Raw genomic sequence first — 72,089 nt, forward strand, 5'->3', positions numbered from 1 at the left:
AATTTCCTCATTATCCAGGTGGGCGCCTGATGTCAATTTGAAAAGAATTCCCTCATTCTCCAGGTGGGCGCCTGATGCTGACTTAAAACATGAAATAAATTCCCCCATTCTCCAGGTGGGCACCTGCCTCTGACTTAAAACTTGAAATGAATTCCCTCGTTCTCCAAGTGGGCGCCTAATGCTGACTTAAAACTTGAAATAAATTCCCTCGTTTTCCAGGTTGGCGCCTGATGACTTAAAACTTGCAATGAATTCCCTCATTATCCAGGTGGGCGCTTGATGTCAACTTAAAAAGGATTCCCTCATTCTCCAGGTGGGTGCCTGATGCTGACTTAAAACTTGAAATAAATTCCATTATTCTCAAGGTGGGCGCCTGCTGACTTAAAACTTGAAATGAATTCCCTCGTTTTCCAGGAGGGTGCCTGATGTTGACTTAACACTTGAAATGAATTCCCTCGTTTTTCAGGTGGGCGCCTGATGCTGACTTAAAACTTGAAATAATTTCCCTTGTTCTCCAGGTAGGCGCCTGATGACTTAAAACCTGAAATAAATTCCCTCATTTTCCTGGTGGGTGCCTGATGTTGACTTAACACTTGAAATGAATTCCCTCGTTATTCAGGTGGGCGCCTGATGCTGACTTAAAACTTGATATAAATTTTCTCATTCTCCAGGTGGGCGCCTGCTGACTTAAAACATGAAATAAATTCCCTCATTCTCCATGTGGGCAAATGCTGACTTAAAACTTGAAATGAATTTCCTCGTTTTCCAGGTGGGTGCCTGATGTTGACTTAAAACTTGAAATGAATTCCCTCATTCTCCAGGTGGGCGCCTGCTAACTTAAAACTTGAAATGAATTCCCTCGTTTTCCAGGTGGGTGTCTGATGTTGACTTAACACTTGAAATTAATTCCCCCGTTCTTCAGGTGGGCGCCTGATGCTGACTTAAAACTTGAAATAATTTCCCTCGTTCTCCAGGTGGGGGCCTGATGCTGACTTAAAACTTGAAATAATTTCCCCCGTTCTCCAGGTGGGTGCCTGATGACTTAAAACTTGAAATGAATTCCCTCGTTTTCCAGGTGGGTGCCTGATGTTGACTTAACACTTGAAATGAATTCCCTCATTCTTCAGGTGGACGCCTGATGCCGACTTAAAACTTGAAATAAATTCCCTCATTCTCCAGGTGGGCGCCTGCTCACTTAAAACTTGAACTGAATTCGCTCGTTTTCCAGGTGGGTGCCTGATGCTGACTTAAAACTTGAAATGAATTCCCTCATTCTCAAGGTGGGCGCCTGCTGTTGACTTAAAACTTGAAATAAATTCCCTCATTCTCCAGGTGGGCGCCTACTGTTGAGTTAAAACTTGAAATAAATACCCTCGTTCTCCAGGTGGGTGCCTGATGCTAACTTAAAACTTGAAATAATTTCCCTCGTTCTCCAGGTGGGTGCCTGATGCTGTCTTAAAACTTGAAATGAATTCCCTCATTCTCCAAGTGGGTACCTGATGCTGACTTAAAACTTTAAATAAATTCCCTCATTCTCCAGGTGGGCGCCTGATGTTGACTTAAAACTTGAAATGAATTCCCTCATTCTCCAGGTGGGAGCCTCCTATTGACTTAAAACTTGAAATAAATTCCCTTGTTCTCCAGGTGGGTGCCTGCTGTTGACTTAAAACTTGAAATAAATTCCCTCGTTCTCCAGGTGGGTGCCTGATGCTGACTTAAAACTTGAAATGAAGTCCCTCATTCTCCAGGTGGGCGCCTACTATTGACTTAAAACTTGAAATAAATTCCCTCGTTCTCCAGGTGGGTGCCTGATGCTAACTTAAAACTTAAAATGAATTCCCTCATTCTCCAGGTGGGCGCCTACTATTGACTTAAAACTTGAAATAAATTCCCTTGTTCTCCAGGTGGGTGCCTGCTGTTGACTTAAAACTTGAAATAAATTCTCTTATTCTCCAGGTGGGTGCTTGATGCTGACTAAAAACTTGAAATGAATTCCCTCATATTCCAGGTGGGCGCCTGCTATCACAACAACACAGACAAAACAGAGAAACTTTTCTGCCCCAATTTGTACCAGGAACATTCATTGGTTGTTAGTTGAATCCCATTATCCAGGAGGGTCCTAAAATTTAAAACTAGATCCCATTATCCAGGAGGGTCTTGAAAACTTGAAATTAAATCCCATTATCCAGGAGGGTCCTGAACAGTTGAAATTAACTCCCATTATCCAGGAGGGTCCTGAAAACGTAAAACTGAACTTATCTGGAACATGCTTTCCTCATGGGGGATTCCTGGCAAAGCAAACAAGATTTCTTGCCCCTACTTAAAAGAAAAAAAAATTTGTCAGTTTGAAAATGTGGCGGTTAGTTTGTGGCATCCTTGCTGAAGGTGTCTGCTTCTGCCACTACCCCGCTTCATTCTGATTAGCTGCTTCGGGCTACAAAGAATTGTTTGACCATTTGATCGAACCTCGACCACAAAACCTCTAAATAACTTGAATCCCTCACACTCAACTCGTCGTATGGCACTTTTATTCTGACAACTGTTGAACCTTTGCATTTCCTACAAATTCACGAATCACTTGACCACCTGAACTTCAATTACCACCGCATTGCTCATTCTAAATCATGTCACTTGTGATGTGCCTGTCCCAATTTCACTTGGTGCAAATAAAAAGCTGGTAATGAGCTTTGAAGTCCTTTCTTGCTTGCTTAACAAAGACTAATTTTCCAGAGACTTAGAAAAATAGACCCCAAAGAAACGAATCGAAGTGACTTTAAGAATTAGGAATAAAAAGGAAAAAAACAGATATGACTATTTGAACAAAAATGGAAAAGAGACTTATCTGAATGAAGCAGCTGGCTCCAATGATCATGACATGCATTTCGGATTGATCAGCCTTATCCATCCAACTAATCACATTTCAGTTCATGCCATGTCTTCATACTTCAAAATCGGGGTTTCCATAATTCAATTTCTCTCTAAAGTCATGGACCTCATTTGGCTTGTAATGCCCCGAGGGGTTTTCGCCAGCAAGCCTCTCTCATTTGCTCCTCTCTCAACTTACAGTCGCCTTCCAGTGCCCGTAAGGGTTATCACCAATAAGACTCTCTCAATTTGAATTTTCTCTCGACTCACCATCGCCCTACGGTGCTCGTGAGGGTTTTCACCAATAAGACTCTCTCATTTATTAATTTTCCTTGTGCCCATGAACAAGGCGCTACCCATGATGTAAATCATATCTCTATCTCACTTGACTTGGCATCCTCAGAGTTGATCAGAAGGTCTTTCTTTGGACTGTAGTGTTGGTTTTTGGACAGGGTTAGCAAGAAAGGGTGGCATGAAGTCTCAAAATAATTTAAGATGAAGGGGTTCAAAATTACAACTTTTGGAATCAGATCTTTTTACAAAACTAAAACTTCTGCCCCAGTTTCTTCGAATCTGGGGAATTTTGGATTTTTATTTTGATGGGACCGAACCGTGTAAGGCTGCCTACGTATTCTTAAAAGGAATCAGATCGAACGTAGTTCAAACATAAGAGTTTTGTTTTTGTTACTTTGCTTTTCTTTTTCTCCTTTCTTTTCTTTTCTCCTTTCTTTCTTTCTTTCTTTTGCTTTTCTCTTTTTTCTTCTTTTTTTTCTTTTATTTTTTGTCTTTTCTTTTCTTTTCTATTTCTAACTCTACTTCTGATTCCAAAAGAAGGGTATGAAAGAAACTAAATAAGGCTCAAAAAGGGGTAACAAATGATAAAAGTGTTTGGGGTAGCAGAATAAAATGCCTTCGTCATTCCAACTTTGAACTTGCCTAGTACAAAATGCGATTGAAGATAAGCAAAGAAATCATACATAATATCTCTTGACTACATCAGAATTGATAGCCATATCCACACATTTCCCTTCTATGTCTGTTAAATACAAAGCACCATCGGGCAACACCTTTGTCACAATGAACGGCCCCTGCCAGTTTGGGGCGAACTTGCCTTTAGCTTTGGCCTGATGTGGAAGGATGCGTTTCAGTACCAACTGGCCCACTTCAAATTTCCGGGGACGCACCTTCTTGTTGTATGCTCTTGCCATACAACAAGATTGGCCCACTGCTGCCAATCCTTTTTCTTCAATCAAACTCAACTGCTCTAGCCGGGTTTTGACCCACTCATCATCATCAATTTCAGCTTCAACAACGATCCGAAGGGATGGAATCTCAACTTTCGCAGGTATAACTGCCTCAGTTCCATATACCAGCAAATAAGGAGTTGCACCTACTGAAGTGCGAACAGTAATGAGATAACCTAGTAAAGCAAAAGGTAAATTTTCATGCCATTGCCTGGAACCTTGCACCATCTTATGAAGTATCTTCTTTACGTTCTTGTTAGCATCCTCAACAGCTCCATTTGCCTTAGGACGATACAGAGTGGAGTTTCGATGCATAATCTTGAACTGTTGGCAGACCTCTTTCATCAAATGACTATTGAGGTTAGCAGCATTGTCTGTGATGATAACCTTGGGAATTCCTAACCGGCAAATGATATTTGAATGAACAAAATCTACCATCGCCTTCTTGGTCACGGACTTGAAAGTTACATCTTCGACCCACTTGGTAAAGTAATCAATGGCCGTTTGACACTGCCGGCTCAATTGGTCCAATGACGTCCATGCCCCAAGCAACAAAAGGCCAAGGTGAAGACATTGTGTGTAACTCAGATGGCGGGGAATGAATCAAATCACCGTGCACCTGGCATTGATGATATTTGCGAACAAAGCTGATGCAATCTCGTTCCATGGTGAGCCAATAATAACCTGCTCGGAGAATCTTCTTTGCCAAAACATACCCACTCATATGCGGTCCGAAAACTCCGGAATGCACTTCGTCCATGATGGTAGAAGCTTGTTTAGAATCTATGCACCTTAGTAGTCCTAGATCTGGAGTCCTCTTGTACAAGATTCCCCCACTTAAGAAAAATCCACAAGCCAGACGTCGAATGGTTATCTTTTGATCACTTGTGGCATGTACCGGATATACCCCCGACTTGATGTATTCCTTGACATCATGGAACCAAGGCTCACTATCAAGTTCTTCCTCAGCCACATTACAATAGGCATGTTGATCACGGACTTGGATATGCAGAGGGTCGACGTAAGTCTTATCCGGATTGTGTAACATTGATGCTAGAGTAGCCAAAGCGTCAACAATCTCATTATGAATCCTGGGAATATGCCTGAATTCTACTGACCTGAATCATTGACAAAGATCATGCAGACACTGTTGATACGGTATGAGCTTCAAATCCCGAGTCTCCCGTTCTCCCTGAATCTGGTGAACCAACAAATCTGAATCTCCCAAAACCAATATTTCCTGAACTCCCATGTCTATCGCTAGTCTCAAACCTAGAATGCATGCCTCGTACTTAGCCATATTTTTAGTGCAATAAAATCGAAGCTAAGCTATTACGGGGTAGTGATGCCTTGTTTCAGAAATGAGTACAACCTCTATTCCGACGCCGTTCGTGTTAGCAACTCCATCAAAGAAGAGTTTCCAACCGGGTTATTCCTCATGGTCAAAATCATTAACATACATTACCTCTTCATCGGGAAAATAAGTCTTCAATGGTTCATACTCTTCATCCACTGGATTCTCGGCCAAGTGATCGGCCAAGGCTTGGGCTTTCATCGCGGTCCGGGTCACATAGATGATGTCAAATTCTGTGAGTAAAATCTGCCAATTTACAAGTCTTCCTGTAGGCATAGGCATATGAAATATAGACTTTAGAGGATCCATGCGAGAAATGAGGTAAGTAGTGTAGGACGACAGATAATGCTTCAACTTTTGTGCTACCCAAGTCAGGGTGCAACACGTCCTTTCAAGAAGAGTATACTTAACCTCATAAGCAGTGAACTTCTTGCTGAGATAATAAATGGCTTGCTCTTTCTTGCCTGTGATGTCGTGTTGACCCAGTACACAACCAAAAGAATTATCCAGGACTGTCAGATAGAGAATCAAAGGTCTCCCAGGCTCTGGCGGGACCAGCACAGGTGGGTTTGATAGGTACCTCTTGATCTTATCAAATGCTTCCTGACACTTGCCAGTCTACTTAACCGCAACATTCTTCTTCAACAACCTAAAAATGGGCTCACAAGTCGTTGTGAGTTGAGCAATAAACCTGCTGATATAGTTTAACCTCCCGAGAAGGCTCATCACCTCAATTTTATTATTTGGCGGTGGTAATTCTTGGATGGCCTTGATCTTTGACGGGTCCAACTCAATACCGCGTCGACTGACTATGAATCCCAATGGTTTCTCAGACGGGACACCAAATGCACATTTCGCCGGATTGAGCTTGAGGTTGTACCTATGGAGCCTTTGGAAAAGCTTTCTCAAATCCCCAACCTGGTCGGACTGCTTCTTTGACTTTATGATCACATCATCTATATAAACCTCAATTTTCTTGTGTATCATGTCATGAAATATGGTAGTCATTGCTCTCATGTAAGTTGCCCCAGCATTCTTCAAACCGAATGGCATTACCCTGTAGCAATATGTCCCCCATGGCGTGATGAATGCTGTCTTTTCTGCGTCTTCTTCATCCATCAGGATCTGGTGATATCCCGCATAGCAATCCACAAAAGACCCGATCTCGTGCTTGGCACAATTGTCAATCAGAATGTGGATGTTCGGCAATGGAAAGTTATCCTTTGGACTTGCCTTGTTGAGATCACGATAATAAACATATACACTGGTCTTACCATCCTTCTTTGGTACTGGCACAACATTAGCTAACCAAGTGGGATATCGAGTGACCTGAATGACCTTTGCGTCAAGTTGCTTTGTGATTTCTTCTTTGATCTTCACACTCATGTCAGTCTTGAACTTCCTTAACTTTTGCTTGACTGGAGGGAATGCCGGATCAGTTGGCAATTTATGAACTACCAAATCAGTGCTCAAATCCGACATGTCGTCATACGACCATGCAAAAACATCTTTATATTCAAACAGTGCTTTGATTATTTCTTCCTTGATTTGTGGTTCCAGATGCATACTTATCTTGGTTTCCCTAATATTATCTTGATCTCCTAAATTGATTGCTTCAGTTTCATTCAGATTAGGCTTGAGTTTTTCTTCAAAGTGATTTAGTTCTCTACTGATTTCATGAAATGCTGCTTCTTCATCATATTTTGTTTCATCATCACACTCTACTTCTTGGATTGTTATTTTAGAATTAAATTGGCTTTTAAAATTTGGCTGAAAATTCTTCATGCATGTCATGTCATTGAAACCAGCATAAAAAGAACTGTACAGAAAAAAAAAATGAAACGCTATCAAGAATAATGGAAAACGGGAAATTGTATTTCATTGAAAATAAAAGGATAGAAAGGTTTGTACATCAAAACAAGCAAAAATAAAAATCTGGATAACAACCCTGGAATAACCCAGATGACAGAAAGGAAAACAAAGCAAACTACCAAAACTCCTTCCGGGTGGGGAGAGGAGTAGCTTTCCAATTGCTAAGCTTCACATTTGGCCCAACAAGCTGCACATCGGCATTACTGGAACCTTCCCCAATTTCGACCATATTAACGTCATCAAATAGACTCTAGAACCTCTTGATCAGCTCTTCATCAAAGTCGACCACAGGTTTTGGGACCGTTGATATTGGGCATTTTGCGACCCCTGGCTTGACAAAAGACTTGGCGATGTGTGGAACAGGCTTAGGAAGTGACCATGCCTTCCTTTTTGACTTTTTAGCCCTCTTCACATCCTTCCCTGTGGGCTTGAATCCCAGACCAAACGTACCAAGACTTTCACGTAGACACATTGGGTGCATAATACCCTGTAGAGATGAACCCAGACCTTTGCCCGGCACAAAACCATTCTTTAGCATTTCATTTGCTACCATGACGGACGCGAAGGGTAGTTTCGGACCCGGAATGCATTCTCCCTCAAGAATCTTCTCGACATACACTGTTTCGAACGTGTGGTAAACCCACAGCCATTTACCATCTTCAGCTTCAATAAATAGAACAGTTGTGTCATTGTAAGCAGATAAGTTCTCATCACCGTGCACAACTATTTCCTACCTGTCCCGTTCGAACTTTACCATTTGATGCAGAGAAGACGAGATTGCCTTGGCAGTATGTATCCAGGACCAGCCCAACAACAAGTTGTAGGAGATAGCCATATCTAGCACTTGGAACTCCATAGTGAACTCAACTGGCCCTATTAACAATTCGAGCATTATATCACCGACAAAATCTTTCCCTCCTCCATCAAAGCCTCGAACACATACATTGTTTATGTGGATCCTTTCAGTATCGATCTTCAACTTTTGCAAAGTGGACAGAGGGCAAATAATTGCACTAGAACCGTTATCAATCAGTACCCTTGAGACAGCAGAATCCTCACACTTCACTGTGAGATAAAGAGCTCGATTGTGTTCTGTACCCTCCATAGTAAGTTCATCATCTGAGAAAGTGATCTTGTTTGCTTCAAAAATCTTGTTAACAATCTTTTCCAAGTGGTTCACCGTGATCTTATCAGGAACATGGGCCTCATTCAAAATCTTCATCAGGGCTTTGCGGTGTTCATCTAAATGTATCATCAAAGACAAAAGAGAGATCTGAGCTGGTGTTTTCCTTAACTGCTCCACAATGGAATAGTCTTGCATTTTCATCTTTTTCAGGAACTCTTCAGCCTCTTCTTCGGTGACCGGCTTCTTTACTGGGATGTGGCCATCCTTGAATGGCTTGGCTTTCCTCAGTTCCTCTGGGTAAAACATCTCCCAGAACGAGTCAGCCTTCCGGTTTCATTGACTTCTTCCTCTACTTCTTTCCCTTTATATGTCACTATCACCTGTTTGTAATTCCACGGGACGGCCTTTGTGTCAATCATTGGTAATTGGGTCACTGACTTAATAATAACGGGGGTAATACGAGCCCCTTTCACGATTATGACAGGCTTGCCCAGGATCCCTGGCACAACCACTTTTTGCTTTTCCTGGCTCGCTCCAACATCATCTGGAGGCCCTTTCACAACCAATACAAATGGTTTCACATTGAGAGTGCTTATATTCTCCATCGCCCCTTCAACTGTCAAGGGCATTGCTTTTGCAGAATCTGGAACCTTAACTGAATTACTTTTGCTTGCACGGATCATCATGACAGACTTGGAAGAACTCTTGGGCTCCCCATCCTTATGAGTTATCTCAATCATATGTGTCTCTGTATGGGCCGGCAAAGGATTTTTGTTGATGTTTGGCGCCTCTGGGCTCTGGACCACAATTTGATTTGTATCAATAAGCTCTTGAATTTCCCTCTTCAAATGCCAACACTTCTCTATGTCGTGCCCTGGGGCATCAGAACAATATGTGCATCTGAGGGAATAATCAAGATTCCTTGGAGGTGGATTTTGTATCTTTGACTCAATCGGCCTCAACACGTCCAACTGCCTCAACCTCTGAAACAAATTGGTATAGAACTCTCCAAGAGGGGTGAATGTTTCTTTCCATTGCTGCCTCTCTTTTCTATAATCCGGCCTTGGTCGAAAGCTTAGACCAGTAGGGTTTCGGTATGGTTGTGGGGGTGGATAAGGATTTTGTGGAGTTGGAGCACGCCATTGCGGGTAAGGAGGGGGTTGCGCATATGACAGTGCGTGGTGAACATGGTATTGGGGTGGTCTGACTGAATATTGTGGGTCTTGTGGTGGGAGATAATGTTGGAATGGGTTATATGGAGCTTGGGTGTAGGATTGAGGTTGGGGTCGAGGATGGGTGTACTGGTGAGGCGAACCCGCTGGGCCACACCATGATCCAGAGACAAACATAGCGACATCATCTTTCTTCTTTTTGCCTAACAGGCTTCCGGTGCCATTTTGAATTGCCTGTGTGGTTGCTTTTATGGCGGAGTAGCTCATGATCTTGCTTGACTTGAGTCCCTCTTCCACCATTCCTCCCATCTTTACCACATCGTTGAAGGACTTACCTATGGCTGAGATCAAATGGCCAAAGTAAGTAGGTTCTAAGGCTTGAAGAAAGTACTCGACCATCTCATCTTCTTCCATTGGAGGATTGACCCGTGCAACTTGTTCTCTCCATCTGAAACCATATTCCCTAAAGCTCTCACTGGGCTTCTTCTCTACCTTGGTCAAAGATAGGTGATCTGGAACAATGTCTATATTGTACTGAAAGTGCCGAGCAAAGGCCTGAGCCAAGTCGTCCCATGTGTACCACCTGCTAGAGTCTTGGCGGGTGTACCATTCCAGATTCTTCGCATTCAGACTCTGACTGAAATACGCCATTAATAATTCGTCTTTCCCACCGACGCCTCTCATCTTGCTGCAAAAGCCTCTCAAATGGGCCACGGGATCTCCATGTCCATCGTACAGGTCAAACTTAGGCATCTTGAACCCAACGGGCAATTGGACATCATGGAATAAGCACAAATCCTTGTAAGCCATACTTACTTGGCTTTCTATCCCTTGCACGTTCTTCCAAGATTGCTCTAAACTCTTTACTTTCCTAAATATCTCATCTTGCCCCACGTTCTTAGACGATTTCTTGGCTTCAATAGGTGGCTCAAAGTGAGGGGTGTAGGGATAAGGATCCAGGACCTTGAAGGTTGGTTCTGGAGCATAATAGTAAGCATATGGAGCTTGGAATGTGGGTTCACTAGAGGATCGGTGGAGGGTAGCTTGTGGAGGAGCTACAAAAACAGGAGCCGATATCGGAGCAGGGTATGACATTGTTTTGGCTGGTAGAGCATAAAAATATTGGGACGAGGTGCCAAGGTAGTTGTGGTAAGGGGTAAAGCCTGGTGCATGTTGAGGGGAAAGATCAATTGTAATGGGAACCTGGGCTTGTGACAGTGGTGGAATGGAAGGAGGGTTTTCTGTATAGTTGGCAGGGAATGAAGGTGGAGGATGTCCCCTGATCAAGGCCTGATACATTTTCGCCATTTGATGTTTCAACCTATGGACCTCCTCTTTCAATTCAGACTCTGATTCTACAATCTCCCTCGGCGGGTCAATAACACCTGTGTCCGATTCTTTGCTAGTCATGACTGCCTTGCGTTTTGACCTGGTGGTGTATGGGTGACTTGCCAGGATGCCAACAAACTAACCACCTGAGCAGAACATGTACTTATCCCATCCAGCAACCTTGTTAGTTTTGAGAAGCTTAACAGATAGGAAATCGTACGTTGGGATGCAATGCACCTAAATAGCTAAATGCTTCTACCATGTGTTTGAACGGTTGCATGTTTCATCCCGACTTTAACTAACCTTTTTTTCACTCTGTACCTCTTTTCTTTCATTTCTGCCCCCCTTAATCACTCTTGATTTTCTCATTTTGTTTCTGCTACTCTTTTATTTTTTTGGCACTCTCTTTTTATCTTTTTGTTTTTGCCACTCTTTTCTTTTTTTTTTCACTCACTTTCTTTTCTCTTTTTTTTTTTAAAATTTTATGGCTATGATCGAATCCTATGGGGATTGCCTACGTATCATGACGCCGCATGAATCAGATCATTACGTAGTTCAAGGATATAAATGCGAAATAAAAGAAAAGATTTTTTTTTTGGGTTTTTCGATATTTCATTAATAAAAGACATCTTTTGGATTTTCTATTACAAGGACTTTAATCCTCATTCTGATGACACCCTTTCCAATATGCTGGCCCGAGCTTCCAACACTTGTGTATCTGTGTTGTTTTGATCTTGTAACTGCTGCATGCTTTCTTGTAGTTGATAAATCAATGCGCAGCAATGCTCTCTTTCTGCCTTGAAATCCTTTGTTTGCTTGACCATTTCATTCTCAAGGGCAACCGGCTTTTTCTGTAAAATTGCTACTTCTTTGTCATATTTTTGCTTCAACTGATGGGCTAATCTAACCTGTTCTTCCGCACCTTTGGCCAACTTTTCTTGAGCATTTAGCAAGTCTCTTTCGAACTTTGTTAAGTTAGCTGCATAGTCATGAACCCTCATCCTTAGGTTGCTGATGAGTTTTTCATCTCTCTCGCTCCTCACAAGCATTTCGGCGGCTATCCTCATGTCCTAGAGTTGGGCCCGGAGTGCCTCATTTTCCCGAACCAATCTCTTCTTTTCTCCTTCGTCCTAGGCAGCCTGCAAACTACTATAAAATTTGATTTTTCTGATTTGTTGTTCTAATTTGCTTATGGTGGCCCGATATTCCTTTTTTTGGCTAACCAAGCCCACTGCTCCTGTGATGCGTCAACAAATTATTGGATATGAGGTCTTTTAGTCGATCGTTCAGATTCACCATTCGTCGTGACTCTCTTCCATACCAGGCAACATAACTAGGTAAGACCTCTCCCCTGGACAAATCAACGTACTCGGGTGCTTGCCCCTAAATACTGGCATTCGCTCCAAATTTGGCGAACCACTTCTTCAGGAAATTGGGCATCAGAGCGGATTTCGACCATATAAGTGCTAAGATCTTCATCTCTAGGAACTGTCTGGCATCTTCAAACCCCGATACAAAGCATAGGGTTGGATGCTTCGGAGGCCTATTAGCAAGAAGTAGGGACCAGTGGCGGGCATATAAACAATCTCATCAACGGGAAGCCAACCCAATGTCCACTCTATCTGATCTGCGGTTGTAGATCGAAGGCGGGTAATCTAATCTTTGACCCCTTCCGGCATTTTGAATCCTGTTACTCATGTACCAAACTCTTCAATGCAGTTTTTCCCCGTAGACCCATAGTTCATGTATCGAGGATGGTGACAAAGGTGCTCGATCATCCATATTTGCAACAGCAGATTGCATCCCTCGAAAAACCTGACTCCGGCCTTACAGAATGTGAGAGCTCGAAATATATCTGATACGATCATGGGTGCGAGGGTACTCTTGGCCTGAGTAGTCAGAACGTGGACAACCCTGGCTACCTGTAAATCAATATACCCGTCTTCCCTTGGAAACACCAAAAGGCCTAAAAACGCCACCATGAAGGCAAAACATATATGGGTCTCCCATTTTGATCGGTATCCTTTACTGCAGAGTCCATTTTCTGGGTCTTCGAATCCCCTTAAAAGCCCGTATCGCTGGTATAGAAAATGAAAAATGGAAGTTCCACCTGCTAGACTTCCAATCTTGATTTGTCTGCTTATTTTTAGTAAGCCCAGAAACTTGTGGGGAGTAGCAGTCCTTGGAGATACCAGGTACTTGTGTCTTAATCCCTCTGTACTCGAGTATAACCCGCCATTTCTTCCAAAGTAGGCGTAAGCTCAAAATCTGAGAAGTGCAAAACATTATGAGCAGGGTCCTAGAATGCCACTAATGCCTCTATCAGGTCCCCTCTGGGTTGAATTTTTAATAGTCCAGTGAGCGCCCCTAGGTATTGGTTGACCATGTCTCGTCCTTGTTTTCCCAAATCCTCCCACCACATGTGGAGTGCTAGTGGAATCTTATCCATAACCTTCACAGGTAAATTCTGAACAGTGCTCATTCTGCACATTTTTAGATTAGGGTGACCAGATTAAAACATGTGAATTTTGTTTAAAACTAACCATGGAAAGATTATTTTTGCAAAATCCAACCGAAAACAAATCACGGCTACTTTTGCAAATACGACCCTTTAATACTTCGGAAGAGAAGATTTTAGGGCTGTGTTTGCTAAGTGGCCAATTATTTTTTAAAAAAAACCATGAGTGGCTATTCTTGCAAAATTAGCCTTTCGGCGTCCCGTCGGAACATTTCTGGCAAAAACGGCATCACCTAACTTTATTTATGACAACATTTTCCTATTCTGATTATTTTGCAAAAACGGAGCTGGACCCGATGAGGGTTGCCTACATATCACATACCTGGTGAGAATCAAACCCGCGTAGTTCGGTGAGTTTTGACGCACGAAAATTTCGGCAGAGTTTCAGGATATTTTGAACACTGGTATTTTTAGAACCGAATGTTTTTATATCCTATCTCACTCTTGGTTTTACTTGATTTTCTTTCCCTACTCTAAAAGCTGGTCAACATACAAGCCGAAATAGATAAATGCACAAGTAGCACGTAAAATGCATCAGAATGGTCTTTTAAATTGGATACACCTATCTTAGACGGACCCAACCCTTGTGTTGAGTCCCCAAAGTCAAATGCACGTGATGCAAACAAACGTACCTCTAGGGATCTGGCATGAGGCTGTGTTATTCTAGGTTTAATTCCTGAGGTGTGTTGTTCTAGACCTGGCTTACCCGAGCGGATAACTCGAGCCGGGGGAAGGGGCAACGTACCGGTAACCAAAAGGCCATCCGGCTTTGTAACTGATCCGATCATTGTTCTAAATTAGGGTATGACACTAACAGAAAAGAAGTCATACCAGCGTGCACTTCCCAGAAGATTTAGACGACTCAGGGAGAAGAAGGGTTTCGTAACAGTTTATATACAGTCCAAATAATATCAAAGCGGTAAAAAGTGGCATTTAGCACATTAGGCTCAAACACGTAAAAAAATCAAATAATAAACAAAAGCCAAGTATAACAGTATTCTAAACTCGAATTCTGAACCCTCAACCGGAGATTCTGGGTTCTACTCCCCAGCAGAGTCGCCAGAGCTGTCACACTTCCTTTTTCCCAAGGGGGATAGAGAGTTTTTCCAATTAAAGTGACATTAATCGAAATGAGATTATTTATTTATCTCAGAGTCGCCACTTGAAATAATTTATGGTGTCCCAAGTCACCGGTTTATTTTAAATCCCAAATCAAGGAAATTTGACTCCGTTAAAAGTCTGCGAAAAACCAGAAGACCGGGTAAGAAATTCTATTAATCCGGAAGAAGGTATTAGACATTCTCGGATTTTGTGATTTTAGCACGGTCACTCAACTATTATTAATTGGCCTAGTTGTCTGATTTATTACGTATTTTAAAACTATTTGTACATTTTTAACTTTTAAACCGCTTTTAATTATTTATGAAATTTGTTTGAACAAGTCGCGATGTCGCGCACTCGTTTATTTTTGTACACATTGCGAATCGTGTCACGGGAACCGTACCCACGATCTACAACATATTTATTTTATTATTGTTCGAAGTTATGATCGAGTCACATGAAATGCACACCCAAATGGGATTTACGTATCGTGACCATGCCACGGGAACCGTACCCATGGCCACGATAATTTATTTAATTAACGCGCCTAAAGCAAACTACGATAGTCAACGATTATTTTTCCTAAAGTACTTTGAGATTGTCGTATGGTCATTATGTAAGGAAATTGTTATGAATAAATTGCAAGACTTAGTCATTAAAAAATGAAACTAGCTTATGAATCTTATTAACATGTGGCCAACCAATCTTGAATTGTTTAAGTCCAAAACGGCCCAAAAATCATCATGTTGAAACGAGGTTCAGTTGCTAAACAGAGTTAAAGACAAAAAAAAAAAACTCTAGTATTGAAATAATCATCTACTGATTAAATGCCTAAAAAGATGAAGCAATCACGCCAAACAACAATAGAGAAAGAAACTTTATGTGCGCAAGCTTTATGAATCATCCACATATGTTTACAGTAGTAGTTAAACAGACATATAATGGAGAAATGAGCATTAGATCAATTGACTTAACTCAAAAGATTAACAAAACTATTCAAGGTATTTTAAACCACAAACAATAGACAAAATATGTTGTTGATAACTTGATGATTTAGATACTAACACCCTATATAACCACTCTCCATGCTAGACTCTAGATTTTCTTCTCAACATGCCCTGTTAACTTCAACTAGACGAGATGATTCATTTCAAACCAAATAGCATTTATGCACCAAGCATTGTGTAGCTCATATATTAACAGAGGTAGTACCAGCTATCAGTTAATCAATCAATTCATGATTTACACTCAGAACACTCAAACCATCAAATTATTGTCTAAACATCACATAGATTTACATGATAAATGGAAATTAACCAGAAATTATACCATTTAGAATCTAAATCAATACCTGAACAGCAGTAAGAACAAAAAGAAAATAAGCCTCTGAGATTGAGAAGCACAACTAAAGTTGAATCAACAAGGACTTGACAGAAATTAGCAGCAATCAAGCAGAAATTGAAGCTCAGTAAACTTCAAATCCAGAAAATCCCAACAGCAATGAAGTAGTAAGAAAGGAAGAAATAAAGATTTATATATATATATATATATATATATATATATATATATATATATATATATATATATATAATTGGCTATTTCAGAACAGGAGATGATGGACAAAGGAAAATATTTTCTAAAAGTGTAGTTAATTCTCCAAAAAGTATTTGTTTTTCTGCTTTTTTCGGAACTAAAAAAAAACTGTAGATGGACAATTGAGGAGAAGAAGAACACTCTCTTAGAACCCTAATTTTTCTATCAAAAATCTCTTCTTAAAAAAAAAAAGAAAATAACTCTTATTTATAACTTCTCTCGAACCTTCTCTCCTTGGATGCCAAAGCATCTGGAAATCACCCCCAGAATCCAAAAAATCTTGAATTGGCCAGATAAGACAGATGTAAGGAGTAGATCGAATGTGACTCGATCCTACGCCCCACATTTTTTCTATTTTCGCCAAAAGAGCATAAATTTGAAAGAAAAAAATGAGAGAGCATGGGTGAAATCCGAAAAGAATAATTTCGTTTGTCAGAAGTCGTTAGGATACGTGGCAAAGGGAGAGAGGAAGGACCATGTGCGCGAGTTTAAGGTGAACTCGCCTGAGTTGGGCGAGTTTAGGTGGGGTTGAGGCCTGGAGGAGGCGACAGAGATGGAAGGGGGAATGAGGAGTGACGGCTAATTTGCTAGGTTTAGGGTTTGTGTGTAAAGTAATTTTTATATGGTAGTGGGAAGGAGATCCAGATCGTTGATTTGAGGTTGGAAGGACGGATGAGATTAAAAGGAGGGGTCTGGCGGGTCAATGGGTCTTAGGGCGGGTCAATTGATGGGTCAAAGGGATTGGGCTGGGGCGGATTTGTAGGGGAATTGGGTCATTGAAAGCTTTTGGCCCAGTTTTTCATAAGACCAAACAAACCTTTTATTTCTTTTCTTTGTTTTTCTTGATTTTAAGTTCTTCAAAATTAATTAAAAATTCTAATTAAGTCCTAACCTAATCTAACTTGAAGAATCAAACTTAATTATCTTTTTCTACCATTTAAGTAATTAAATTAACTTAAAAACAAATGAAATGAAATTACAAATTTAAAACCAAAAGCTTTAAAAAAAATGACCATTATTTTTTGTAATTTTTGTTTAATAGTGCAATTAATTCATGTAATTAAATCCCAGATGCAATTAAGATCTAAAATGCCTTGCAATGAAATACTGACCACTTTTTGGTGTTTTTCTACGATTTTAAAGATATTAAATGCGCCACTAAATGCAAATAATTAATTGACAGAAAATTCCTAAAATTTCTATAAAAATAATAATAATAATAATAATAATAATAAAAAATTAGAAAAATCTATTTTTGTGGATTTGTAGGAGTATTTTTCGTCGGGCAAAAATTACGTGCTCACACTATATTGTATTCCATGTATTCATGTGATTGTTTTTATAAATACAATGACGTAATCAAGAAATATGATATATACCGTTCTATTAAATTCGACTGTATACATTGTATTCAATTCACAAATATGCATTATTGACTATTATACATTGTATTAAATTCACTGTATTCAATTCGACTGTATTCAAACAACAAAAAAGCACAAAACACAATGATGTTCGGCTGTATTAAAAAATACAAACCTTCTGAATACATAAATACAGGCAAAAAAATAATGTATTTATATAAAAAAATATATTTGAGTGTATTTGTACAGAATACAATGTATTTGTATCATTGTATGTGACTAAAAAAGCAAAGAAGAGAAGAACGTTCGCCGGAGATGGTTTTTTCCGGCCAAGCAAAATACTGTATACATTGTATTAAAACTAAAAATGGAAACGAACAAAAATTCGGCCCTCAAATATTCTCCGAAATAGCCATGTCCAGATCTGTTCGCCGAAGATGATGAGCCAATAGTGGATGATGACGCCGACGATTCTGACGCTGACGGTCAAAACTGAGTGCTTTAGTGGGTATACCTCGTATACCCTCTTCGGAGTTGTTGAATCAGTCATTAAAGACAAAATTTAAAGTCTCTTCCTCAAAACCTAACAATGGCAAAAAAAAAAAATTAAAAAAAAGAGTGAAGAGAAAAAGAAGAATGACATAGTAACTTGGCGTGAACCGGCCAAAAGCTTTACCAATTACCACGAACTTTTGGAGCAAAAATGTTGAGGATTAATTCCGAGAAATTTGTTCCTACATGCCTTTCAACTCAATATTCTTGACGGGAGTCTAAACTTTTTTATTTCAGATTTAAATTTGAGAGAGATCATAGAGAGAGAAGAAGAAAAATCTTGATGTGATTTGAGAGAGAACGTGTGTTAACTGAAAGAAAGAGAGAGAAAAACCATAAATAGCGTATTTCATGCCTATAGGGTAGTGTGTATAATAAATACCTATTTTACTATAAAATATAAAAGGTAGCTATAGATAATAATATTTTAAAATAGTTTTGATTTATAATAAATAGGGTATAATAGTTTGCTATAGGAGGTAAATTATTTTGGTAGAATAGCATGTGAGGCCATTTTGTAAAAATAGCACGGGCTAGCAAGTTTTCGGACTGGTAATTGAAAAATAGCTAGCGTTTGCAAAGTCATTGAAAAATAGCCACTATTTTGCTACAACACGGAAAGTTCCAGCATAATATACTAGGGATTGGAGTACCTGTGTATGAACTTCCAACATATTACGCTGGACCAGTATATTATGCTGGAACTCCAGTATATTATTATGGAGTTCCAGTATAATATATTGTAGTTCCAGCATAATATACTGGAACTCCAGTATATTAAGTTCCAGTATATTATGCTGGAAGTTCACATGTAAAAAATTCGAACTCTAGTATATTATGCTGGAATATTTTCTGGATTTTGAACAGTGTTTTCGTTCAGATTTATCTTTACATGAAAAGTGGCTAAGTTTCGATTACTTTTGAAACTGTGGCTATTTTTCAATTACCACTTGTAAATCTTACTATTTTTGAATTTCACCCGGCCATTTTACATTAGTATTGGGCCAAAAAGCTTCGAAACCTATAAGCCCATTGGGATACTTTTCTTTATGGCCCAACTTCTGGAATTGTGCATTAGCAGCATCTAAAAAATTGCAGAAATGTGGCACTTTTTGTTGTGGTCTTTTAACTTTTGACCCTCGCTTTTCCATGACAGAATTTCAAGGTCAAAATTTAAAAGTGTTGTCTATGGGGCAAAGGAGGGGTAACACTTATTAAACTTGATGTTCTGCCATGAGGTCAAGACCTTACGCTTTGAGGGCTATTTGTGTAATTCACCCAGTAGCATTTGTGACAATGATTTAGCTTCTACACATTCTTAGTGTAAAAGAAATCCTATATGAATCTCCTAAAAGGATAACTACAACATATGATAAATGCAAATTTATATTTTCAAAAATTTCACCGAATAATTGAGAGAAGTTAAAACAAATTCAAAGTATTGTTTTAAAAAGTGGAGTCGTGAAGCAAGGCGTTTTATTTAATACGGACTTACCTCGGAAGTATTTATAAGTTAAACGAATAACATAGTTATTGAAAAAGAGAAAAGTACGTTAAGTATCAGGAATATAATAAAAATTTGTATTTTTTAACAAAGTATCTAACATACTAATAGAAACAATAACCAATACGATAATACAATAATTATGAGATACAAATCAAGTAAAGTGTTTCAACCATCTAGTCTATACAATAATAGGGAGAGAAACATTGTCGTACATGTTGTCAAACTACCTATTGTACCTCAAAATTACAAGTAACTAATCAAGACACTTTTGGTGCGGAACATTGCTCCTTTCACAATAGTTTGGATGCAATTATAAAGAAATGAAAAAAATAAGTTCTAATCCTAAAAAAGAAATGACTTGCATATACAGCACAACTAGGGGTGTTCATAGTTCGGTTTGAGTCGATTTTTCTCTAAAAAGAAACCAAACTAAGTAAGTCGATTTTTCAAATATTGGAACCAAACCAAATCAATTGAGTTGGTTTTTTATCGATTCGGTTTTTGTCGTTTTTTGTCGGGTTTTCGGGTTTTTCGGTTATTTATCGGGTTTTTTCTTAAATATGAGACATACACTACCAAACGCATATTCCGACGACTACATTTTCAACGTAACACTATCAAATCAATTGCTCTTTGAGAAATCTTTCATTTTTAAGATATATTGATGATAATTGAATCAAATGGTGATGAATAATTTAAGTACTCAATTAAAAATCGATTATTTTTAACATGAAATAAATTATTGTACTTAGTAAAAGAAAACTACCAATCAAACTAGAATGTAAAAGCAAAGAATTAGATTATTATAATAGCAAAGAACTAGACGAAAAATACAAATGACTAATATGTACCATAAAATTTTAGAATTATATAAAAATATACATATATATAGGTGTAATAATAAATTTAAATAGCTACTTTTATAGTCGGTTTGGTTCGATTTTTTCGGTTATTTTTTGATTAAAACCAAAACCAAACCAAATTTGATCGGTTTTTAAAATTCAAAACCAAAACAAAATCAAACCTAAAAAGTATCGGTTTTTTTGATCGATTTGATTCGATTTTAGGTTTGATTTGGATTTTCTGGTTTGTATGAACACCCTGAGCACAACTTCACCATTAAGCCATTGGGATGGGAGCTAGCAGCTTAGCACATTTGGTGAGCTCTTTTTCTCTCACTCTTGAAGTGGAAGATTCAAACTCCATTAGTAGCATAGTATCCCTTTCCCCTTTTCCATCATTACTTATTTAGGCTTAATAGCTAAACAATTAGATCCGTGGCCACCAATGGACACAAAAAGTATAATAAAATATTATTTTCAAATGGTGTTAAACAAAAACCTATGATTTTATGAAGTGGAGAGATAACACCTGAATGAACCAATATAAATTGCGAGATGAAGTTCGACTATGATCAATATTTAGGAGAAAGTTCCGAATGAAGCTCAACCTAACGATGTGTACAATCGTATATATGATGCTAGAATTCAAGATTCAAGTTGCATTAACTTTCTTTTTTGTTATTGATAAGAGAGGATTCTAATTAATGAGTTAAGAGTTATTAGCCAAAGAAATTGAAATCAAACTCTCCTTGCATCAAAAGCACATTTGCATCTTGAGACAAAAAAACAACAAAAGATATTTATTTAAACTAAAAAAACTTAAACATATATTACATAGACCTTAAACCTCCCCAATGCTTGGTTTGGAGAAAGTACAGAAAAAGGAGAAATAACCAGTACATGAACATTAAAAAAAAAAAAAACATACAGACTCATACATATATCTGAAACCCTTAATAAGAAAATCTTCAGATCATAATCACTCCATATTCTCATCGACGAAGGAGGTGGAAGTAGTGAAGTTGAAGTTAGAACAACTAGTGTTACGTGACAGTAAGGAAGAACTAAAACCCAATCTGGACTTCACAAGATCAAACTGAACAAAGTTATCTTCTAGTTGATGTACCCCTATAACAATAGGATTCTTGCGATTTTCTCCTCCATCAACAAAAGCCAAGCAAGACACACCAGGTTGTGCTTGCACCATTGAATTTGCCCTAGTAATAGTCCACGTAACGTTCCTATTTTGCATGACAAAATCGATGTTTGGAACATTGGTGCTTGTCAAGTTGTTGGAATTGAAACACAGTCCGAATGGTGATATTGGATTCACTCGAGAAACCCCAGAGAGTTGGTTCGCGAAAAATTGAGTGAAAGCAGTGAAAATGTTGTGCTCAAGAACTGTGTATGGCCTTATAGTACTAATCTTTGCACCACCAAAGTTTTGACTCCTCGTTGAAATTAAAGATGAACGGTTCAGCGGGACAGGCTTGTTATTTACCCTTATCGATCTCACTGGGATGAAATATTCGCCTTGTGCACCAATGATTAATGGTGTGTAGGTTAAATTTCGTGACACATCTAGTCCTGGTTGCGTTTCATATGATCCACTAGCCCCGAAAAAGATTGCACCATTTTTCTGTGAGGAAGAGGGTAAGCACAAGGCAAATTGACGAGGCAATCCGAAATGAGAAGCAAGTTGAATTGGGAGAGAGACAGAGTCATGGCCTAATCCAGCTACTCCTTGAACATTTCTAGGTAAAGGACCTTGTAACAACGATGAAGGCGAACAAGCAAAGAGGAAATGACGGATAGTAACTAAAGGACCAGTATTTGAACCTTGAGTAGTACTAATGGACTGAATTGAGAGAGAATCTTGAGCAATTTCGCTAATGGCAGTTTGGCGAGTTAAAGGGTTTGTTGTTGTAACAGCACAAGTGTTGTTATGGCAACCAGGTCTAGGTGAAGGAGAGAAACATTTGTTGCAAGAATGAACACCAGCGCGAGAACATTGAGTTGAGCGACAAAAGGGAGCAAAATAGGTGTTCGAAAGATAGTTTGTTTCACAATTTACCCACAAGAACCTGCCATTCAAGTCAATGAGAAATGGTAGTGATCGCTGGGGAGTTCTTTTTGTGATGTTAGCTATGTGAAGACCTGTGGCAGAATCCTTATACACTGGTAAAACTAGGCCATTAGGTTTGAAGGGGGCTCTAGTACTAGTAACTTCTGATTTTGATAGAAAAACAAGATTTGAGAGAGCTAAGAAAGTAAGAAGAAAGTGAATGATTGATGAGGCCATACTTAGAGAGAATAGAAGAAAACTTCTTATTACTACCTTTTAGTATTGATGAACAAGAGTGAGTATACACATTTATAGTTCTGTAGTTTAGCTAGGGCTTTATCTACTATAGTTAAGGATAGAGACAGTATTTGAGCTGTTTTGTCATTTTTCATGTGATGATGCACACCAGGCTGTTGTCTTTCATTCTTGTTTGAGAGTTATTTCAATGACGTTAAAACATGGTTTTCCTGTCAACAAACTCAGTTTGGCATGTAAGTTTTTAACATGATCATGCTCTCTTTGGACTGTCGTATTTAAAGAAAACAAGACAATTTCTGTGTGTTCGAGGCTTTAAGACACATGGTATTGATGATAAACTTCATTTTGTCAGTTGTTTTACAAGTATTTCCACATATCCCGCAAAGTGTTGTCATTGTTTATTTGTTTGTGCCTTCAATTGTCTAGTAGTAGTTGCAAGCTCAATGACCTCCAATTGATCGATCATAACTTTATCACATCTTCCGTTCCTTAATAAATCTTAAATTTATACCAAATCTCGGATTCAGAGCATCTTCCATAGTAGCCAGCAATGGCTTTTGTTCTTCGATCTAATACAGATCGCTGGCTTCATAAGCATATATTTGTCTTTAAATATTCTTATTCACACAGTGCAACTTAAAAGATGCAGATGCTCAATAAGAAGTGCAAAAGGCTTACTCAAAATTTTGCAATGCAATTATTATCTTTAGTACTTTCTGCCTTCTGATAGTAAAGCCCATATGATATAGTTGATTCATACGAAGAACAAGCTTGCTAAACAATCAGCTTCATTCATCCATGACAAATAAAAAGCAAATGTAAACATTGAAAGTAATAATTAAGATAGTGTTTTAAAGTATTGGGGAAAAAGCGCGTCAGAGGGGAAATACTCAGATAACAATAATACAATTGCATTTGTTTGATTTATCCCTACTCGTTTTCGCGAAATGAAAACTTTTTCACTGTTTACTATACTTTTTACTGCTGAGCCATCCCCACATAAAATTGTCTGCAGTTGGAAACTTCACTAAAAGCTTTCTTCCACTAATTTTTTTTTCAGTTTCAACTTCAAATACCTTTTGTTTTTCAATTGACTCAAATATTGTCCAAATACCTATTAAGGTTCTCCGACCAGCAGAAGAAAGGAAATAATTGAGGTTTTAGACGAGCAAAACAATCATAGAAGAACGAGAGATATTAAAGGTCTATAGTTCCAATATGTGAATTTGAAGCCAATAAATAGCTCTGACATTATCCGCTACAAAATTATCTAATTCATCTCGTTTAAGCACATTTTTCCCTTCCTGTCAGTGGAGGCTAAAGTTACAGATAAATTGCACAAAGAAAAAATTCCATCATCTGTATGTCTCTGGCAAGCGGTAACCAGTCATCACAAGTTTATTTGCAGACATTTTTCCGGTCTTTGGCATAACGTGCCAATGCAGTGTTAGATTAAAATCTTTACCACGGAGGTTGCTTCCCTATAAAAAGGAATAAGGTACCTATGAATACCATGAGAAGACCAAGAAAGCAGAATAAAGCAAAATGCTTCTGAAACTAACCTGATCAACGAAGCGATACTTGTTTGTGGTGTGAATCAAAAATTTTGCATGTTCCTTACTGGGGATAATACCATCCCACAGAGATATCTGTTTGTAAAGCTATCAGATCAGTTGAAGGAATTCAAACCAAACTCTAATCTGGTAGGAAAACAAGATACAAAACAAATTCTCAAGCAGGTCCCTAAAAGATTTAGGGATTGGAGTATCCTTGGGGCTGCAACAGCCTGCTCATCCAAGTAAGAGAAGACAGTCCCAAGAGGTATCACTAAGCATATACTCTCTTTTTTAATAACCGTGGTGTCCAGACCAGCTTGGGCACACCTCGACTAATTCCACGGGTTACCTACTACCGTTCACCAGCATGGGTACCGGGTAACTTTATCCACCCAGACTTTGGAAAGATGGGAAGAATTTGCCTAGTTTTTTTGCCCAGTTGGATTTGAACCCGAGACCTCATGATTCTTAACCTATGGGCCTCACTCTTAGGTTCACTAAGCATATACTCATACTTACAGGAAAATCCCATCACTGACAAAGAAGTACAGGACTGTATTCCTTTTTTACAAGGAGAAGCAAAGGACTGATATGTCGATACATACTGAATTACTGCTAAAACTTACTTTCAGTTGCAATACATTTATTAAACAATGACACAAACCTCAAATAACCATCAAACAATAAATATAATACAAGGAAAATATTAATCATAGATGCAGTTCTAAACCAATGAAAGATAGACCTGATTTAGAGCATTCTTTGGAGTTTCATACTCAGCTGCCAAAAATACAAACACCTGCAAATTTTGACATAATTAGAGTTGTATACTTGCTCAAAGTAAGTGTAAAGGCAATCCCTACTTACAGGCAATCTGACCGATCAATACCAAAATATATCTTAAGAGACCTAAGTTAAAAACCATAAAATTTGAATTCGAACATCTGGTAAGCTTATTGCAGTCATGAAAAAATCACTTGTCATACACCGGAACCCCAGAGCAAGTGAGTCTTGTTCTTTTTGAATTATTCAGGTCTCTTATTACACATGCTAGGTTCAAGCTTGACAGAATTTTAATAAATGGTATGGTGAAGCTGTAAGACACTCGAAATCATGTCCTCCAACTGTAAATTTGGTTCCCAAAGAAAATAGAAAAGGAAGAAAGTGAATAAAACCAGCATTCTCACAGGCACAGTGACAAAATCTTTTAAGGCCATTCAGTAAATCTTCACTAAAAATATACAGTGAAAAAGGAAATACTGAAACAAGCCATTGGACTTATTGGTGAAACTTCATCAAGTTGTACAAGAAGGCATAGATTTTACTATCTGGCATTGCTATAGGTAACCAATAGCCTGGTAAAGTTCTGTATTACATTTTACTTTCCAATTTCCACATCCTAAAATTCCGAGTGTTAGCTGTGGCATCAACCAGTGGCAAAGCTACATGGTGATAAGGGTGGTCAACTAACCACCCTTCGTCGAAAAATTACACTGTGTACATAGGTAAAATATTACGTTTTAGAGGTATATAACACATATTGAACACCCTTTGTCGAAAAAAAAATTCACTTCTTTTAAATTTGAACAACCTTGAAGAAATTCCTAGCTTTGCCATTGGCATCAACGTCTATATGACCGCCTCTCCTCTACACTCTAGCAAACTCCAATGATACAAGACCAGGGACGAAAAGTGTACATATATAATGTCCAAGAGATTAGCTTAGTGGAACATAAGACGCATACATAGCCAAACATCCAGACATTCATATGTACTCCACATAGAAGAAAATCAGACCTAAGTAATAGGGATGAAAGAGTAAAGTCCAAATTATGGTGCAAATAAGGTAGATCGAAAAACCTGCTTAGTATTCCACGTGAACAATGATTGTAAATCTGCTGATATGTTCAAGGTCAAACTGATCTGCATAATAGGAGAAGTATACATGATATAGTCAAACTTCTTTCAAAAATTAAGAAGTTCATAGAACCACTTAATCACGATGTTAACTAGGAATCTTAACATGAGAGCAGCTACCAATTTCATGTAGATCAATAAGAAAAAGCCAAAAAAAAAAAAAGATACCTTCAAATACATAAAATGTCATATGCTGGCATGTTTTTTATGATATTTCAATGATAACAGATCTATAACACATAAGATTGTCCAGGCAAGAAATGGATAATGCAAAGTGCACTCAAATTAACATCCTCGACTCTCTGCTGGGAATGGATAAGGGTAATATCAGGGATTCAGTGCTGAGACAAGATGAAGTCGAATAGGTATATGCTTGTTTGAGGAAGGTTGAGGAAAGTCACATAGATAAAAAGGTTGAGCCACAAAGTATAGATGTAATATCTGTGCGGTTATCATAGGAATGGCAAACAATTAGAATACTGGAAAAATATATGCAGTTTACACAATTATATGTGTTATTTATTTATATAAATTGAACAATTTTATACATTATATTACCTCAAAACAGAAAATCTCAAGATTTTTCCATTGCCAACTAATTTAGCCAAGAATGCATATAGGTCACATAGAAATTCGCCTGATTACACAAAGAATCCAGCAGTGCCCATATTCATGACGCAAGGATACAATGGATTTGAAATAGGAACTAGAAAAAGAAAAAGTCAACCTAACACACTTCAACAAGTTTTTGCCCCAATTCCCAAGCTCAGACACCAAATTTAAAACTAAAAGCATAAAACTTTGCCCCAATTACCAATCTTAGACACCAAGTTTAGAGTTAAACGCCTAAATCTTTGCCAAATTAAGCAAAAATTAACCAGAAACTAAAACGCCGAAAAAAAAAATCAAAACCCCTATCAAAATCATCAGAAAACATATGTTTCAGCAAAGAAAAATTACCTCGTCATCCCCATCAGGTTTCTTCTGGAACCAATTGATATTCAACACCTAAAAAAATGAAAACAGAAAATCAAGTGATTAGAACACATGGGTCTTTTACAAAAACTACAGATCTGATTATAATAAACAACGATACCAAAATAGAAAAAAGAAAATACATGAATTCAAGTAGAGTTTTCGGGATGTAGGGTGTACTTGAACTTGAGCAGTAGGAGCCGGATAATTGAAATTGTCAGAGAGAGAAGCGATGCCACACATAAAAGCTAGTATGGTGATTGCCAATGTTAACAGAGCATTCGCTCTGTATCCAAATGAATGCATCTTCGCTACCTTATTTTCGTCTCTCCCAAAACGTATCGGGTCTTATGAAAAAGTGCGGTTTTAAGACTTGAGGCTGCTTCAGTTAAATCACTTTTTTTACCTGCTTGTGCTGACTTGTGCCTTTAATTTTCTTTTTCTTTTGTATTATACTGCAATATTATTTTTAAGAGAATCTCGCGTAAAACATACAAAATAAGCACAAATTTACCGACCTTTAGGCATTAATTATATACTTAACAAAATTAATCAAGCGAATACAAGAATTAAAAAGTCATATAAATAAGTATTCTTTCTCTCCAAAAATAACGCACAAAGATTTCAGTCCACAGTTTTAAACATAATCATCAACATTAGATGCAAGACGGAAAGTAAATTTCATAAATGAGGTACAAAATAAGGTGATGAAACACAAAGAAAAAAATATACAAGATTCCAAAAACTTAAGCAAAAAGGGATCTTTTTCAATGAGTATGGTTGAAATTCATTGAAAACATATATATGAGTCAATATACAAAATTTGAGAAAGATTGGAGGTGATTTGGTATCAAAATTCGTAGTTAAGATCGAGTTTATACATTCTTCTACGACACATGTGTGTGAGCCAAAAATTATCTTAGTTATGTTTAAACCATATCAACATTAAGAAGGCCTGCAAAAGCTGTCACATGTCACCAATATGACTTCGACAACAGGCATATTCAAGGTTGGAGTGATCTAACAAGAGATGAAGGGCGGGGTCGAGGAGTCAACGGAGATCAAGGTTGAGGGCGGGCACTCTCCTTAAACAGAGTAATAACAGCTAGTTTTAGGATAAGACTTTAAAAAGAATATTCCAGAGAATATCCTCTAGATCTGTACTATTAGGGTTTTTTGGTATATGTTCCCTTATAAATAGAAAGAGACATAGTTATAGGAAACATTGAACACTCACTTGTAAGACAACACATTGACATTCTCTAAATGTTCTTGCTTTATTATACACATACAAAATATACCCTTTTTTTTAGATTCTTATTTAACTTTTCTCCCACGATCCAGGGAGAATCCGAATATTCAAAGGCTCATCAATCATTTCTCATTGTCAAAAAGAATACTAAAGAATCTCAGCCTTTTCTGGTGACTCACATGCCTTTATTTACTTAAATGGTATTCTTTGCTATTTATTGCTATTAAATGCTATCTCCTTCATTTTTCGATCATTTAATATTACAGTGTTGTCATCTCATTTTGCTACTGCACCACCCGTCGTCTCTCTCTTTTGTGTTTACATTCTGTCTATCTCATTTCAGACAGTAGCTTAGGTATTTTGTATATTCTACTAGTTGTTCATACACTTGTGACACCGGTCTTGGAAACATGCTAGTAGACACGTGGTGATTTTTGAGTATTTATTTCACCATACTTGTTCTTTTATTTGTTTATGCTTTACTTTATCAAAATTTTCACTTCTCATTTACTTAATAAATAAAAAATCAACTACTTTAAAATTTTTAAAAGAATAAATACATGGCTAGTTCACTGTTGGCTTGTCTAGCGGCAACGTTAGGTGTCACCATGGCCTATAGGAGAAATTGGGTCGTGACAACAAAACACCTACTGGCCTGCGGCCGCAACTTAAACAGGAGGCCAAGTTCTATCACGCTCGAATAAAAATGTACCGACCCTCGGCCACGACTTAATAAAAGGTTAAGATCGACCAAATTCAAACAACACTTATCGGCCCTCGGCCACACTCCAACTAAGAAACATGGACCTATATAAAAGGACCAATACGGCCCACGACTATTCGGCTCAAAGGCCACGATCAGCTCGAAGGAAACAACAATAAAAAGGACAAAAAGAGAAACATGGACACAACAGAAGCAAAAAATATATAAGTACAGAAACAAACCACTGGAATGGAAGAAGGTGCAAGGGACAACTTTGATATTTCATACTTAAATAAAGAGTTTTTTTTATAAAGGCTCTTGAAGGCACCAGCAAAAATACACAAAAAAGTTAAAAGAAAACTACAAGCCATCGCCATCACGGCCTTCACCCTCTCCATCTCGGTTTTCAACGACGTCAACACCCTAACCATCGATACCATCACCGTCTCAACCACCAGCATCCTCTTCATCCTCGTCCTAAGTGTAAACGGAATCATACCAGGCATCATCCTCAAGCCGATCTATGCCCTCTTTATCATCGTCCTCACCAGGCGGAGGCGTAGCAGGGTCATAGCTACAAGCAAGCCGAGCTTCGCAAGCCTTAACCCGAGTATCCTCAAGGACTGCCTCAGAAATGAAACTTATTGCATGCAAATCTCGAAACATATCCAGTCGGGTCTAGGTATGGATCCACTCTTCGTACAACTCCCGAGGGATGTTGGGGAAATCAGAAGCATTAGAAGAAGAAGGTCGCACAAGCAGTTAGGCCTTCTCGGCCTCTGGAGCGGCAACTCGATCATAAAGCTCGAAGGTTTCCCTGTCTAACTCTCTGATCCTCTCCTCAAGTCGGTCCTACTTAGCCCTTGGTGTTGATAGGTCATTCTCCCGCTCAAAATGAAAGGTTCTATTTGCTAGCTCAAGGATCTCCACCTTCCTTCGAGCATCCAACCAAGAAGACTCCTCCTGCTCGAGCTCCTCCTACTTCTCGGAAATTTCACCCCTAAGAGACTTCATCTTAAACTGGCACTCATCTAACTGGCCTTGCAGCTGGACCACCAGAGCTTGAAGGTCGCTGCATTGGGCCTCCACGCCCTTACTAATCTCCATCTCCTCTTTCTTGGCCCTCAGTGTTCCCTCAAGAACGCTGAATTTCTCAATGGCTGCCATAAGCTCCTCGTCTTTGTTCTTCAAATCTTCTCTTAAGGTCCGCACGTTGCCTCACTCACGAAGCCGATCTTGAAGCTCCCGTTACTTCCCGCGGTACTCAGTATACTTTCCTTTCAACTTCACAAAAATCTCTTTACACCTCTTCTCCTCCGAGCACTCAATTTCCAAAATAACCGTCTACAAATCGAAGAAAGAGGTTAGAACTTGAAAATAGGCTAAGGCATAAGGAAAGAGGCAGGTAGCATTCGTACTTACCTTGAGAGCAAGGCCAGCGATGCTCTTCAACAGAGTACTGCCATTTATCTTCTTGAGGGTCTCACCCTCGACGTCAGAACAAAGGGGACCGAGGGCAGGAACTACATCCTCAGTGTCAACAAGCAAATCATGATCTATTATCAGATCGTCCACATCAATGTCAGAACCCGGCTCGTTGCTGTCTGAGAAGATGAAGCTTCATCTCGCCTCTGAAGTACGGGGCCACCGTCAAGTGCCCCCACAAAGGTCGTCTCCCTCCCGGGATGCACCAGCACGTCCACGGTCATCTCTTCTAGTTGCGGGGCCTCGGTGCTCGCCCCGTCATTCTCTATTATATGAATCATCGACGTCGTCTCCCCGAGAACCAAGTCCTCCCCTAGTGAGTTGACAGCGATCGAAACTTCCCCCCCTCCCCCTCCCCCCCGGTATCCACGGCTCTACTCTTGCGAGGACTTAATCCCCCATCACTGGGGGAGACCTCGTCATCCTCATCAATTATGGAAAACAGTTGAGGAACAGAAGCAGTAGTTAGGATGGAGGCAAATTCTTGGACCGCAACCGCCAAAATAGGGGCAGATGCGGAAGGTACAGTAGCCACAATGGGGGCAGAAGCTGAAGGTGTAGCAGCCCTTCTCCTAAACGAGGGAATATGTGCCCTGCTCCTTTGAGAGAAAACCCCCTCCCTAGGAAAGGAAGAGACATAGAAGTTAGTAGAGCGAGCGTACATACAACAAAAAGGTGCAACAACCACGGCCAGGAAAGAGAAGTTACCTGCTAAAGGGAGAGCCGGTATAAACTTCTTAAAGAAGCTCGGCCAGTCACGAATCCCTACTGCATGAGGGAGAATCTGCTCGACCCAGTCGGTAATGCGCACGACTAAAGGAGGAGGTTGGTTGTTGGATGCAAGGAAAGAAAAAGCATTCAGATAGCTCGAAACAAGCGAAGAGATGTAAAAGATGAAAAAAGAAAAACTTGTACACTCACGTGTATAATTCCAAGCCTCTAGGAAGCCGTCAACGTTAGCCACAATGTCCTAGGTCCTAACATAAAAGAAATCCAGGCAGAATTGGCGACTGACCTTGTCGTCCATCTTCACCACCAAGCACTTACCTCCACGGTGGTGAAGGTTTAACATCGTCCCCTATAGAACTAAGGGCGAACAGGTGAACCAAATGCCGCACCGTCACTTTGACCCCGGCAAGCTCGACAAATTTGGTCAACATCTTAATGACTTTGTAGACGTACTGTGAGAGCTGAGCGGGACAAATGTTGTAGTGGTGACAAAACTCCTCCACTAGCGGGAGAAGAGGGAACCAGTAATCGATAAGGAAGGGATAAGCGTATAAAGCGCAGTACCCAGGACGGTTAACATGCACTTCGTCTCCTTCAGCGTGGATTAGTTCGATGTGGTTGGGGAGGCCAAACTTGGATTTAAATTCAGCCAACTGTTTGGATGCAATCATCGATAGGAAATTCTCAGGTGTCGCGTCTACTGATCGGTGTAGATCAGACCTGGCTTCTGAGTTGCGGGGAAGTATCTCTTCCACCGATAGAAAGGCTCCATCCTCAACAATGGCAGCAATATTCTCCTCGTGATTAGGAAACACAACCGCCAAGGGAACGACGCGACTCCCTTCACCAGCATCAGATGATAGGTTTGACATATTTATAAGAAAGTAAAGAAGGAAACTGGGAGGGAAATTTGGGATATGGAAGAGAGCAATGATACAAAGAAGAAGGGTTTAGAGAGAGTTTGAAATCTCAAAAGATTGGGGGAGTAAAAGTTTCAAATTCGGATTTGGCTATCTCTATTTAAAGAGATTAAGGCACCAAATCTGAAACGGTTTGTCATAATGGGCACCAAATCTGAAATGACTTATCATGAATAGCACCGGAATTGAAACGACAGATCCCATCAAAGGTCATACGCAAATCGATTAATGCATCGGGAACAAGCATCATCATGATGCATGATGTCATGATGTCACCCCCTCTCTTGGACCAGATGGCTCCAACAAATCACCCAAAATTGTTTTAAGGAATTTTGAAATACGCGGCCCACAGAGAGCCACGTCGCCTGCTCGCTACAACGACTACGACCCATGTTATATGTTCGATAAGCTCGACCATGAACGACATTATCCGCTCATCAAACTCGCCACGAGGACGACCTTAACAAGCGGAGGGACTAACTCTATGGGCCAAAATTTATCTTAATTATGTTTAAACCATATCAACATTAAGAAAGCCTGCAAGAGCTGCCATGTGTCACTTATATGACTTCGACAAAAGGCATATTCAAGGTCGAAGTGATCTAACAAGAGATGAAGGGCGGGGTCGAGGAGGCAACAGAGATCAAGGTCGAGGATGAGCACTCTCCTTAAATAGAGTAATAACGGCTAAGATAAAACTTTAAAGAGAATATTTCAGAGAATATCCTCTAGATCTGTACTATTAGCGTTTTTTGGCATATGTTCCCTTATAAATAGAAAGAGACATAGTTATAGGGAACATTGAACACTCACTTGTAAGACAACACATTGACATTCTTTAAAGATTTTTGCTTTATTATACACACACAAAATATACCTTTTTCTTGAGATTCTTGTCTAACTTTTCTCCCATTGTCCAAGGAGAATCTGAATATTCAAAGGTTCATCAATCATTCATCATTGTCAGAAAGAATACTAAAGAATCTCACCCTTTTCGGGTGGCTCACATGCCTTTATTTACTTAAATACCATTTTTTGCTATTTATTGCTATTCAATGCTATCTCGTTCGTTTTTGGATCATTGAATATTACAGTGTTGTCAGTATTTATTGCTACTTAGATCATACCCGTACTATTTTGCCACACAAAATCGGTTAACACTTCTTTTGGATATTAATATCGACTAAGATTAACTCTATTTTACTAGAAAATCTAATTGTTTAAACCTATATCTAAATTTTGGGTCAAACAACATGTATCACGCATGCATATCTCACACATGTATACATGGATAAACATGTGATGCATATTCGATACACATATGATATATATGTGATACACAAATGATACATAGTATCATACACATATCATCTTTTTTCATGTTCATCTTCTATTTCGAACAATCTATTCCAACAACATCCACTCAAAAGAAAGCAAATCTTTGACATTTTTTTTTGTTACGAATAGCTCATTGTCTAATATTGATAATATTTTATGAATTGGTTAATTTTTGTACCTAATTGCTTATGGACTGAAATAACTGATATATTTTTAATACTTTTTGGGACGATATTGGATCCCATTTAGGGGTGGTTCAGAACGGGGAAAAGGATATTTAATAATTACTATCACACATCAATTTCAAGCAACTTTTGCAACATTCATGTTGTATATTATGAAATATATAATAAATTGACTAATTTACGCTAACTATTAACACTTATGAAGAATTAACCCAAATAGCCGACCATCCAACTGTTTAAATTAAAAATAGTCGGTGGAGATATAATTTATATATTATATGTGTATAGTTATGTATAATTAATATATTATTCATGTATATGGTTAAAAAAAGTAAACAGTGAATATGACCAGCTATTTGCGTAAAAATCCAATGTGTCAAAACTCGCACATGCAAAATTGATAAGGGCATTCAACCCCGATATAACTTTTTTCTTTTTTCCTAAGAACCCCAATATATTATTAACAATTCATCTATTATTATTTACTGTACAACAATTTTGAGTATTATCAGTTACCCCAGTATAATTGTTGCATAACTGCATCGTAGACCCAGGAACTCCTAAAGAATGCTATTGCTCAAGTTGAGTTTCTAACTTTCTATATATAGCTCCCTTACAAAATAGTTAATGTTGGGTGTAACACTTGTTAGTAACATCTAAATGGAAAAATGAAAAAGAGTCCATTTGACGCGTGGCACTGCATGGAATGACTGCTGGCCAAAAGAACTCCTTGCCTTGTTCATGGCTGTCTCCCTAACTAGCAAAGAGAGCTCAACTTTCACTCTGCAGAACTCATTGGTACACTTAACTTCTTCGTCTCAAAGTCATAGAATCAATTCATTTTTGTAGACCAAGAAAAAACTGAATTGTAGTTTGCATTTTGTATATGCAAACAGCAAACTGCACATAATGAAGTGTCTTCTTGTCTAGAAGTAACCCCCCAGTTGAATAGGTGTTTTGTTTTGTCAATTTCTCTGATTTTTGAGTGTGTACTATATATCATGGATTTAGCATTCTTGCATGTAAGATTCATCAATGTAGTGTTGTTAATTTGACTCTGAGTTTTCTGATGACCGATGAAATTTCTGATGGAATTCTAGGTGGGAACTGGAGATAATACTGGGTAGTTCACATAATCTGAACCAATTACCAAGACAATTTCAGTTTCTTTTGTTGCATATGGGTTTTGCATAGTAAACCTCTGCTCTCACTTGCCAATTTGTAGGTGTAGTGTCAAAATTGTTTTTAATTTGTGTTTGTACCTGCTTAAATCCAGGCTATTGAAGCAATTTTGAGTTATTTCTGTTCATTCTTTTGCTCTGGCGTCAAACTAATGGAAGTAGTCATGTCTAATTATAGATGGATAATTAGTTATATATTATTAATGAATTATATCTGGTGTTTAAAGTATTATAGGATAGGAAAGGAAGATGTTGTCACACTATTCACTATTTTGCTGATAGCTCATAAAATTTGGCATCATATTTTATTTAACATAAATAGAGAATAAAGGTCCTGCCACCAATTGCAGAAGAAAAAGGACAAAACTAGCAGCTGCAATCACCCGGTTTTGGGCTTGCATACAAAATAGTTATTTTTAAATCTATATTTGAAAAAATGCAAGTATGATTTGGTGAATATTCTTAAAAGGCTCACCTGTTTCTTACTTTTCAGTTTTAAGAGAACTTCTCCTCGCCTCCCCTTTCTATGCCTATGCTTGTAAGACATAGTTCTCTATGACTGTGGCTTCTGAAATCCCATAATGTTCTGTAAAATTGGTTCTACCCTTCTCATTTAAGGATTCTATTCCATCAGTTGTCAACTACTGTCTTCATTTGTTATATGTTTCACTCGTGTTTTAAACTAAAGGTTAGCTAATGTGCACTATTTTTTCTACTTCATTTCATCTGAAACAGGTTAGTTGCCGTTGGATTAGATTCACATTGTTCTTACTCTTTTGAGCAAGCATGGACAACAACTTCAGTGGATTGGTTCCGACGGATGATCAGTTTTTCCTCCTTTACTTCATCACCGGAACCTACTTTGGACCAGATCTCCTAGGAGAATATCCCAAAAAATCTGTTCTGCAAAGAAAATATCTGGGCTTACCTCCGTACACTTCCAATGAACTAGCTGGTTCATGCCTTAGAACCATAGAAGTAGAAAGGGTTTACTATCATGCATTGAGAAAGGCAGATCGGTCTGTTGTCCTGGCACAACCATGGTTGCACCAGTTCTTTCACGGAAAGCTTCCTACTCTTTACCACGGCCAAGCTGCAGCTTACCCTCGGTTTTGTGATCTATTTCCTTCCAGCCTGCATCCACATTTATGTTGTGATGTGTATAATGTTATTGCAAACATTGTATTCATTAATGACCCTGATACCAGTTATATTAGCCCAGACGATGTTAAGAGATTCAAGAAGCTCACTTGTCTAGCACATCTTATTATGGATAAAGATTGCGCAGAGTCACAAGCCGGTGTTGATTGTGAAGCTCTAAGTAATGTTGGAAAACAGGAGGTATCCAAGCCTGGAGATATCGTCCACTATCCATCCATAGCTTCTAGTAGCCGACCATATAAGGAGATGCCTTGTTGTGGTGAAGCATTTAGTGGTATACCACTTGTTAATGAACAATTTGAACATACTTCTTTTACTAGTCTTTTGAAGGCTGCTTGTGATGAACCATTTAATGGTATGCCACCAGGTAACAATGAACGGTTTGACACTACATCTTTTAGTAGTCTCTTGAAGGAAGTTTGTGGCGGACAATTTAACAGTACACGACCTGATAGCAACAGACAGTTTGATAATACACCTTTTAGTAGTCTCTGGAAGAATGCTGGTGACAGCCAGTTTACTGATGCACCACCAGACACCTCTACGAAATTAAATGGTAATCCTTTTGGTCGTCTCTTTAAAGATGTCCATCCTCTGACGGACAGTTCTACGGGTTCATCATCGGTGCACACCAACTCTAAGGACTTTGAGCTTAGTACCGTCTTCCTTCCTTCTCGCCCTTCTAAGGAGGAGCTAAGTAACATTGTTGCTGCCACTAAGAGTGGATTTGCAGTGACTGGCAGTGCAGCAAAGGGTAAAATAGGACCAGTTCTAGGACTCTTGGATGTTGGAGAGAGCGAGGACTCTTACTTGTTCCGTGTGTCACTCCCTGGAGTAAAAAGAGATGAAAGTAATTTATAAATATGATATCCAATTTTCTGGTTTCTTCAACATATTTGATTTGCAAAATCCTCTTATAAATTGCAGTCATTCTCATCAAAGTTCTGCTGGTTGATTCTCTCAGTACTTCATTGTATTTGCATACTGATGCTTCTGGTTTTGCTATCACTGGTCACATCAGTGATTTTTCATCACTAATAAATTCAAAATTTATGGTAAAATGCAGGAGATTTTTCTAGTGAAGTGGAGAGTGATGGAAAGGTATTGATTAAGGGATTGACAACAACTGGTGACAGGACTGTCCGCAAATACTCCCAAGCATTCGAGATGCAAACTCAGAACCTTTGTCCAACAGGACAATTCTCCATCTCTTTCAAGCTGCCAGGCCCAGTTGACCCTCAACAATTTTCTGGTAATTTCGGCACTGATGGAATTCTTGAGGGAATTGTAATGAAAGCAGAAAGAAAATGACAGATGGAATAGGGTATATTTTTGCTCTTTTTAAAAAAAATTTATTAGAAGGCTAGTACCTGGACATATTCTCATAGCTTATGTCCATAGTAGTGTTAATATGGTGTATTTTCCAGTGATTCTTAACATGATGGAATGTGACCACCTAACAATTTCAATCAAAAGCACATTCATTTTGCACAATCTTGCAAATTTTGTTCTTTGTGCTGAACTGGAGAGCTTCCCCCCCCCCCCCAACATAATGGTTTAAGGATTATCCTTTTATTCAATCTTTACTCTCCAACAAGCAAAAGCTTTGAAAAGCTTTAAAGAACTACGGTAGTTTTGCATGACTAAGGGGTTAAACATCTCAAGGAGAAAACAAGGATGAAGTGCTTAAATATGAGAAGTACAAGAGAGTAAGCGTTCCTTCTGTCCTGGCTAAACATTTTTCTCTAAAATTCTACATCAATTTCATATGAAGAAAAACTGGCCTACATGAAACTCGTGTTGACCAGATATTTTCTATTGGATACCATTATATGGATGGATACATATTCCAACTCACTTTACTCACCTAACAATGAACTGAAAAAATGAATTGCTATATTCTTGCATGGAAATCAATAGGATGTCTAACTGGGTTTGTGAATGAGGTTATCTAAGCAGAATCACTTCTCCAAATTTTTACATAAGTTGCACTGCTAATAACTGCCAGATGCTTCATCTTCAATCTATTTACTCATTCAAGAGTTAAGCAGCTCCCACATGGTTCTGCACAAGTGATGGATGAATCGACTGTTCTTGCTCGACGCACTTCCGTCCCTCTGAAACTCACGCAGAGAACTTGGCAATGACCAGGCTTATTAGCATGAAAACAATGTAAAGTCCTACTAGACAGAATCCCCAGAATCTTGGCACCCGGAATCTATTCCAAGTTACTACCAGCAGAGATCCCATCAAGCTCAATAGCAAGAAAACAAAAGCAACCACAATACTCACATGGAAATGAAGCTCATAAGCTTCTGGATATACATCGGCTGTCTGTATAACCAAAGCTGTTCCAAGCCCGAAAAGCATGTTGAACATAGGCCCGGCAAAACATCCAGCCATGGCCATGGCCGGCTGCCCAGCCTTTGCAACAGCCACGTCTGCAACAAGATCACCGACTGAGTTACCCCATGCAAGTACTGTTAAACCAAGAAATGCAGCAGGCAGTTTAAGGAGCACTCCTAGAACTGCAAGACAGTTGAGGAGTTCCCCAGCAACAGTGGAGATCCAAAATACACTCATCACAAATGCTATAACAACTGCAGGCATTTGCTCTGTTTTAGGGGCCTCCTTTTCAACAATGAAATGAAGAATAGCCAAAGAACAACTAGCAAAAAATACAATGAACCATAGAGGAAAATGGGTGTCTGAGAGTAGAAAAGAGATTGGATGATTTAATGGCACGAAAGATTTGCAGGAAAACAGAAGTAGGAGGGGGCAAAGGGCAATATTGGCAGATAGATAGAGTCTACTCCAATCAGTAGGTGCAGTCTGTGGTATAGTGAGTTTAAGGAGCATTGAGACAGGAAGTTTCCAGATTACTGTGACCTGTCAATAAAGAAAAGGTAAAATGTCAAAATTCATAAAATTAGAGTAGAAATTTTGTGTGTGCCTAATGGATTCTTCATGAATGGTCTAATCAACTACATGGATTGCAATAAGCAGCAGAACCAGAAGCAACTAATTTGGCATGACGCTTTAAAGAGATAGCTGACTTAGAGAAGTAAACATAAACAACCGAACACTCTGCAAGATACCTCCGAACCAATGGGAAAAAAGCATAATCTCCTTAAGCGCCCATGAAAAACAATTAGCTAGAACCTAGATGAGCAAAATATCTGTACCTAAAGCTGGCACACTTGCAAATAAATTGGTTTGTATGTACATGGATCTTAAGAATAATCTAAAAGGCTTCACAACGCTAGAGTACAATGGTGTAGAAATAGAAAGCTGAGAATGTATTTTCACATTAAACACATTCATTTATCAAAATTTTCTTGCTATGTAGGATATTACTTTTATCACCTATGAGTCATGAGAAATGTTATAGTGATCACAATTCGTATGGCTTAATATAGTGTAATCCAACTTCTTAGGCATGCTCTTCCGTTCGTCAATTGCTTGCCGCTTATTCTGTTCCTTCCCTTCACTCGAAAAGCACAAGCATGGAGTTCGTTCAACATTTTGGCTTACATTTATGTAGGGATGGCAAATGGGGCAGGGCAGGGCGGGGCGAGCCAAAACATATTTTCAGAAAATAATAAATGGGGCAGGGCAGGTGTAGGGGCAGGATTTTTGCTGCAAGCACAAGCAAACAAACTGGAGTATTCTTCACTTGGGCGCGCATATTTCTGTACAAAGGCTTCAAATCATTTTAGCAAAGCATATAATTAATTAGTTGCCGAAATATGTTTACTTATGAGTATTAACTGAAAGGGTTAATCATACTGGTCTTCCCATTTAATTAGTTTTAAAATTTTTCGTTCTTTCCTAATGTGTCATAATCAAGATGGCATGTTACTAAAGCATAATATCTAGTTAATTCATCATGAGAGATTAAATAACAAATAGTAAATGAGAAAGAAATCGAAGCTGGAAAAAAATCTGATGTGCTTCGTATTCTAAATACAAATGACAGTAGCATAATTTTGAGAAGAAAGACTAATGCAAAGTCCAGGCATAAATTAACCCTTTCATTAAGTAAAAATGACAGTCCAGTGGTGTTTGTTTGAAAACCAAAAAGGAGCTAATTAAGAATGCTGTCATTTCTCATTCTAAGTAATAATGACAGTAGCGTAATTTTGAGATGAGTCAACGTAGTAATTTACAGTTCTAAACTTAAAAGAAAAGCAAGAAAGAAAAAAGGAGCTAAACAGGGCGGGGCGGGGCAGGTTGAAAAAGATAAAAACTGTTAAATGGGCGGGGCAGGGCGGGATGAATTTGTGGCAGGGCAATGCTTCACCCGCCCCGCCCTGCCCTATTGCCATCTCTACATTTATGGAAGAAGAAGAAGAAGAGAGACTTCACCTTTAAGTGACAACAGAGTGAGGTAAGTAGTAGTATAAGAGTGTTTAAGTCATTGATAAGCCTATATGCTCATTTTTGTCATTAAATATAGGGAAAAGGGCCAAATATACCCATCTACTTTCATATATTGTCTACATTTAACCTCCGTTATATTATTGGGCCAAATTTATCTCTACCGTTATACTATCGGGCCAAATTTACCCCTACAATCAGCAAACTTTTAAAAATACCCCTTGATCTATTAAGTAATCCAAAATCTCTCAAATTCCTTTTATTTAAATTACTTGTTGCTCTTCTTGGTCCACTATTTTTGAAATAATTGGCATTTACCTGCTTTTCTGAATTAGAGAAAAAAATATTAAATAATACAACCGAATAAACAAAGTATAGTAAATTGAAAAATCTAAATTAGGTAGCTTTTCTAAATTCTAAAAGTATTTACAACATCCCAATTTTAATGAATTCGTTGCACCAAATGTATGGAGACTTTGCAAGTATTAGTGATTGAAGTTGAAGTTCCTCGGAGACTTTACATTGTCTAATTCAACTTTGCTTTAATTAAATGCCTACACATTTTGCACTCTTAAGTTAGTTGTTCGATCTCTATACTAACCAGGCAATGACAAAATATATTTGAATATACATGTACATACATGATGATCAGCTACATATAATACACAATAAATAGACCCACTAAATTCTACGATGTGTATATGATTGAAAAATAAACAAAATTTTAAATTAATTTTATTTATTACAAAAAGAGAAATGGGTGCATTGGTAATAAAAAAAATTATGAATAATTTGTATAGTCTATTAACTTTAGCATTCACATCAATAGTAATTTTTGAAATTAAAATAGTGGACCAAGAAGAACAATAAGTGATTTCAATAAAAGGAATTTGGGAGATTTTGGATTAGTTAACAAATCAAGGGGTTTTTTTAAAAGTTTGCTGATTGTAGGGGTAGATTTGGCCTGATAGTATAACGGTAGGGGTAAATTTAGCCCGATAGTGTAACGGAGGTTAAATGGAGACAATATATGAAAGTAGATGGGGTATATTTGGCCCTTTTCCCTTAAACATAACTATGCATGCTTACCTTATATCTTTTTCAGTAAGCAATTCTAACTGAGGAAGGTTAAGGACACTCCAAATAGATCGATGTCGAACACTCAATCCTTTGCTTTACGCTCGCTACAATAACTCAAAAGGTAAATATCATTTGGCCCCTTCTTTAACTTCCTCATAAGTAAACTTAAAAAGAGCCAATCTGTTGTCAACTCAACAAAACAAAGCATCTCAAAGGAAATTTGAGCACCAGATGCCTAACTCTTCACAGCATCAATTTTCTCTTACGGGCAAAAATGGAAGGGGCTAAACCTTTAAAATATATTTTTTCTTATATTTATATTGTAATATTCTCTCGTATAGTTTTTAAATATTTATATTTTTAATTTTAAAATAATGAGATGATCTAATCCAATTTAGTTTTGAATTTTAGTCAAATTGATTACTAATTTGGATGGAGAGAGTATTACTTAGCATATTAGCCAACATGAATGGAAGGGTTCGTCTTTACTCTTTAGCGCAGAACGGTGAAATGTTGAATCTACACAATACTACAATCCTTAAAACCCCTCTATATCCCGTTTCCCTCCACCACTTCGCCTCTCTTCTACCACCGTCACGATCACTGCCGCCGTCACAACCACCACCAGACACCACCACAGTTTCCAACCTCATACTTCAAATCAACCCAGAATCATTATCAGATATCCTTCACAACCTCACTCAATAGACTCCTGACCTCGTCCACGCTGTACTAAAGCGTCTCTAATAATATATTCTCTGCATGAATTACTAAAAAGGGAAAGCTTTATACACCCCAAAATACTCTAACGTACCATTCAAGTATCTAATAAGAATTTGCTTGTTACATGCATAGTTTTAGTTCCAAAAACCCAGAGAGAAGGAAAATCATCTATACCTGCCAAGTGCCAAGCATAAGAGGCAGGGTGATAAAGACTAATTAGAATGCTAGATGACTATTTCTTGTATAATGACCAATGGCTGTGCCTTGACCCATTTAGCCATGGCTCTATTTAGTTATCCACTTAATAAGTTTTTACATCCTAGCCTGGTAGAATACAAGATTAATACAGAACTAAAGCTGGAGTGGGTTCTGTTTTATATAAGTTTTCATTGAGCAATAAAGCTCGCATATTATTTAGATTAACTTCCTAATTCCAACATCTTGCCATTCTTTAGACTACAGTCGTTGCTGAATTTCCCCACTCAAGTTTCAGAACCTGAAAATGCTACCATTCGCAGATGGTTTACCTTTGAGGTGGAGATAGAAGGACACCACCAGTTAGCTTTGCAGCATCATTGTCAAGATCATTATGTTCAGACAAAGGTAATCTTGCCCCGTATTCAGCATCCTCAGTTACTGAAGAGAACCATTCAAGAAACACTGACTTTTGGCAGAAATTTTTAGTAATCATCTTCACTATGTTACAAATGCGACCTCAAAATTCTGCCAGACAGCACATACTACTATCATAACATTAGTAAAGTAACATAAATCATCGTAGAGTACCAACTTTCTCTCATTGCTACAAGAAGGATTGTTCATTAACATTAGACTCTAACCCACAAAACATATCCTCTGTTAAGCCTCTGGAGCTAGTACAAGGTCGTAGTTTGATCTCAATACTTTAATCGGATTTAATCATGCTTCACAGCAATGCACAACAGAACCAAATAGTTTCCTACACAAGAGGAATGACAACAATCCTATTAAACCTTAATCACTCTCATAGTTCTTTTTTTATTGTTTATATCTTTTTGGTCAAGCAAATGTTCAATCTTCTCGTTCTTAAACAAATGCATACTAATTGGCGTCATAATAATTAAAGCACACCTAGTATACAGGCAAGCCCACAAACACCAGGAATTAAGCAATTTTGCACCCTAAAGTGGTTCAAAATGCTCAATAAATCATCTATCAAATGTCAATTCAATAACCAGGTAAAATGAGCAATTCGCTAAAACTTGAAATTTCCATATGTATGTCTAAGTTAATGAAAAGAAATACCTTTTTGATAACTTGGCAAGACCCTGTAGTTTGCTTCTTTCCGTCTTCCAAAGTTCCCAAAACTTTGCCTTTTTCAGAATCCAACTCAATAATCCCTGTATGGACTTCATCACTTCTAACCAAGCCAACCTCACCTCCAGACTTAGCACCCTTCCCTTTTCCATCACCCATCCCAAAGTCCATATAAAACACAAACCCAACAAAAAACAGATAAAACCCAACAAACCCAATAGCTTGCCATAGGAAAATCTCAGCACTCAAGTACACATAAAAAAGGAATAAAGCAGCAGTCAAATAAAACATCACATCCCTCACAAAAGGAGCAGGATCAACAGCAAAAGGCGCTGCGTAAATCGCCACAAACCCAACCACAAAAGCAGAGACAAAAGTCCCTGCTGAAAGAATAGCACCAAAACCTGTTCTTGCTTGGCCTCCCCTAACTGCAGCCACAGATGCAAAAACATCAGGCGCACCATTTCCTAAAGCCAAAAGGGTCACTGCACCCATAGAAGGTGACAGCCTAAGATGTGTAGAAAGCTTAGTAACCACAACAGAAAAGTAATCTTGAGCAGTTTTAATGAGGATATAGAACTGTAGAAATACACAAAGGGTGAAAAAAGGGATGGAGAAAAATGGGTTTTCTTGGAAGAGACAATAGTGGAAGGAAAAGTAGTTAAAGATTCCATTAGAGTCAGTGAAATTGCAGGGAAAAAGATTGGATTTTTGGACATTGAAGAGGGACCTGTGGGGAGATTTGGGAATGGGATTTGGGGAATATTGGACGATGAAGAAGAAGATGAGAGTGGTGAGGAGGATGAGTGAGGTTAGAGTGGTGTTGAAGTAGGAGAAATTGAAGGCCATGCCATTCCAGATTATTATTGGAGTTGAAGATCAAGAATGGCTTTTTGATGAGAAGTATTAACGCGTTTTCGTGTTTATGGAATGGAGTGTAAACTTCACTTGCCTGTGAGAATAATAAGATCAACTAGATCCAATTAGGCTTAAAATTACTAAAAAAAAATATATAGATAGATTTATCCACGAAATGAAACCTAAATTGAGAAAGAATAGTCTGTTTGGCCGGGCTCGAAAAATCTGCTTATAAGTATTTTTTTCAAAAATATTTTTCAAATAAGTATTTTTGGAGAGAAGTTATTTGTGTTTCAGTAATCGATCTGAAAAATACTTTTGAGCAATATTTTGTGTTTGACCAAATTTTTCAAAAAGTGCTTTTAAGTATCAAATTACGAATAAAGACACGAAGAAATTTACTTAATAGTTATTATTATATGAATAAACAAATAATCTCAAATATTTATTGTTAAAGATAATAATTAAATTTTTTATTCTATTTAATTAAAACATGAAAATAAAATTAAAAAGTACTTTAATTCTTTCAAGATTATTTAAATATATCAAAAAATCATTCAATAAATATAAAAGCATTCATCCCAAAAGTCACCATATATTAGAAAGCTATCCTAAAAAAAAAAAAATTTATACATTAGGAGAGTTCAATAATATAATCTCTAATTCTAAGTATTAGGTTTAAAATAAGTAAATTATTTTGGTATATACTATATTTTGCTAAGGGTATATTTGATAAGAAGAAAGGTCAAAACTACTTCTGCTTCTACTTATGCTTCTGGCGAGGGATGGCAATGGGGCGAGGCGGGGTGGATTTACTCTTATGCGGGTGCGGGGCGCGTTAAAATAATTTTTAAAAAATTAAAGCGGGGCGGGGTGGGTAGCGGGTTTAATGTGGGTTCGACGCGGGTTGGCTTTAAAAAGGATAGTTTATATCTTCCAAATTGTTGTTCCCGCGGTTTTAACCAAATCAGAACAAAACTTTGGTCACGAAAACTTTACGTTTTTATTTCCAAGAGTGAAACCTGTGGAATAGCTCTAATCCATTCTGTTTCAAATTTGTGAATACTAATGAATTTGCTACATCCTTCACGATTTTCTGATGGAAGAAATGGAAAAATGAAAAAATTTGTTTCAGAGAATTACTATATAAAAATAAAATAGCCCCAATTTAAGTTAATTAAGAATAAATTAGATTGTATTTCGTCTTTGATTTTAACTAGAAAAATTAACTTAGTGTTGAGTTTGAAATTGAAAACTAGGAATTAATGGAGAAAAAAATGTCAGTTAGTTTGTTATCAGAATCTGTGAAATCTTAAATATGGTTACTATACCAAATTATACACTAATCATTTTTGAGTCACGAGACTACCCACTCTAGTGTTCATTTCTACTGAACTATCAATCTAAACTTCTAGTAGTATAAAATGTCAAACTAGTTTATTTTAGAAAAAAATAAAAGATAAAAGAAAAAAATATAAGTGGGGCGGGGCGGGCGGAACGGGTTGATAACATAAAAAATAGCTATGCGGGGCGGGGCAGGTTAAAATTTTGTGGTTTTTGCCAAACCCGCCCCGCACCCGCCCAGCCCCATTGCCATCCATAGGGGAGAAACTACGTTTTTCTGCTTCTCTAAAACAGCTTCTGCTTCATCCCAAAAATACTTCTCCCCCCTCTCTCCCCCCCCCCCCTCCCCCCAAAAAAAAAAACTTGGTCAAATACCTCAAGTTGAGAAAAAAGTATTTTTTGAGAAAAAAATACTTTTGGGTCGGGAAAAGCTTGGCCAAACAGGCTATTAGAGCCCATTTTTTCACTTTTTTCCAAAATCTGTGTTGGCCATAAAATTTTTTGAAGCTGAATTTTGGAATTTTTCTAAAATTTGAAAAACTCAAAAAAACTGTTTTTCAAAATTTTACCTCAAATTACTCACAAAAATTCAAAAACAACCCAAAATTATATTCATGTTCAAATACAATTCTAATTTTCAAATACCATTTTTACTCGAAAAAAAATTTCACTTTATTTTTGAATTTTATAATTCTTATGTCCAAACGCCCACTAAATAGGGAGAATTTCTTGTCATGGGCAAAAAGGACATTTACTTTTAAAGGCTTCTTATACCAAAAAAAAATTATATTTGACACATGAAAATGGTTAAGTATTACATATCTCAACGAGAAATTTTATAATTCGCCATAAATATGTAAAAAAACAACAACATTGTAACAGAAATAGATGTTCTTTGTGTAATATGAGTGTTTTCCTTGTCGTTTTTTTTTTTTGGTTATATGATAAGTTGGAAGACACCCTAAAGTAATTACAAGTCAAGCCAGTGCATATATCAATCGTCAAATTTAAAACAGATCGTGTTACATACTACAATGCTTAGTAATTATTTTATAGTTGTTACGATCCAAAATCTCACCACAGGCAACGTGATGACACTTAGTCTCTAAGATTAGGTAAGCCGATTACAATTATAATTCAAGCCTCCCCCCCTTTTTATAAAGATATAATTTAATACACGTGTCGAAACCAACAACGGAAATAATTTTAAAAACCTCCCAAGACTGGTAATACTGAGTCACGAACTCTAACTGAATTTATGAAATGATCTCAAGGATCGAATATACAATATTGTTCGAATAATAATTAACAGTACAATAAAATAGAAAGACTCCAAGGGACTGCGACAACCAAGCAGCTCTACCTTGAATCCTTGCGATCAACACACTAACTCTGCCCGAGTCCGATATCTCTAATACCTGGCTCTGTACAAAAATGTACAAAAGTATAGTATGAGTACACCACGGTCGGTACCCAATAAGTATCTTGCCTAACCTTGAGTGAGGGAAATTCCCCTTAGGCATTGAGTCTTATGTGCAATTTGTGTGATTGAAAATCATGTATGCGAGGTGACGAGTACGTACTTGGTTTATATGTGCAAATTACATTGGTTAAAATCCTTAGACGCCTTTATGTATTAAATTGGAAATTATTGGCACTTATTAAATCCTTTAATTGTCTTACCTAATTCCTTGTTTTATTGGATTTGTTTTTATATGATGATTAGGTGTGATTGCCACCTTGATTTTTATATGAAATATTATTTTGTTGAGTTGTTCACTTCCGGATATATTTGTTAAGATTTTGTGCACATTATGGTCCCATGAGCTCCTTATTGTGGAAAAATAATGTATTGTTGATTTCTATGAAAAGTTGTAATATTTGAGCACTTTATGTGCAACTTGTGATATGTTGTAATATTTGAGCACTTTATGTGCAATTTGTGATATGTTGTAATATTTGAGCACTTGATGTGCAATTTGTGATATGTTGTAATATTTGAGCATTTGATGTGTAAGTTGTGATATGTGAGCTCTTGAGGTGCAAGTTGTATTATATAGTTGTGATAGAAATATGGGTACGAGGTGCCGTGGAAATATAGAAGTGGGTTGAGACCCAAATTTTTTTATGATTATGAAATGAGGTGTCACAAGGTGACTTTTATTTGAAGGAATTATATTCCAAAAATATTATTTGAAAGAATTATAGTTGAAAGAAATTTATTTTAAGGGAGTATATTCGAAATATATATTTATTTGATAAGTTATATTCTAAGGATCTTTATTGAAAAACTTATATTTGAAAGATTTATACTTGAAGTACTTACATTGGAAAGACGTATATTTGAGGGACTTGATTGATTGGTTGTATTTGTGTTCCTTATTCGTTTGAGTAATATTTATGATGTTCTTGTTGCCTTGTTGTTTATATCATTTATTTATTCTTGTTGTTATTGTTATTGTTATTATTATTATTATTATTATTATTATTATTATTATTATTATTATTATTATTATTATTATTATTATTATTATTATTATTATTATTATTATTATTATTATTATTATTATTATTATTATTATATGCTGCTACACTGCACATGTTAATTGATTAGTGAGTGTCTTGACTGGAGCAACTTGTCACGACCCCAAATTCCCTTCGTAGGATGTCGTGAAGGCACCTAGTCTCTAAGACTAGGTAAACCTATCAACTGCGGAATAACAATTGAAATATGAAATAAATAAATCTGCAATTCACGTAATTACAACACCCAAAATCCGGTAGAAATAAGTCACAAACTTCTAAGAATTTATCCTCAATGCCTCTATATATTAGAGTCTAAAGAAAATAAGGAAGCAACAAAATAATGATAGAAGGGGACTCCGGAGTCTGCGAACGTTGGCAGATATACTTCGAAGTCTCCGTACACAGGTAGCTTTCTGATGTCTGGGGTGGTAAGATGTACCTGGATCTGCACAAAAGATGTGCAGAAGCGTAGTATGAGTACACCACAGTGGTATCCAGTAAGTGCCAAGCCTAACCTCGGTAGAGTAGTGACGAGGTCAGGTCAGACCCTACTAGAATAATAAAAGACAAGGTAAAATATTAACAATATAATAAAAATAAAATGACATTGAAAATGAATCAAGTAAATAGTATGTCACCAATTAACTATGCAAATAATGGCAAATAATATCTCGTGGAAACAAAACAGAATTCTTTTCAACTTTAAGAAAATCACAACAATAATCAAAGGCAATTGCGGCCATAAATAGATATCAACAAAGGCACTCCCGAGGTACCGCCTCGTAGTCCCAAATTATAAATAAATTCACAATATCTCATTTTCTTACATGACAGCGGAAGCCTTCACAATTTATTTTAAAGAAAATATTTTTTCCGAAACAGCATCTCGCATTTTAGCCACCCTTATCACATCGCATGACTTCTAATAGTTCCCCTACTAGCCACGCGTATCAAGCCATCCTTATCTCACCGTATGCGTTTCAACACCCAGACCGTATACCACCGCATGCGTATCAATATCACAATATATCATAATTTGCACCTCAAGTGCCCAAATAATTTAAATTGCCAAAATAAACAACATCAAAAATATTTTTCCACAACAGGGAGCTCGTGACTCAATCACAACGAGTACAAAAAATCTCACCAAAATATTCGGGAATAAATAACTCAACAAAAATAATATTTTCAAATTTTTAATACGTTGCTTCAATACCAAATTTAAAATATTAAATATTTCATATTAATAATATTTAAATTAAAGAAAATCAACCTTCAAATAATGCACAGAATAAAAGAAACCAAGTTTCAACTAAACAGGTAAAAAATTAGCAGGAAAAGGTCAAACAAATTTAAAATATAAAAATTAAATCAATGATGAAGAATATAACAAGGAAAATTATTTAATTAATATGCAACAGTGATCTACACAATTTAAAGACATAATCTTTCACATTTAGCCTTGTACACACTCGTCATCTCGTGTACACGACTTTCAACACATTACAATTTATCACTTCAATACCAATCCTAGGGGAAATTTCCCCCACACAAGGTTAGACAAGTCACTTACCTCGACTTGCTCCAATTTAATCCACTAGTAGGCCTTTTCCTCGATTATCCAACTGTGAATGGCTCGAATCTAGCCAAAATAATTCGATACAGTCAATAAAAATTATAGGAATTAATTTCATAAAAACATACTACATTTTTCAATAAAATTCGAATTTAACTCAAAAATCGCATGTGGGGCCCACATCTCAGAATCTGGCGAAACTCACAAAATCCGATAACCCATTCAATTACGAGTCCAACCATACCAGTTTCACTCAAATTCGACTCCGAATCGACACTGAAATCTCAAAAATTCATTTCTATGAGATTTCTAAAATTTTCCCAAATTTCAATCTCAAAACACTAATTAAATGGTGAAAATAAATGATGGATTCGGGTAATCTAACCATAATTGGGTTAAGAACACTTAACCCGATGTTTTCTCTGAAAATCTCCCAAAAATCTCCTCTCCCCAAGCTCCAATTTGTCAAAAATAGAAAATGGGACGAAGTCCCCTACTTTATAACTTACAGTTCTGTCCAGGCTTCCCTCGGCCCTCGATCCTCAGCCTTCGATCCTGGGTCTTCAATCCTCGGCCTTCGGCCTTCGACCCTCGGCCTAGGATCTCGGCCTCGATCCTAGGCCTCGGTCTTCGGTCTTCGATTTCTGCCCCCGAATTTCCAGTAGAAAATATTGCAGCAGCTATTTAAGTCCAACTTTTGATCCGTTAACCATCTGAAACTCACCCGAGGCACTCGGGATCTCAACCAAATACACCAACAAGTCCTAAAATATCATACGAACTTATTTGAAATCTAAATCATATCAAACAACACTAAACTCACAAATCACACCCCAATTCAAGCTTAATGAAACTTAAGAATTTCCAACTTCTACATTCGATGTCGAAACCTATTAAATTAAGTCCGATTGACCTCAAATTTTGCACACCAGTCATAAATGACATAACAGAGCTATAAAAGTTTTCAAAATTGTATTCTGATCCCGATATCAAAAAGTTAACTCCCCGGTCAAACTTACAAACTTAAATTCCTATTTTAGCCATTTCAAGCCTAATTTAACTACGGTCTTCCAAATAAAATTCCGAACACGCCCCTAAGTCCAAAATTACCATACGGAGCTGTTGGAATCATCAAAATTCTATTCCGGGGTCGTTTGCACATAAGTCGACATCCGGTCACTATTTGAACTTAAGCTTTTAAACTTGAAACTAAGTATTCCAATTTATTCCAAAACCTCACCGGACCTAAACCAATTATTCTGGAAAGTCATATATCAGTTATAAAGTACAGAATGAGCAGTAAATAGAGCAATGGGGCTATAACGTTTAAAACGACCGGACGGGTCGTTATATTCTACCCCTATTAAACAAACGTTTATCCTCGAACGGGCTTAGCATTATACCTGGAGTCTCAAATAGGTGTGGATATTTTCTCTGCATCTCCCGCTCAGTCTCCCAAGTAGCTTCTCCAAATAGCTGGCCTCTCCACTGCACCTTCATGGAAGCAATGTTCTTTGACCTCAGCTTTCGAACCTGCCTGTCCAAAACAGCCACTGGTTCCTCAACATAAGATAAATCCTTGTCCAACTGAACTGAAGTCTAACACATGAGACGGATCGCCGTGATACTTCCAGAGCGTAGAAAAACATGGAATACCGGATGAACTGCAGAGAGACTAAGTGGTAGTGCAAGTCTGTAAGCCACCTCTCCAACTCTCTCAACAATCTCAAAAGGCCCAATATACCTAGGACTCAACTTGCCCTTCTTCCCAAACCTCATCACACCCTTTATAGGCGATACCCGGAGCAAGACCTGCTCACCAACCATGAATGCAACATCACGAATCTTCCGATCCGCATAACTCTTCTGTCTAGATTGGGCTGTACTAAGTCGATCTTGAATCAATTTAACCTTTTCCAAGGCATCTTGAACCAAAATTGTACCCAATAGCCTAGCCTCGCCCGGTTTAAACCAACCCACTGGAGACCGGCACCTCCTACCATACAAGGCCTCATATAGAGCCATCTGAATACTCGACTGGTAGTTGTTGTTGTAAGCAAACTGCACAAGTGGCAAGAACTGATCCCAAGCACTCCTAAAATCTATCACACAAGCGCGGAGCATATCCTCCAGTATCTGAATAGTGCGCTCGGACGGTCCGTCCGTCTGAGGGTGAAATGTTGTGCTCAACTCAACCCGAGTACCTAACTCCTATTGTATAGCCCTCCAAAACCGTGATATGAATTGCGTACCCCGGTCAGAGATGATGGATATGGGTACGCCATGAAATGTGACAATCTCGCGAATATAGACCCGAGACAGCTGCTCGGAAGAATAGGTAGTCATCACAGGAATGAAATGAGCTGACTTGGTCAGCCTATCCACAACCACCCAAACTGCATCAAACTTTCGCTGAGTCTGTGGAAGCCCAACAACAAAATCCATAGTGATCCGCTCCCATTTCTACTCCGGAATTTCTAATTTCTGAAGCAATCCACCTGGCCGCTGATGCTCATATTTTACCTGCTGATAATTGATACACCGAGCTGCATACTCCACTATGTCTTTCTTCATTCGCCTCCACCAATAGTTTTGTCTCAAGTCCTGATACATATTTGTAGCACCCGGATGAATGGAGTACCGTGAACTGTGAGCCTCTTGGAGAATCAACTCACGCAAACCATCTACATTAGGCACACATAGCCTTCCATGCATCCGTAATGCACCGTCATCTCTAATAGTGACTTCCTTGGCATCACCGTGCTGAACTGTGTCCTTAAGGACAAGCAGATGTGGGTCATCATATTGACGCTCTCTGATACGATCATAAAGAGAAGACTGAGACACCATACAAGCCAAAACTCGGCTCGGCTCGAAAACATCCAATCTAACAAATTGGTTGGCCAAGGCTTGAACATCCAAGGCTAAAGGCCTCTATGCTATCGGTAAATATGGTAAACTGCCCAAACTCTCCGCCTTACGACTCAAGGCATCGGCCACTACATTGGCCTTCCCGGGATGATAGAGAATAGTGATATCATAATCCTTAAGCAACTCCAACCATCTCTGCTGCCGCAAATTAAGATCCTTCTGTTTAAATAGATGCTGTAAACTATGGTGATCGGTGTAGACCTCACAATAGACACCGTACAAATAATGCCGCCAAATCTTCAAGGCATGAACAATAGCTACTAACTCAAGGTCGTGGACCGGATAATTCTTCTCATGTACCATTAACTTTCTGGACGCGTAGGCAATCACCCTACCGTCTTGCATCAATACTGCGCCTAGACCAATACGCGACGCATTACAATACACAGTATAAGACCCTGAACCTGTAGGTAATACCAATAATGGGGTTGTAGTCAAAGCTATCTTGAGCTTTTGGAAGCTCTCCTCACATTCCTCGGTCCACCTGAACGGAGCACCCTTCTGGGTCAATTTAGTCATAGGTGCAGCAATAGAAGAGAAACCCTCTACAAATCGGCAATAATACCCTGCCAAACTAAGAAAACTCCGAATCTCCGTAGCTGAGGACGGTCTGGACCAACTCTGCAATGCTTCAATCTTCTTCGGATCCACCTTGATTCCTTCACATGAAACTATATGACCCAAAGATTCCATTGAATCAAGCCAGGATTCACACTTTGAAAATTTTACATATAACTTCTTTTCTTTCAAGGTCTGAAGCACAGTTCTCAAGTGCTGCTCATGATCCTCCTGACTCCAGGAATACACCAGAATGTCATCAATAAATACAATGATGAATGAGTCAAGATAGGGCTGGAATACACTGTTCATCAAATGCATAAATGTTGCTGGGGCATTTGTCAGCCCAAATGACATTACAAGAAACTCATAATGACCATACCGAGTCCTAAAAGCAGTCTTCGGGATATCTGGCTCCCGAATCTTCAACTGATGATAACATGAATGCAAGTTAATTTTAGAGAATACCCTGGCACCCTGAAGTTGATCAAATAGATCATCAATACGTGTCAATGGATACCTGTTCTTCACTGTAACCTTGTTCAGCTGGGTAATCAATACACATCCGCATAGAACCATCCTTCTTCTTCACAAATAAGACAGGAGCACCCCAATGCGATACACTGGGCCGAATGAAACCATTATCAAGAAACTCCAATAACTGTTCTTTTAATTCTTTCAACTCTGCTGGGGCTATACGATATGGTGGAATAGAAATGGGCTGAATGCCTGGTAACAAATCAATGCCAAAGTCAATATCCCTGTCGGGTGGCATACCCGGAAGATCCGCTGGAAATACATCAGGAAAATCCCTTACTACAGGAACTGACTCCACGGTAGGAGTATCAATACTAACATCTCTCACATAGGCCAGATACGCATCACACCCCTTCTCAACCATTCATTGAGCTTTAAGAAATGAAACAACCCCACTAGGAACATGATCCGAGGTACCTCTCCACTCTAGCCGCGGTGGACCTGGCATAGCCAACGTCACCGTCTTGGCATAACAATCAAGAATAGTGTGATAGGGCGACAACTAGTTCATGCCTAAAATAATATCGAAATCCACCATACTGAGCAATAATAAATCAGCTCTGGTCTCAAAACCACTGATAACAATTAAACACGACCGATTCATACTGTCCACAATAATAGATTCACCCACGGGTGTAGATACATAAACAGAAAAACTCAAGGAATCACGGGATACGCCCAAATACGGGGCAAAATAAGATGACACATAAGAATAAGTGGAGCCTGGATCAAACAAGACTGATGCATCTCTATGACAGACCGAAATAATACCTGTGATAACAGAATCGGATGCAACGACCTCTGTCCTAGTAGGAAGGGCATAATATCTGCCCTGGCCTCCCCCTCTAGGGCGACCTCTACCTGTCCGACCTCCACCTCTGGCTGGCTGTGCAGGTGGAGTAGTAACTGGTGCAGTAATCATGGCCCGAGAAGCTTGAGGCCCCTTTGGAATGGGTGGGGCATAAGAAATCTATGGAGGTGCACCACTCCTAAGTCTGGGCAATCCCTCATGATGTGACGAGTGTCACCACACTCAAAATAAGCCCTCAAAGGACGTGGCTGCTGGGATTGGCTCGGTCCTGATCAACTAGACTGCCCACTGAAGGCACCCCTTACAGGAGGTACAGAAGACACTGGTGGTGCATAATATGGAACCTGAGGTCTGGGAGTAGCCGGAATACTACTGGAAGCTGGAAGTGCTGAATGAATAGGTCGGGACAGAGGCTAGCCAGAGGCCGGGGTCGGGGCAGAGTCCAGCTAGAGGCCGATGAAGACCGCGTGGTGTGGCCAGAGCACCTGCACGAGCTGCTGCAGCAGAGCCACCAGTAGCTCCAGTTGGAGAGCATGCACCTAAGACGTCTGTTACTACTCCTGCACTTCAGGAGACCCTTGCCCAGTTTTTGAGAATGTTTGGCACTCTAGCTCAGGCAGGGTTGATTCCACTTACTCCTGCCACATCTCAGGTCGGGGGAGGAGCACAGACTCCCGCCGCCCGTACTCCTGAGCCACGGGCCCAAGTTGACCATACCCCAGAGGTTATACCAGCGCGTCGTGTATTGGTCTCGACGCAGTGCTTATGCAAGACCATAGGGTGATTGCCTATGCATCCAGACAGTTAAAGGTACATGAGAAGAATTACCCGGTCCACAATCTTAAATTAGCAGCTATTGTTCATGCCTTGAAAATTTGGTGGCATTACTTGTACGGTATCCAGTGTGAGGTATATACCGATCATCGGAGTCTACAACATTTGTTTAAATAGAAGGATCTTAATTTGCGACATCGAAGGTGGTTGGAGTTGCTTAAAGATTATGACATTACCATTCTCTATCATCCCGAAAAGGCCAATGTGGTGGCCGATGCCTTGAGTCGTAAGGCGGAGAGTTTGGGCAGCTTAATATACTTACCAGTAGCAGAGAGGCCTTTAGCCTTGGATGTTCAGGCCTTGGCCAACCAGTTTGTTAGATTGGATGTTTCCGAGCTGAATCGAGTTTTGGCTTGTGTGGTTTTCTAGTCTTCTCTTTATGATCGTATTAGAGAACATCAGTATGATGACCCACATTTTCTTGTCCTTAAGGACACAGTTCAGCACGGTGATGCCAAGGAAGTCACTATTGGAGATAACGGTGTATTACGGATGCAGGGCAGGCTATGTGTGCCTAATGTAGATGGTTTGCGTGAGTTGATTCTCCAAGAGGCTCACAGTTCGCGGTACTCCATTCATCCAGGTGCTGTGAAGATGTATCAGGACTTGATACAACACTATTGGTGGAGGCGGATGAAGAAAGACATAGTAGAATATATAGCTCGGTGCCTGAATTGTTAGCAGGTGAAGTATGAGCATCAGCGGCCAGGTGGGTTGCTTCAAAAGTTAGAGATTCCGTAGTGGAAATGGGAGTGAATCACTATGGATTTTGTTGTTGGACTTCCACAGACTTTTAGGAAGTTTGATGCGGTTTGGGTGATTGTAGATCGGTTGACTAAGTTCACGCATTTTATTCCAGTTGGTACCAATTATTCTTCGGAGTGGTTGGCTGAGATTTATATCCGTGAGATTGTTTGCCTACACGGGGTGCTAGTGTCCATCATTTCGGAACGGGGCACGCAGTTTACATTATAGTTTTGGAGAGCAGTGCAGTGAGAATTGGGCACACAGGTTCCGTTGAGTACAACATTTCATCCTCAGACTGACGTACAATCCGAGCACACTATTCAGATATTGGAGGATATGTTACATGCTCGTGTCATTGATTTTGGGGGTTCTTGAGATCAATTTCTGCCACTCGCGGAGTTTGCTTATAATAATAGCTACCAGTCAAGCATTCAAATGGCTCTGTATGAGGCTTTGTATGGGAAACGGTGCCGGTCCCCGGTGGGTTGGTTATAGCCAGGTAAGGCTAGGCTATTGGGTACTGACTTGGTTCAGGATGCTTTAGAGAAGGTCAAAGTGATTCAGGAACGACTTCGCACGTCACAGTCTAGACAGAAGAGTTATACCGACAGGAAGGTTCGTGATGTTGTTTACATGGTTGGGGAGAAGGTTCTGCTCAAGATTTCACCCATAAAGGGAGTGTTGAGGTTCGGGAAGAAGGGCAAGTTGAGCCCTCGGTATATTGGGCCTTTTGAGATACTTAAGAAAATTGGGGAGGTGGCTTATGAACTTGCTTTGCCACCTAGTCTATCAGGTGTTCATCCAGTGTTCCATGTATCCATGCTCCGATAGTATGTCAGGGATCCGTCTCACATTCTGGATTTCAGTACAGTACAATTGGACGGTAATTTGACTTATGAAGTGGAGTTGGTGGCTATTTTAGACCGGCAAGTTCGAAAGTTAAGGTCAAAGAACATAGCATCAGTGAAGCTACAATGGAGAGGCCAGCTAGTCAGAGAAGCTACTTGGGAGATTGAGCGGGAGATGCGGAGCAAATATCCACACCTATTTGAGACTCCAAGTATGATTCTAAGCCCGTTCGAAGATGAAGGTTTATTTAAGAGGGGGAAGAATGTAACGACGCGGCCGGTCGTTTTGAGTATTATAACCCTGTTCTCCCATTTACTGCTCAATTTATGCTTTACAGTTGTTTTATAACTTACCGGGTTAGTTGGTTCGGGTCTAGAAGGAATTCAGAGTGAAATGAGACACTTAGTCTCATAAATGAAAATTTAAGTTAGAAAAGTTGACCGGATGTGGACTTATTTGTAAATGACCTCGGATTTAAATTTTGATGATTTCAATAGCTCCGTATAGTGATTTTGGACTTAGGAGCGTGTCCAGAAAATTATTTGGAAGTCCGTAGTTAAATTAGGCTTGATATGGCTAAAATAAGAATTTAAGTTTGGAAGTTTGACTGGGGAGTTGACTTTTTGATATCGAGGTCGGAATCCAGTTCCAAAAATTTTCATAGCTCCGTTATGTTATTTATGATTTGTGTGCAAAATTTGAGGTCAATCGGACTTGATTTGATAGGTTTCGGCATCAACTGTAGAAGTTCGAAATTCTTAAATTTTATTAAGCTTGAATTGTGGTGTGATTCGTGGTTTTAGAATCATTTTATGTGATTTGAGGTTTCAAATAAGTTTGTATGTTGTTTTAGGACTTGTTGGTGTATTTGGTTGAGGTATCGAGGGCCTCGGGTGAGTTTCGGATGGTTAATGGATCAAAAGTTGGACTAAAACAGTTGCTGCAATTTTTCTTTTGCTGGAAATTCGGGGAGCCGAGAAATCGAGCCCAAGATCGAGGGCCATGATCGAAGGCTAGGATTGAGGGCCAGGATCGAAGTCCAGGATCGAGGGCCAGGAACGAGGGCCAGGATCGAGGGCGAGGATCGAGGGTCAGGATCAAGGCCAAGGATCAAGGCCCAGGATCGAGGGCCATGATCGAGGACCATGATCGAGGGCCAGGAATGAGGCAGGACTGAGAGCTGCCTGGACAGAATTATAAAGCAGGGGACTTCGTCCCATTCGCCATTTTTAACAAATTAGAGCTTGAGAAGAGGCGATTTTTGATAGATTTTTAAGGAAAAATATTGGGGTAAGTGATTCTAACTCGGATTTGGTCAATATACACGAATATATCATTATTTTCACCATTTAATTAGTGTTTTGAGATTGATATTTGGGAAAATGTTAGAAATCTCATAGAAACGAATTTTTGAGATTTCGGTGTCGATTGAGAGTCGGATTTGAGTGAAACTGGTATGGTTGGACTCGTAATTGAATGGGTTGTCGGATTTTATAACTTTTGTTGGGTTCTGAGACATGGGCCCCACAGGGGATTTTTGAGCTAAATTTTGGATTTTTATGGAAAATTAACATTTTCTTATGGAATTAATTTCAATAAATTTTATTGATTGAATTGAATCATTTGTGGCTAGATTCGAGGCGTTTGGAGGCCAATTCATGAAGCAAAGGCTTAGCGGAATAAGAATTTCATGGTTTGAGGTAAGTAACAATTTTAAATCTGGTCCGGAGGGTACGAAACCCCAGATTTTTGTGTCATGTGATTGTTTTGGAGGTGACGCACATGCTAGGTGACAGGCGTGTGGGCGTGCACTGAGGGGATTGTGACTTGGTCTGACCCGTGAAACTGTAAAGTTGAATAACTTGCTGTTAGCTATATGCTCTCTATGTGTTAAAGAAATTTGACTGTAAATCATACTTAGGCTATGTGATAGTATTGTTGGGACCTGCAGAGGTTGCGTATTTGTTGAAATATTTGCTAATTGATGTCTTGTACTCAGTCATGATCTTACTTGCGTATCATATCCCAGTCTTTCTTGATTTTTGTTGATACACTATGTTATCTTTGTTTGGGCTGATCTTTGTGATTTTCGAGAGCCCGAGAGACTAGAGAGGTTGATGACTGAGTGAGGTATGAATATTATAGCACGTGAGTTGTCGGTGCAGCACGTGAGTTATCCGTGCAGCACTTGAGTTGTCCATGCGGATTATAGCGCTTGGGCTGTAAGAGCCCCTACGAAGTCTGTACACCCCAGTGAGCGTGGGTACCCATTGAGTGTGAGTGCTGAGGGCTGGGAGCCCACTGAGTGATTGTTGTCCTGAGAGGCTGTACTTGTTTTTCATTTGTTGTTGCACTTAGTTGCTATCTGTCATTGTTGTGAAATTCCTTGAAAGATTTTATATCCGGATTACATGAACTTGAACTGTATAAAATTGATTTGACTTAAACTGCTGGATTTGAAAGCATGTCTATTCTTTGCTGGAATTACTAGAAATGAACTACAACTGTGTAGCTCGTCACTATCTTCAGTTCCTTATTTATTTTTGTTACTTGCTGAGTTGGTTGTACTCATACTACACCCTGCACTTCGTGTGCAGATCCAGGTGTTCCCGGACATAGCGGGTGTTGATTCTTTCGCGTAGTTGATTTTTCGGAGATTTTGAGGTAGCTGCCGTGTTTCGCAGACCTTATCTCTTCTTCCCTATCTCCTTGTTTACTGTATTTGATTTTAGACTATTATAGACCGTATTTTTCTGACTTGTATTCATACTAGATGCTCATGTACTCAATGACACCAGGTTTTGGGAATATTTATATTTGTACTTGTGAGATTTCTTCCGCTAAATTTAATCATTTTATCTCAAATTTAAAAATATGGGAATTCATTGATATTGTTGGCTTGCCTAGTATTGAGATAGGCGCTATCACGATGGGTGAGATTTTTGGGTCGTGACAATAGTTTCCAAAATTATTTAATCTTAAAATTTGACAATTTTCATATGACTGCAAAATTGGGATTAGACCATACAAGATGATTGTATCTTTTTTACTTTAATTTCTAATTTTGTCCTTGGAACACCATGATAAATTATTAGTCTGTTTGGCCAAACTTCTAAAATCTGTTTATTTTGAGAAGTGCTTTTTTCAAAAGTGTTTTTCAAAAAATATACTTTTGGTGAGAAGCAATTTGTGTTTGACTAATTAATTTGGAAAGCACTTTTAGGCAACAATTAGTGTTTGGCTAAACTTTTAAAAAGTACTTCCAAATGTATTTTCTCAAAAATATTTTTCACAAAAGTGCTTCTGGGGAGAAGCTACTTTTTTCTGATTCTCAAAAACTGCTTCTGCTTCTACTCAAAAACATTTTTTCCATCAAAAAGCTTTGCCAAACACCTTAACTTTGAGAAAATAAGCACTTTTGGCCAAGAAAAAAGCTTGGCCAAACAGTCTATATATTTGATTCTATCAAATACATCAACCTTCGTGCATTAATAGTCATAATATGGCACGACATCACCCTTCGTGCATTAACACTCATAATATGGCACGACATCACCCTTCGTGCATTAACACTCATAATATGGCACGACATCACCCTTTATGCATTATCACTCACAATATGGCACGGCATCACCCTTCGTGCATTAACACTCTCCCTTACCATAATGCAATACATAAATAACAACAGGGAGATAGAATAACAAGTACAAGTCTTACTTCAGCATTTGGTTCCACAATATCAATCTCAACTTTGAAATAAATTCTCAATTATCACCAGCAAATCCGTAAACATGATAAGAATGATCAATTTAACCATACTAGTATAAACACGTAGCAATTAGGCATAGGAAAGAAACAATATAAGAAAAACGGAAGAAACATGGAAAACAGGTAAATTGGCGGCGCATAAGTACTCGTCACCTCACATATACGCCGCTCACATGAATTTCACATAATAAATAGTCTGAGGTTTCTAATTCCCTCGAGTCAAAATTAGACACAACACTTACCTCGCTCCGAAGGCCACTTAATACTCAATCACAACTTTTTCTTTAGAATTCACCTCCAAACCACTCGTATCTATTCAAAAATGACTCAATAATATCAAATATTGCTAAAGGAATCAATTATATTGCATAAATTAAATTTTCCAAATTTTCCTCCAAAAAGTCAAAAAATCGACCCCGGGCCCGCTTGGTCAAAACCCGAGGTTCGGACCAAAATCCATTCACCCATTCACCCCCGAGCCCGGATATGTTTCCTGGGCGACAGTGTTCATCACGTTCGCGAGAGCACTGTCACGTTCGCGAAGAGTATAGACTGCCAAGCCTTCACGTTTGCGAGACCGTGTTCGCGTAGGCTACCCTCTGGCCTTCACGTTCGCGAGACATTGCTCGCATTCGCGATGAAGGAACGACCAACCCTCCCTTAGGTCCCCAAGTGCTTCGCGTTTGCGATGAGCTGGTCACGTTCGCGAAGGGTAAATCCCACATCACTTCGCATTCGCGACAAGGCCTCTGCGTTCGCGAAGAAGAGATTTCAGCCTTACCAGTTTACTCTTCGCGTTCGTGAGAGGACCTTCACGAATGCAAAGAAGGACATGCCAGAACACCAGAATCTATAGAAACCCAGATTTTCCAAAGTCCAAAACATCACGTGGCCTATCCGAAACTCGCCCTAGCCCTCGGGGCTCCAAATAAAACATGCACACAAATCTGAAAATATCATACGAATTTGCTCGTGCGATCAAATCGCCAAAATAACACCTAGAACTACGAATTTAGCACCAAATCAAATGAAATTCTCAAGAACACTTTAAAATTTCTATCTTCTCAACTGGACGTCCGAATCACGTCAAAACAACTCCGTTTCTCACCAAATTTCACAAACAAGTCTTAAATATTATAATGAACCTTTACCGGGCTCCGGAACCAAAATACAGACCCAGTACTAACAAGGCTAGACATCAATCAATTCTTAAAAACAAATAATTTTCAGACTTTTAATTTTCATCAAAAATTCATAACTCGAGCTAGGGACCTCCGAATTCGATTCCGGGCATACGCCCAGGTCTCATAATTCGATACGGACCCACCGGGACCGTCAAAACATAGATCCGGGCCCGTTTACCAAAAATATTGATCGAAGTCAACAAAAATCAACTTTTAAGGCAAAAATTCTTATTTTCATCAATTTTCAACATAAACGTTTTCCGGAAACATGCCCGGACTGTGCACGCAAAAAGAGAAGGATAAAAATGAGACTTTTAAGGCTTAAGAGTGCAGATTCAAGTTCTAAAACATAAGATGATATTTTGGGTCATCACATTAAAACTTTGCACTACCAGAGGGTCGAATGGCGCGAACCATAGATGCATCTATTTAATCTACCGAGGCGTTCGGCCCGTTCCACAAAAGATAACACATTCAAATAATCAATCAAGAATTCATCAGGGGCAATTATCCAAGGAAAAGGTAATTTTTCTATTAAAAATCAAGAAAATGATGTCTAGCCTTTTAGAAATTTATTAACACAGTTCGATATGATTTAAGATTTTTAAATTGACAACAAAATTTCAAATATTACAAGTAAAGCATGCTTTTGGGTCCTAGACTACCTGAACTTAGGCATAATAGTAGCTACGCATGGACTCTCGTCACCTCGTGCGTACGTAGCCCCCATAAATAGGAGCACACCGTGATTTATTTCACTTATGGGGTAAATTCCCTCTTACAAGATTAGAAAGAGACTTACCTCGCTCCGAAGTTCCATAACCGGCTTCCGAGCCCTTCAAACAACTCAAACCGATGCCCAACGCTCCAAAATTAGCCAAACAATGTGCAAATCAATGAAAATATACTCTAATTCTCATAACAATTCAATTTACAACCATTCCCAACTCCGTTCGAAAAGTCGATAAAATCATCCTCGGGCCCACGTGTCCAGATTTTGAATTTTTTTTAAGATAATCATTACCCATAACCTTATAAACTCAAATATATGATTTATTCCCAATTCCATGCCCACATTCGTGGTCAAAATTCAAAAATACCAAATTCTAGATCTTCTACCAAAACCCCACAATTTATACTAATTTCCATGTCTAAATCCTTATACAAACCATGTATTTAACTTATAATAAGTAGGAATCACTTACCTTGAGTTGCTTGCTGAATATCTCCCCTTGAAGCTCTTCAAAATCGCCCAAACCAAATGAAAATGGGAGAAAAATGGCCAAAACCCCGCTTAAAAGCATTATGCCCAGCCCAACCTTCGCACCTGCAGTCCAATAGCCGCTCCTGTGGCTACGCAGGTACGGTCCAAATTCCGCTCCTGCGGTTCTCACTGCCCAGCCAGGACCTCACACTTGCGGTCAAGTAGCCGCACCTGCGGCTTCGCAGGTGCGAGAAATCTTCCGCTTCTGCGAGGCACTTTCCGTTTCTGCGCTTGCGCAGATGCGGCCAAAAGCTCCGCACCTGCGGTCTTTCACTTGGCTAGCCTGCTCCACACATGCGACTCTAATGTCGCTTCTGTGCCCTCCGCACCTGCGGTCAAAACCTCGCAGGTGCGGGTACACCAGATATCAACTGCCTCAACTCTTCTTCAAATTCCAAATTCGATCCGTTAACCTCCCGAAATCCACCCTAGGCCCTCGGGACCTCAACCAAATATACCAACACGTCCCAAAACACATTACGAACTTAGTCGAGCCTTCAAATCACATAAAATAATGTCGAATTCATGAATCGCACCCCATTCCAAGCTTAATGAACTTTAGAATTTCAAACTTCTATATTCGATGCCGAAACCTATCATATCACGTCCGATTGACCTCAAATTTGCACACAAGTCATATTTGACATTACAAACCTACTCCAACTTCTGGAATCGGATTCCAACCCCGATATCAAAAAGTCCACTTTTGGTCTAACAACATACCCGTGGCGGCGTGCCACCTGATCCACACATAAAATCTACATAAAGAGATACTTACCGAGCTAGAATGCTCATTACTACAAAATACCCGAATATCGTCCACAAGCACGCTAAGTGCATAATACCATCCCTGGGGAGATAGATAGAGCCATACGCTACAAAACTCAAGCACAACTAAGGTGTGATATATGATTTGAATCTCGAGAGCCATCCTGCTCACATAACACCATCGCTATGCAGAACCTCAACGCATAAGAAATTTACCAAGCCGTTTCATAACTCACAAGGCACAATATAGTATTACATGAAATAGCCAACGATGAAACGACATCCAACGTCCGAATACTCCTCCATAAGGAGCACTATGCTGAAATGAACACATCCGGCCCAATATAGAGCCCACATTTATATCTAGATCCATCCATGGACCTCAAGCCGATTCTGATCGCACCATACTAGGCTAATAACCTTTCAAGGATCCATAATAAGCCTTTTTCGCCATAACACACAAGAACAGCCATCATAACCGGAACAAACTTCCACAGTCCAGTACAAAGTGAACCGAGCGCCCTCCAGGCATAAATTCTTGAATTAGCGATATTACTACAATCTTCATACTTGGTTTCAATCTTCACCCAATCAAGTGACTACATGCCACTCTTACACAATCTTTTTGTGGGACACGCTCCCACGACCTTCCGCACCAGGTAACAAGTCTGCACATCCATACCACCGGTCACACTAATGCTGTATAAAGCATATCAAGAATTCGCAATCAGTACACAAAGCCTCTTACACATGACACTGATCTCAGGTGACGCTGGAGACAATACCAGCTTATTCTAAACATCTAAATTCCTTCTTCTGCTCATCCGAGCTCGTGAAATCCTTGACAATACCGAACTGCAACCTCAATCCCTAATCTTTCAAATTTCATGCCGCTCACCGCACCTATCTTACCAATATGCGAGGGCCTAAGAATTGCATCATAGCTCCTAAACCACTAATAGGGTACACACTTCACTTTGTAGAAACCTTTCACTCTACTCGTTTCAGGAGAATCATTGCAACACATGACTGAATTCTCATAACCGTAGAACACACAAATCCTCAAGTAGTGGTCTAAACCACCATAACCCCTCCGGGATCCATCTACACATAACAGTCTATAATACTCGAAAACCTCCAAATACGACCGGTTACGGCGATCGTCAAACCTCGCACGTACCGTCACAAATCACATGAATAACCCAACACACTGAAGGAGCTGATCATTGCTATCATTATGCCAATTCAACCATTGCTAACCAAACCCGACCTCTCCTAATTTACTCTGGATCTTCCTTAGAAATAACAATAGCTCCTTTATCAATATAACGAACTCAATCCGCACTCATCCTGAGTGGCCTTGAATCACGTGACCATGCTGTCTCAAATCCCACGAACCATTTCATACCCTCCTTGTGCGCATAATCGTGTCTTCAACTGATACACCCATTCTGATGATTCTTCTATAAATCCAAAGTTACATGCTCATCTTCCTCTCATGATACCCCGTAGACCAAAGATAACACGGAACACTCCAAGCTCTTTTATCATAATCCGCTGCAGAAGCTCGATATTTAACCATACTATGGACTCGAAATCCTTCGGCCTACACCTTAACTTTTGAATCCACTAGGACCGTTATTGAGAGTCACCTACTCTGACTTGGTCCCGAATATAATCATCTCCAAGGCTCCTCTAGCACATGAGTACCCTCTCAAGGAAGCACCTGGCCGAATCATCTTCCTTGTAACTTGCCTCTACACGAAGCATAAATCCTGAATCTTCCCAAATCCTGAACATGAATCGATAAGGCCAACTATAGCACACATTTCTCAAATCGCTTGCTCAAATTACCACTGATGTTCTCTTTCCTTAGTCGAAATGACCCATCAATATGCCGATAACCAGAAATCTTACAAATAGACGACCATGCAATCCAACTGTAGGCGGTGGGACTCTCCCACTTAGCTTGAAGCTACTATTGCATAAACCTGGAACCCACCAAGATTCTTCCTTCATCGACATGATCTAGCACAATCAACCGCCAAATTCCTCGAAATCCTTCTATTAACCTTTAATGAACACTGTGAACCACTAGCCATATGTACATATTCAATCTCTTACCGAGTAGCCAGTAGAATTCTGCGCAGAAGCTTCACCAACACCACGCGACCGCTAACCTGCTCACAGGAGATAACCCACATATGGAATTACATGCCGACATATTCCCACAACGCCGCACCGAGTACAATTACTACGAATCCAACAAACCATCCTGAGCCCGTGCTCATTCACCAGCTATACAAGCCCGTTCACTCCCCATTGACATCAACTAAACGTGTGACAATACATTTTAATCCAATGTCATGTTGTATCCTTTTTCATATTAAGCTACCCCCTCCTGTCACACTCAATCTTCCTCAATATAGCAGCCGATATTCCAAGTTAATCCCGTAGACCTAGTCACTGTCCACCATGAATCCCAATCACTCCAAATTTTCCTCAAGATGTGTAGTTGTCCTACCCCGTAACCCACATGCTACCTTGCCACTCTCCCACTTTGGTCAAACCCTCTCCTTTAAGAAACTACTCGACTTCTGTTTCTCATACTTGGCCTTCTAGGAACTTAACCACCACAAGACACCTGTAATACCCCGAAAAAATTTCGAAGTATTTAAGTGTACAACCCCGTAAAATTTCGCAAATGAATTCAAGGTTTCGTGGTGCCAGAGTAAGTATACGTGTTTAAGGATTTTAGAAAGGTTCAGACTTTTTGGGTTGAACAATGCACCGAAAAGTAAAGGAAATGTTTTGGCAGAAAAGCTCGTTTATGCGGTCCATTATGCGACCGCATAATCAATCTGCGGGCCGCATAAGTGAGGCAGGAGAGGGTTAATCTGGGAGCAATTATGCGGTCGACTATGCGACCGCATAACTATTCTGCGGTGCATTATGCGATCGCATAACAGTTATGCGGACCGCATAGTGATCGCAGACTCAGACAAATCTTTTGGTCATTTTGGACACCAATTATGCGACTGATATGCGGTCGTATATGCGACCGCAGAATTTGTTCCGGAGCTCCATTTTTGGGTTTTTAAAAAAACCCGACCCTACTTCGTTAAATACACACTTTGGGCCATTTTTGAGCAAAAATCTGATGTTTTAGAGAGAAGGGAGAGTGTTTTAGGGAGAGAGAGAGAGAGGAAACCCTAGGCTAATTATTCATCAAGTCTTGCTCAGATCTTAGAAGATTAATAAGGAAAACCCACAAGATCTTCATCTAAGAGGTAAGGTTCCATACCCTAGTTTTCAATTTCGAATTTGGGTAAAAGAAGGTTGAATTGGAGTATGATTCTTGGGTATAAGAGTATTATTTGTACATGCTTGCACTAATAAGGTTTGTGGGAAGATTCTTGAGCTCAAATAAGTAAAGATTGGGTTGTGGAGTGAAGGAAATCTTGTAGAAGAACCTTGTAGTTAAATTTGTACACCTAGTGTTTGATAAAATGCTCAAATGAGCTGAGACCATGAATATCTTCCTAATTATGGTTCAATTTTGTTATGTCTCAAAATAGATTGGGATTGCAAGAATTTTCGGAACGTTGTAGTAATTTAAGGAAAGCTCAAAGCGAGGTATGTTGGCCAAACTTTCTCTCTTAGAATAGATATCCATAATGTTTCCGTAAGATCAAGTATGATTGGCTCAAGATTCCTAACTTCTATATTCCGGGTTATTCCCTATAAACTTGTTTATTCCGAATGAGACTTATGTCAAAAGATAGATGTTCAAAGTATGGTTTGCGTATTAAAATGTTGTGGCTTTGAGTCGTGTTTTAAGTGAGAATTAGTATACCAATTGGGTGAGAAAAACTCGATATACTTAAGACTCATAACTGCTCATATGTGTACCTAAAGACTTGATTGGAAGTGTCTTGTTGTTGATAATCTTTAAAGATGCTTGAAAATGAAATAAGCAGATTGAAGAAATAGAGTGTGGCCAACATGCCAAGAATTTAAGTTTTGTTATGGCTAGTAGTGCATATGATTTTAGATGATGCGACAAAGAATATGAAATGAGCCTCGACTCCACCGTTTTAAAAGTGATTTGGAAAAATAGAATTTTCCTAAGAGCTTTTATACTCAATTCATGCCCATCAGTGGCTGCTTTAACTAATGCTTTACTTTATAAATATATCCAGTGTGATTTGAGTTCTATATACTCATGTGTTGAAATTGAATATTGTCATTTCTGGGGAAGAGTATTGCAAGAATAAATGGTGTATTGATTGTTTATGATTTTTCATGTGTGTTTATATTGTTGGTTGGTATGCCTCATTCTTTGGGAAGAAACCATTCGTGTTTGAAGTTCCCATTTCAAATGGATTTGAAGTATATGATTTCCGAAATATTCTATATGTTGATATTTGATGGTGATCTTTAAAATTGAAAGAGGTGAAAGTGTGGAATATGAAATACGACCATCGTGCCAGGAATAGAGAATCTTGTGAATGGCCTAATGAACCAAGGAAATATTATCGTTGTGAATGACTGGAAATACTAATGAGAATTTATACAATGTGAAAGACGTTGAGGTGATTACAATTGTATTTATGATATTTTTGTTTGAAAATCAAATCAAAAAAATATTTTTGGGAGCATCATTAGCAAAACCGAGGAAGGGTGGGTCATAAGGCCCACACCTGAAACTACACGTGCCGGTGTAGGGGTGGATTGGGATTATTCCCCTTAATTGGGATGAAACTGTAACCTTTGTGGATTGGAAAAGTCAACCCACACGGCATATGTGGGAAGGCGGCCTAGCTTATCGGGTGGAGATCAGACGCCATATTGCGCATATGGTGGTATTATTCTTGGTAACAACTTTCTTTCGCATCACATGTCAAACCACATTGTTCGTGGGGAGATGGCCTAGCCGATCGGGCGTGATCGGACTCCGTGCTAACAAAGACGGTGTATATCGGTGCTAATGATCTCCTAACCAAAATTATATATGAAGTTCGTATTTTGAAAATTATTATGTTTTAACTGGACATTTGAATATTGTTGATTGTGACTTGCTGTTTCTATATGTTGCCTTTTCTTATATGGGCATTCTATTTTGAAAGAGGATTTTTAGCTATATATACTAGTGCTATTCGACAGTACTAATGTCCCTTTTGCCGTGGGCGCTGCATCTTTAATGGATGCAGGTGGTTCTACAGCAGGCGAAATTGATCAGTGATAGCAGTACACTCTTTTCAGCTGATTTGGTGAGCCCCACTTCATTTTGGGGTCATGTATCTTTTGTTTCTCATGTACTGTGTTTTGAGGTATAGCCGGGTCCTTATTGCCGGTATTTTCATATTACTCTTCTATTGTACTTAGAGGCTCCGTAGACAGGTTGTGGGTTATGGTTAATGTTGGGAATTGAACTAGAAATGTTGGTACTTGGAAATCATGTTTTTCATTAATTCTATAAACTCGTAATATTTTGGAAATTATGAATGAAGCTACTAATGGGAATGAAAAGGAAGTTGTTAATAAAATCTTTTCAGTGATTGATTAATGGAGTACATCTCCTCTTTATTCATTGATGAGTTTGGGTAGAAGAAAATCTAACAGGCTTGCTCGGCCGGGTTCTCTCGGTTGAGCACCGGTCGCGCTCCCCGAGTTTGGGGCGTGACAACACCTCCCACATGTCCTTCCTCATCCTTCGCTGCCCAGTTGTTTCCTTAAATCAAAATCTACCTCTATAGAACTTTAACCGATAGATCACTACCAACTTTAAACCCTTCCGGAAATCATCTTTCTCGAGCCATCAATATCGGGAATGCCGATTCGATCCTAAACCACTGCACACTGCGACCTCTGACAGCCGCTTTCTCGGCACCATTTATAATATCCTTCCCCAAGGAGAATTGAAGGAAACCATAACACCGACGAACATAACACATCAAAACCAATCGAGGACGATGACACCACATCACAAGCGAAGATTCCACCACGCTCGAAAATATCGAGTCCTGCTACTCCATCAACCCAAGCCTGAACATTCTTAGTTCGATTTCCTTTCCTTCATCGGAAGTAAAATACCGAATCTGAATCATGCACTGAGTAAACCTCCTTTCAAGTCATTCACTACCCCGAGACATAGGAAAGCATCCTACTTTCACATCAATACTGTGCGATAACAACTCATGAGCATCATAGCAGCCTGTGCATAGCCTCAAAGCTCTTAGAAGTACAACTACTGGGCTGAAATGATAGAATATCCTTCCACAAGGCGATGATAATAGCCCAATCAACTACGTAGGGAGAAATATCTCGCACCACATCTGTAGTACCATTACAATTCCTCAATACCCGATTTATAACCAGCGCTTCATGTCGCATAAGATTGAATGAGAAAGAGATGAAAGCATAAGCCTCAAAGGAATGAAATCGCACAATGAGGAATCAAGAAGGGAAGTGCTCCTAACAGTCCTGTAGCCTCTCAAAGATAAGTATAGACGTTCCGTACCGATCCGCAATACTCTACTAGACTCGCTCATGACTCGTGAGACCTAAGTGAACCTAGTACTTTGACTCCACTGTTAGGCAAGCCAACACTAAATAGTTAATTAAATTCTCATTTGAATATTTTTGAAATCGTAAATTTACTTCAATTTATCTAGTAAAAGATGAATTTACAGAATAAATATAATGTTTTCCAATTTCAATACTGAACATCCCATAATTATCTCAGAACCCGGTGTCACAAGTGCATGAGCATTAACTAGGAATGTAAAATAAAATACAACAGTTGTCCGGAATACAAATTGGACATGAAAAATGTAAGCACTCTGAAGGAGACTCTGTTGGCTGCGGAGCGTCGTATAGAATGCAGCTCACCCAAGTCCCCGCCATAATCACGCCCCTGCGCCCACAAGGCCGCTAAATAAATGTGTACCTGCACAAAAATGTGCAGCAAGTGTAGCATGAGTACGTAAATCAACGCATACCCAGTAAGTATCCTGCCTAACCTCGAAGAAGTAGTGACGAGGGGTCGATTCAGACACTTACTATGGGCTATAATTAATATACCAATGATATGATGAATTATGGATTTTATGAGGCAACGGTAAATACAATAACGTGAGGCAGGTAAATAATTCTCTTGTTAATAGGGGATTTCCAAATTTATTTTCATCTTTTAACAATTTATATCTCCGGCCAGTGAGGCCGTATCAAATTATCTATTTATCTCAGACTAGGGAGGCAATATCGTTATTTATAAATTTCAAGGCAAGCAATACAAGCATGCGCAAATCATACCGAGATCGTACGGCCCGATCCAACAAATATTTAAACTGTGCACTGCCAGAGGGTCGAATGGCGCAAACCATAGATGCATCTATTTAATCTAGCGAGACGTTTGGCCCATTCCACAAAAGATAAAACATTCAAACAATCAATCAAGAATTCATCAGGGGCAATTATCCAAGGAAAAGGCAATTTCTCTTTTAAAAATCAAGAAAACGATGTCTAGCTTTATAGATATTTATTAACACAGTTCGATATGATTTAAGCATTTTAAATTGACAACAATATTTCAAATATTACAAGTAAAGCATGCTTTTGGGTCCTAGACTACCCGAACTTAGGCATAATAGTAGCAACGCACGGATTCTCATCACCTCGTGCATACGTAGCCCCCATAAATAGGAGCACACCATGATTTATTTCACCTATGGGGTAAATTCCCTCTTACAAGGTTAGAAAGAGACTTACCTCGCTCCAAAGTTTCATAATCAGCTTCCGAGCGCTTCAAACAACTCAAACCGATGCCCAACGCTCCAAAATTAGCCAAATAATGTGCAAACCAATGAAAATATACCCTAATGCTCAT

The 72,089-nt window shown here is 38.9% G+C and overlaps 4 protein-coding genes and 1 long non-coding RNA gene across 5 annotated transcripts; 1 reads left to right on the forward strand and 4 right to left on the reverse strand.

Annotated features, from left to right (window-relative positions):
• Positions 1 to 21,418: 21,418 nt before the first annotated feature.
• On the reverse strand, positions 21,419 to 22,741 carry LOC107799446 (gamma conglutin 1-like). Its single transcript, XM_016622558.2, has one exon. The coding sequence runs from the start codon at positions 22,739 to 22,741 to the stop codon at positions 21,419 to 21,421; it is 1,323 nt and encodes a 440-aa protein (XP_016478044.1).
• Positions 22,742 to 23,957: 1,216 nt separating this feature from the next.
• LOC107799449 (signal peptidase complex subunit 3B) lies at positions 23,958 to 27,590 on the reverse strand. The gene is made up of 6 exons (XM_016622561.2): positions 27,391 to 27,590; positions 27,196 to 27,243; positions 26,179 to 26,241; positions 25,064 to 25,117; positions 24,325 to 24,411; positions 23,958 to 24,243 (listed from the first exon to the last, which is right to left on the reverse strand). Exons 1-6 carry the CDS (start codon positions 27,514 to 27,516, stop codon positions 24,118 to 24,120), a joined length of 504 nt encoding a protein of 167 aa, XP_016478047.1. The 5' UTR covers positions 27,517 to 27,590; the 3' UTR covers positions 23,958 to 24,117.
• Positions 27,591 to 33,857: 6,267 nt separating this feature from the next.
• On the reverse strand, positions 33,858 to 36,994 carry LOC142173286 (uncharacterized). The gene is made up of 2 exons (XR_012702922.1): positions 36,254 to 36,994; positions 33,858 to 36,137 (listed from the first exon to the last, which is right to left on the reverse strand). It is a non-coding gene; the product is annotated as an uncharacterized LOC142173286 (long non-coding RNA).
• LOC107799445 (increased DNA methylation 2-like) lies at positions 35,790 to 37,652 on the forward strand. Its single transcript, XM_016622557.2, has 2 exons — positions 35,790 to 37,014; positions 37,231 to 37,652. The coding sequence occupies exons 1-2, from the start codon at positions 35,790 to 35,792 to the stop codon at positions 37,473 to 37,475; spliced, it is 1,470 nt and encodes a 489-aa protein (XP_016478043.1). The 3' UTR covers positions 37,476 to 37,652.
• A 175-nt stretch (positions 37,653 to 37,827) lies between these two features.
• LOC107799447 (cation/calcium exchanger 5) lies at positions 37,828 to 44,633 on the reverse strand. The gene is made up of 2 exons (XM_016622560.2): positions 43,632 to 44,633; positions 37,828 to 39,053 (listed from the first exon to the last, which is right to left on the reverse strand). Exons 1-2 carry the CDS (start codon positions 44,490 to 44,492, stop codon positions 38,289 to 38,291), a joined length of 1,626 nt encoding a protein of 541 aa, XP_016478046.1. The 5' UTR covers positions 44,493 to 44,633; the 3' UTR covers positions 37,828 to 38,288.
• Between the last annotated feature and the right edge of the window lie 27,456 nt (positions 44,634 to 72,089).

Source organism: Nicotiana tabacum, chromosome 19 (assembly GCF_000715075.1).
Source record: "Nicotiana tabacum cultivar K326 chromosome 19, ASM71507v2, whole genome shotgun sequence".
Lineage (NCBI taxonomy): Eukaryota > Viridiplantae > Streptophyta > Magnoliopsida > Solanales > Solanaceae > Nicotiana > Nicotiana tabacum.

Bases quoted from the DNA above. Each gene is read 5' to 3' on its own strand.
- LOC107799446 (XM_016622558.2), bottom strand. From the start codon at position 22,741: ATGGCCTCATCAATCATTCACTTTCTTCTTACTTTCTTAGCTCTCTCA.
- LOC107799449 (XM_016622561.2), bottom strand. From the start codon at position 27,516: ATGCATTCATTTGGATACAGAGCGAATGCTCTGTTAACATTGGCAATC. The intron at 25,118-26,178 runs GTTTTTCGATCT...CAAAATTTGCAG, and splicing joins TCACGTGGAATACTAAGCAG to GTGTTTGTATTTTTGGCAGC. The intron at 24,412-25,063 runs GTCTATCTTTCA...CTTTACAAACAG, and splicing joins CAAAGAATGCTCTAAATCAG to ATATCTCTGTGGGATGGTAT.
- LOC107799445 (XM_016622557.2), top strand. From the start codon at position 35,790: ATGGACAACAACTTCAGTGGATTGGTTCCGACGGATGATCAGTTTTTC. The intron at 37,015-37,230 runs GTAATTTATAAA...GGTAAAATGCAG, and splicing joins TGGAGTAAAAAGAGATGAAA to GAGATTTTTCTAGTGAAGTG.
- LOC107799447 (XM_016622560.2), bottom strand. From the start codon at position 44,492: ATGGCCTTCAATTTCTCCTACTTCAACACCACTCTAACCTCACTCATC. The intron at 39,054-43,631 runs GTATTTCTTTTC...CTTTATTGACAG, and splicing joins CTTGCCAAGTTATCAAAAAG to GTCACAGTAATCTGGAAACT.